The 72,089-nt window shown below is 43.3% G+C and overlaps 3 protein-coding genes across 3 annotated transcripts in view; all 3 read right to left on the bottom strand.

Annotated features, from left to right (window-relative positions):
• Positions 1-14,459, bottom strand: part of LOC142937573 (vasoactive intestinal polypeptide receptor 2-like) — an 18,969-nt gene extending 4,510 nt beyond the window's left edge. The window contains exons 1-7 of the mRNA XM_076080564.1: positions 14,403-14,459; positions 10,213-10,312; positions 8,369-8,476; positions 8,043-8,140; positions 1,868-1,965; positions 1,453-1,591; positions 720-870 (exon numbers count right to left, since the gene is read on the bottom strand). Coding sequence (XP_075936679.1) covers positions 720-870; positions 1,453-1,591; positions 1,868-1,965; positions 8,043-8,140; positions 8,369-8,476; positions 10,213-10,312; positions 14,403-14,459 — 751 coding nt within the window. The remainder of the gene's footprint in view (positions 1-719; positions 871-1,452; positions 1,592-1,867; positions 1,966-8,042; positions 8,141-8,368; positions 8,477-10,212; positions 10,313-14,402) is intronic.
• A 5,656-nt stretch (positions 14,460-20,115) lies between these two features.
• On the bottom strand, positions 20,116-57,244 carry LOC142937424 (disco-interacting protein 2 homolog C-like). Its single transcript, XM_076080336.1, has 38 exons — positions 57,166-57,244; positions 50,152-50,223; positions 49,629-49,733; positions 48,104-48,229; positions 45,995-46,216; positions 45,565-45,693; positions 44,398-44,544; positions 44,036-44,155; positions 43,705-43,902; positions 43,450-43,541; positions 42,731-42,841; positions 42,323-42,446; positions 39,372-39,481; positions 39,174-39,276; positions 38,986-39,050; positions 38,227-38,320; positions 37,981-38,100; positions 37,146-37,260; positions 36,475-36,614; positions 34,311-34,447; positions 33,848-34,056; positions 32,655-32,769; positions 31,620-31,821; positions 31,407-31,525; positions 30,450-30,530; positions 29,044-29,167; positions 28,734-28,855; positions 28,470-28,581; positions 27,671-27,780; positions 27,074-27,204; positions 26,096-26,264; positions 24,076-24,246; positions 23,793-23,854; positions 23,622-23,679; positions 22,290-22,364; positions 21,615-21,789; positions 21,405-21,528; positions 20,116-20,368 (listed from the first exon to the last, which is right to left on the bottom strand). Exons 1-38 carry the CDS (start codon positions 57,242-57,244, stop codon positions 20,116-20,118), a joined length of 4,821 nt encoding a protein of 1,606 aa, XP_075936451.1.
• A 13,666-nt stretch (positions 57,245-70,910) lies between these two features.
• Positions 70,911-72,089, bottom strand: part of LOC142937532 (gamma-aminobutyric acid receptor subunit rho-3) — a 15,813-nt gene continuing 14,634 nt past the window's right edge. The window contains exons 9-10 of the mRNA XM_076080513.1: positions 72,003-72,089; positions 70,911-71,341 (exon numbers count right to left, since the gene is read on the bottom strand). The exon at positions 72,003-72,089 is cut by the window's right edge and continues 45 nt beyond it. Coding sequence (XP_075936628.1) covers positions 71,042-71,341; positions 72,003-72,089 — 387 coding nt within the window. The 3' untranslated portion in view covers positions 70,911-71,041. The remainder of the gene's footprint in view (positions 71,342-72,002) is intronic.

Raw genomic sequence — 72,089 nt, 5'->3', positions numbered from 1 at the left:
TCTGAGTGAACACAGAGGAGCCAGGAGACTGTTTCCCAGCCGACCTTTCATGAAATATACTGGCCTGTCCGTCCGTCAGTCCGTCCATGTGTGTGATTTTGATTTTGCAAGAAACTTAAGTGCAGAAATGATGCAATAGTTTCTGTCTTCAGATAACAAGTTTCAAGCTTTTTTGCCGAGAGTTAGATGAGAAGGTCGACACCACTCTACAGCTACAACTAGCAGCTGGTTAGCTTAGCTTAGCATAACGATAAAGAAGGAAACTGCTACATTTTTACACATTTGTATGGATTAAACAAAAACAATATTATGTGTTATTAGTGAGCTTTAGAGGTGTTGGTATGCAGACTTTGTTAACGTCAGACAGAGCCAGGCTAGCTGTTCACCCCCATTTCCTGTCTTTATGCTAAGCTAAGCTAACCAGCTGCTGACTATGACTTCCTATTTACCGTACGGACACCGGAGTGGTATCCATCTTCTCATTTAAAGTATAAATGAGAAATATAAAGTAAATATTTCCCAAAATGTTGAGCTTCTCCAATAAAGCAACTGTGTGAAGCTTTATTTCTTACGTGATTCTAACGTTAAAATTATTCTGATGCAGCATTTATTTGTTGATAGAAAATAACAAAAGTTCTAGTGAACATCTGTGCAGTCTTCAGTGTGTAATGCTCGTTGTACTTTACATAGAGATAAGACATGTTTCATGATATACGAACCCCAGCCGATGAGCAGGTACACGGAGAGGCGGGTGGAGTAGCTGTGGATGACGAGCAGCAGCGTGTGCAGGTACAGACCCTCCACCAGCAGCCAGAAGAAGTTGGCCATGATGAAGTAGTTGAAGAACACCAGAATGGCTTTACAGCCCACCTACAACAACACACGAAACAACAATTATAGGATGCAGAAATGTGTCATTATATAGATTAAATCCCCAGGAACTAATAATAAACCAGTACGACCTGTGCTGCAACACTCGTACCATGAAAACGTTCATGAAAATAAACATGTTTCAGGAAGAATGCCCTGTTGGAAACAATAACGCAGGTAGAGTGGCAACTGAAACCGTAAAAATATAATTAAAGGTTCAGCTTTATTGTCATTTTACAAAACAGGATTGTGAGAAAAAGTATGAGGAAATATTCAAATATTATAAATTAAAATAAAAACAATGAAATAGGCGATTAAAATATAACAAAGTATATAAAAGTAGCAGTAAAGGAGAAAATAAAACTAAATTATATTTACAAGGAAGTTATACATATATAAATACATATATATATATACATATATATAAATACATATGTGCATGTGGTTTCGTCAAAAATGCGCAAATATTTAGAAATATGCACAAGACATATTCTAGTTTATTAAAAAAATAAATCACCACAGGCCCAAAAGGTGTGTGTGTGTGTGTGTGTGTGTGTGTGTGTGTGTGTGTGTGTGTGTCACCAGCGACGGCTGCGTGCTGCAGTCGGTGTTTTGGTCGTCGGAGAAGAGCAGCGTGTCTTTGGTCAGCACGGCGGCGGCTCGCAGCATGAAGGACAAAAACAAGTTCAGATGGATGTAGTTCCTCGTGCAGTGGAGCTTCCTGTATGTATATAAATACACACACACACACATATATATATGTTTATATATCCATACATATACACACAGAGAGGGATGTTGAGGAGAGTGTTTACAGAGGGAGTCGAGTGTGAACCCAGTGAAGGAGTCAGTCCAGTGAACAGAGTTGATCCAGACTGAGCTGAGTTCAGCAGACTCAGCTGTTATCACCTCTGTGTGTTTATATTATATATACGTATATATGTGTACATATACGTGGAGTAATCCTTAAAACATCCTGGTAGTGTGACTGGTTTACCTGAACAAACAGATGATGATGGTGCTGGTGAGCAGAGTGATGAAGGACAGGCTGTGGCCCAGAGTGGACAGTATCTTCACCACCCTGTAGAAGACCAGCTGCACAAACACACCAACACACACACACAGCTCACTCATCCAGCAAAATGTACAAACATACAATAATAACATAAAATACATTTTAATTAGAAGTATTCAGTTACTTTACTTCAGTAAAAATACAAAAGTATGAGCATCAAAATATACTTATAGTACCAAAAGTCATTATGCAGAATGTCTCATTTCAGAAAATAATAATGATGTTAATTATAACCCATAAAATATGATATAGTTTATAATTAGTAATGCATCACTTTAATGTTGCAGCTGGTGAAGGTGGGCTGATTCTAAATAAAATAACATTTAAAATAAAGTAAAATAAAATGTTGAACTAAATTAAATAAAGTGAACTCAAATTAAAATACATTAAAAGCAGCTCAAAGTGCTTCACAGAGAAAAATAAAAAGGAAAACACATCAAAGAGAAACGATACATAAAGGAATAGAGAGATACACGACGCAAGAAACGTGTAAAGTTGCTACAAAAGTTAATGGAATATACTGCATAATAATACATCATAATTAATCAGCCGATTCATATTTGGTATTAATAAATAACCCTGCAACCTTTTTTAAACAAACGTAACGCAGTAAAAAGTAGAGTATTTGCCTCTAAAGTGTAGTAGAATAGAAGTATAAAATACTCTTTCTGGTTGTAAAGACCATTAAAGCCACTAGAGGGCGCTGCTCTTCATTAATCTACATATTAAATAATCAGGAACGAGTATTCTGTGTGGAGAGACGCTTTTAACAAAACAGCGACGAGTGATGTTTAAAAGATGCACAGACGGTTTTAATCTGCACTCGTTGAGCTGCTGGAGCCTCGTGTGTCTCGAGTGGACATGCCCTTTCACAATAAAAGCAGGGTCAGGAGGAGACTCTGGTCCATTTCACAACTGTGTGTGTGTGTGTGTGTGTGTGTGAGTGAGTGTGTCGGTGCCAGGCGTTCATCGCTCTCCCTCGTCAACTATAAACAACATTCCCCATGTCTGACACACCATCTGGCAATAAACTGGACACACACACACACACACACACACACACACACACACACACACACAATCAGTGTATACATTAAGACATGCATGAGCACGTGCACTTTAACAAACACATGTAAAAACACACCTGGTCTGACACCGACACAAACATCACATGAGCGTTAAATATGAACTTATTCATACTTTCACAGATGTCTCAACGTCTCACTTTGTAAGAACGTACATATTGAGACACTTAAAGATCTCTGGAGACGTTGTCCTCTCCGTCTTTTCTTTCCACATTCATCCTTCACTCCTTTCCTCTTTCCTTTGTTTTAATGAGTCCATGTTTCCTTACTCTTTTCTTTACCTTTGCTAATTATTTTTAAACTTTTCTTCCGTCTTTTGTTCCGAAGCTTTTTCATTTCATCATTTTGTCTAAATTCTTTCCTACTTTTCATTTTTCTCCGTCTTTTGTTTTGTCTTTGTTTTCTTCTGACAAGTTTTAAAAAGGTTTTAATTATTATTATTATTTAACCTCTTCATGCATATAAACATAACAATTGTTTCTTTTACATTTTTGTTCATTTCTTTACTTAAATCTCCTAAAAACAAGGTTTAAAATCTGTGATAATTCTCTAGAATATTCATCACTTAAGTTACAACAATGCAAACTAAAGTGTGTGTGCGTGCGTGTGTGTATGTGTGTGTGTATGTGTGTGTGTTTGTGTATGTGTGTGTGTGTGTGGTTTAATCAGACGTTCACATGGCAACTCAAACATAAACTGTCGTCACCTTTTAATTCAGACGTTGATAAATCCTGCACAGACAAAAAATAACGAAACTGTTTGGACATTTTTGACCCTCTAAGAAAAGTATTTTTCCGTTGTACTACTTTTCAGTACTTACTCTAAATACACAAATATGCGAGGACACACAGGCCCGTCACAGCCTGGCATCCGAGTCTCATTCCTGAGTTTGATTCTCAGGCTGCGAGCCGATGACCTGCTGCAGCCACATTTCCTTCTATGTCCAACGCGTCTCCATCCAGAGCTACTCGCGGCTCGCTCGTCTTCCTCTCCGACACCGGGGAGTTAAAGCCGTGCTGAACTTTAGGCTGAGCGGCTGAGCGGGCCGCGATGGAAAGTCCAAATGTTGCGGACCGACTTCATCTTCATGCTCCTTTGTTTTAAAGCAACACCATCGACGTTGTGATATTTATTGTTATGTTTTCATCTCATTCGTGTCTCATTCATTCCTTGTAAATATGTGTGAAGTCCTTTAATTCTTTGCACCATTTGAGGATGACGCAGCCGCCATTTTGTTGCATAATGACAATAAAGTTCTTGATTCACTGAGTCAGCGCTCAGAAAATAAAAGTCCTGCTCCTCGATGGAAACAGAACCATCATGACTAGAAGTAGAGAGAACTAGAACATGTCTTCAGTGCAGAACAACACAGTTATCATTAAAAAGAGAAAAACGTAAGTTGAATTTATTTGATAATTTATTTTACGAAAATTGGAAAACACTAGAATCTATAAATCCAACATGTTTACAAGTGTCCACAAGTGTTACCCATGTTGGAACAAATGGAGACTCCATGTGTATTTACATGTTGACATCCTCTACTTCAGCCTCTCCTCTCCTCTCCTCTCTCCTCTCTCCTCTCCTCTCCTCTCCTCTCCTCTCCTCTCCTCTCCTCTCCTCTCTCCTCTCCTCTCTCCTCTCCTCTCTCCTCTCTCCTCTCCCCTCTCTCCTCTCCTCTCTCCTCTCTGTGTTCACTTCCTGAAGTTCAGTCAGAGTTTCTCCTCCTTGTTGTCACATGACTGTTGGTCTCAGATGAATCAATCATGGCTTCATAGTTTCACTGAGGAGCTCACAGTTTAAAGTCACAATAAACAGCCTCACGTGTGAGACCGGGAGACATTAAAGTCTGTTGATTTAAAGATCTGTTCTGTGTCGCAGCGAGAGGACAATCAGCTGTGAAGTGCGAGTATCTGTGTGAGCGCCAAGCGGTGACGTCTGGTCTCCGCTGAATGTTTTCCAGACGGAAAACCTCCGTCTCTTCAAACAGGAAACAAATAGAAGCTTCACTGAGAGTCAAAGAGCGGGAATCTCACACCTGAGGGGCTCTGGAGAGGATCACAACCCAGCTGTGTGTGTGTGTGTGTGTGTGTGTGTGTGTGTGTGTGTGCGTGTGTGTGCGTGCTGTTAAAATTCACCTCTTTGTTTTGCTGTTTTCTGTCACACTGCTCAGATGTGTGATTTATTAGTTTCTGTTGAAATACTTAGTTAGGTTTAATAAAAGACGTCGTTTGTGTTAAAATAACAGAAGTAATGTTACTAAAGTTACGTGATGAATTAATTTGACTTCTAGTTTCACTCGAGGAACGAACATCGGTCTGCTGGAGGAAAGATCTCCGTACGCTGGATGATCATATTATAACGTTTTTTTGAGGATGGATTGAATTGATAATGTAAGTCCGGCTTATATAAGCATTTTGTTTCTGTACACTTATTGATTTGTGTGTGACGGCTGAATAACATACTTCTTCTTCTTCTTGAAGAGAAGTGTGTGGCATGAACTGAGTGTGGACACAATAACGGTCCCGGATGTTCTCCTAAACCTGGATGTTACCTGCTTGTTTAAAGCTCCGTATAAACCGAAGGGTCCTGGAATGCAGCCGTGACGAGAAGCAATAACTGAGCAGGTCAGAAGGTTTAAGCTCCAGCCTCCGGTTAAAACAGCGTTACAAGAAATATTCTGCTTCACGATCCTCTGAAGAAGTTTACCTTCAGACCAGATTAGAGGGCAGAGAGCGCCAAGACCAGGAGCTGAACCCACAACTCATCCGAGAGCTTAAGCCGGCGTCTCGCCACAACACGCTGTGTTCAAGTCTTTGAACGCCCCGCTGTCCTCCAGTGGTGTTCAGAGCCTTTATTTAAAGTTACTATGAGGAACCAGTCTCAGTGTAGTCCTGATCCTCTATATGAACTAGTCTCAGTGTAGTCCTGATCCTCTATATGAACCAGTCTCAGTGTAGTCCTGATCCTCTATCAGACCTCCATTAGTAAAGAGACCACCAGAGAGAAGATGGTCTGTTTCTATAGAGTTATTCTTAAAGCTCGTCATCGGAGCCACCGGGTCAGATTCTGGTGAAACCAGATGAACTCATGTCAAAACTGAACTCTGTGCTCTCCTACAGTTATGATAACGGTCCTAAATGTTGAGGGGTCTAATTAAAGTGATTTACAGTACGCTCTGCACAAAATCTGAATTACTTTACATCTTCTAAACTGATTATTTGGTGATCTAAAGTAGGTTGTGGGTGGTGAACTGGGTATTTGGTGGTCTTAAGGGAGTTTTGGGTAGACTAAACTGGGTATTTAATGGTCTAAACTGGGTATTTGGTGGTCTAAACTGGTTATTTGGTGATCTAAACTGGTTATTTGGTGGTCTAAACTGGTTATTTGGTGGTCTAAACTGGTTATTTGGTGGTCTAAACTGGGTATTTGGTGGTCTAAACTGGGTATTTGGTGGTCTAAACTGGGTATTTGGTGGTCTAAACTGAGTATTTGGTGGTCTAAACTAGGTATTTGGTGGTCTAAACTAGGTATTTGGTGGTCTAAACTGGGTATTTGGTGGTCTAAACTGGGTATTTGGTGGTCTAAACTGGGTATTTGGTGGTCTAAACTAGGTATTTGGTGGTCTAAACTGGTTATTTGGTGGTCTAAACTGGTTATTTGGTGGTCTAAACTGGGTATTTGGTGGTCTAAACTGGGTATTTGGTGGTCTAAACTGGGTATTTGGTGGTCTAAACTGGGTATTTGGTGGTCTAAACTAGGTATTTGGTGGTCTAAACTAGGTATTTGGTGGTCTAAACTGGTTATTTGGTGGTCTAAACTGGGTATTTGGTGGTCTAAACTGGGTATTTGGTGGTCTAAACTGAGTATTTGGTGGTCTAAACTAGGTATTTGGTGGTCTTAACTGGTTATTTGGTGGTCTAAACTGGTTATTTGGTGGTCTAAACTGGGTATTTGGTGGTCTAAACTGGGTATTTGGTGGTCTAAACTAGGTATTTGGTGGTCTAAACTAGGTATTTGGTGGTCTTAACTGGTTATTTGGTGGTCTAAACTGGTTATTTGGTGGTCTAAACTGGGTATTTGGTGGTCTAAACTGGGTATTTGGTGGTCTAAACTTGGTATTTGGTGGTCTAAACTAGGTATTTGGTGGTCTAAACTGGTTATTTGGTGGTCTAAACTGGTTATTTGGTAGTCTAAACTGGGTATTTGGTGGTCTAAACTGGGTATTTGGTGGTCTAAACTGGGTATTTGGTGGTCTAAACTGGGTATTTGGTGGTCTAAACTGGGTATTTGGTGGTCTAAACTTGGTATTTGGTGGTCTAAACTAGGTATTTGGTGGTCTAAACTGGTTATTTGGTGGTCTAAACTGGTTATTTGGTGGTCTAAACTGGGTATTTGGTGGTCTTAACTGGTTATTTGATGGTCTTAAGGGGGTTTTAGGTGGTACAACGTATCCTTTAAGCATCATTTGGTGGGATGAGATCTGGTTTTGGGACTTAGATCTTTTTACACTGCAAGCAAAACTATAAAATGCATTCTCTGCAGAAAATGTCTCTCTTTCACTTACATTGCAAATAAGAACTCACTGAAACTAGTCTGTGGTTTGCGTTTCAGACGATGAATAAACTGGCTCTGTGGTTGTTTTGATGCCTGTTGTTGAACAAAGCATTCAAAGTGGGTCAAACCAGAGATACGATCCTGTGATGTGGAGTTGAGCTGCGTGACACTTCACACGTACACTTGTTCTGATTACAAAACACTAATTATGTTATTTGATGGTCTAAACTGGTTATTTGATGGTCTTAATTATGTTTTGGGTGGTCTTAACTAGTTATTTGGTGGTCTTAACTAGTTATTTGGTGGTCTTAACTGGGTATTTGGTGGTCTGAAGTGGGTTTTGGTGGTCTAAACTGGGACTTTTAGTTAATTTAAGGCAGCTCCCTCTAACTTTCTCTGCTTGTATCAACCTGGACCCACACGGCACAAACACAACGTCACACAGAAAGTGAACAGACCTCGTTGGGTTCATCCGTGTTGTTGGACCAGCAGGCGACAGCGATGGGGGGGTAGACGTGAGACCAGCCTCTCTCTGTACAGTTCCTGCTGAGGTTACCTGAGACACCAAGAGTTGTATTTTTACACCATGAAACAATCAATCGTCTTTTATGTCTCTTTTTTAAGTCTTTATAAGTGCATTATAAATGTTTTGATGTCTTAGTTTTCTATTTGTGTGTATTTGTATTCTACTTGTGTCTTTTGTAGTGTTGGTGTCTCTTTCTAGTATATATATATATATATATGTGAATATTAACTTCAGATATTATGACGACGGCCGACTCACCGTTTTTCCCAAACAGACGCAGGAAGGAGGAGGGGCAGGGGAGGGTCATCACCTCACCGACCGCCGCCTTCTTCCAACATGAGACATTGTCCCACTCGCCGTGACACCCTCGACACACACACACACACACACACACACACACACACACACACACACACACACACACACACACACACACACACACACACACACACACACACACACACACACACACACAGGGTTAAATTACACTCACGACTTCCTGTTCGTCTGAGCTAATTCTTTCAACTCACTGATCTCGTGTCAGGAAACATAAAAGCATTTCTGGATCCTCTGAAGTTCAGCCATTTGGCTCCGCTGCAATTCGTGAAATCATTAATGTATCACTTTACTCACTTATCATTCACAGTAAGAATGAATTTAATAATATACTAAGAGGTATAACAACTAAATGTCATTGTTAAATAACCAAAGTGCAGCTCTAAATGTTGTTTATGCCACTTAATCTTTTAATAACTTCATTTAAGCAACTTATCCCCAATTTCTTGCAAATTAAGTCAAATTTTTATATTTGAAGAGCGATTAAATAAATTTAAACTTCTTGGGTTTAAGGGTTTTGCATTTGCACTTACAAGAAATTATGACACAATATTTTTAATTCTGCTTCATCGTTTTGGTTAAAACTGCTGAAAGGAATTTAAGAAGTACTTTTGTAAACTTGTAAACAGAGATTCTTATTTTTTTCTCGTCAAAGAAAAGACTTAAATAATCTGCACTCGTGTCGGGTGTTGATTTGTTAATATTTGTACGTGTTATAAGCAACTATGAATTCATCTGAAGTTATGAGCATCAGTGGTGGAAGAAGTACTCAAGAAGTACTCAAGTATTAGTGGTAATACCACAGTGTACAAATACTCGGTTACAAGTAACAGTCCTGCAAATCTACATATTAGTAATTCAGGCATCAAAAAATACTTGGAGAATAAAAAGTAAAAGTACTCTTCATGCTGAATAATATTTATTATATCAGTGGATTATAGTTATTGATGCATTCATGTGTTCATCACTTTAATGCTGCAGCTGGTAAATACTTTATATACTGCTGCATAGCTTAATCTACAATAATGTGACAGAAGTTATTAGTTGATTCATGCATTTCTTAAATAATCTGTAAAGTAACGACGGCTGTGAGGTAAATGTGAACAAAGTTTATCTACGTCTGAGATGAAGTAGAGTCAGAGTCTAACGAACCAACAACACAAACAGCTGCTTTATTAAACTAAAAGATGTGATCTCTAACGCTGGTGCATCACGGAGCGGATGAGAGTATCTGATGATGGTTTAACCTTTAAGACACACACACACACACACGCACACGCACACGCACGTGTGAGAAAGAACCCAGAGTCCACAAGCTGCAGACCACACAGAAAAAACGCTCTTTTATTATCACTGTGGTGAAACACTGAAACACACATGACCTTTTAGGAAAAACAGAGAAGCATAGCTGTGCATGTACTGTATCAGTGTGTGTGTGCACTTCCTCTTGAGGTTAATAATTGATTGATAGCGAGTGTGTTGCAACACAGAATGAAACAGCTTCCAGACACACCCTCCTCTTCACATAGCTGACCTCAGTCAACACACACACACACCCACACATTACAACACAGACATTTGTGCGTAAGTGTGTGTTTTAAAGTAATTTTTTTGAGTTTTTGTTCCTGCAGATGCCAAAACTGTTAGCCACCTTAAAACTGTGTGTTCTGCATTTATATCACTTTAAAGCTGATGGGGATTTCCAAACAATTCCTTCTGTGTGTGTGTGTGCGCGTGCGTGCGTGCGTGTGTGTGTGTGCGTGCACCTGTGCTAGCGGCCGTCTGTTGCTGCAGCAGCGTGTGACACTCTCTCCTGGCTCTCTGCATCTCCCACTGGAACTGGCAGCTAGGAAACTTTCCATTAACCTGTCGGGACGAGAGGAAATAAATATTATGAATATTATCTCCAACGTGAACAAACTGCGTCAGTCAACAGTTCAGACTCTGGCTCTCCGCGTCTCGGGCTGAGCGCTGGTGTTTGATGAACGTGCTTCAGCTTTCTGGACTTGAGTTCATGTGTTTGCAATCTGAAACGTTCTCCGGGAGGTTTTTGGATAAACTTTTTCCTCAAATCAGAAATTCCTACTTCTGTGCATGAAATGTGCTCAAAATGAATAACGTGCACCGTGATGCTATTAGGTAACATGGCGTATTAGGGCCTTGTTGGTGAAGCCTTGCAAAGTGAAGCAATGTGGTTCCCTGACAAAAAAAATATTTTCTTTCTCGGAAATCTGTGACTTTAATCTCAGAGAATCTCGACATTTTTTCTTGTACATTTGTGAGTTTTATTCGTAGATTTACAACTTTAATCTCAGAGAAGTTGTTTTTTTTCTCGGGAATTGAAGACTTTAAGGCGGAAATTCTAAATTCTTTCTCTGAATGTGATCGTTATTTATTACCTACAGTGGCACTAAGACGCTGACAGTTAATGATAGAAATATTGGAATATGTGGAATTGGACTACAAGAAGCAGAGTTGGACTACAAGAAGCAGAGTTTGAGTAGAATAGTTTGACTTTGTGTGTGTGTGTGTGTGTGTGTGTGTGTGTCCTGGTACAGCTGAAGAAGACTCCTCAAACGAAGGTGTAAACAAAGGGCAGCATGAACACAAAGAGAAACACTCAAACTAAATAGGAGTGTGTCAACTTGACTTCATTGATATACTGTGTGTGTGTGTGTGTGTGTGTGTGTGTGTGTGTGTGTGTGTGTGTGTGTGTGTGGTCCGTTTACATTGAGATTCACTGCCGCTTTTTTTTTTTTTTCAGACCTGTCAGTGTGTTTATACATCGCTCACACACACACACACACACACACCCCTCAAGCTTTTGTTATTTCTCGTCTGTCCATTGAGTTGTCGCTTGCAGACGATCACCTGATCACATCGACCAATCAAACATCACCTCAACACCGTCACACCCGTGGAGGCTTTTTAAAGAATGTTTAATGTCCGATTATTATTATTGAGAACAGCCCAAAGAAAGCACAAACACTTCGGGTAAATAAACAAACAGGTAAACAACATAAATGAGCCATGAATTAGTAATCAGTCCGTCTCTCAATACTGTCTGACTTCCTGTCTGTGGCACTGAGCTCAAAACACATTGGTTCCTATGAGACGTAAATCTTTACAAACACAAACGTGTGGTTTTATTTTCCATCAAACAAACAAACATCTCAGATCTGAAAGTATTGCATGAATTTTCTTTCTTCTCAAAACAGAAACTATAAACACAGAGGATGAACCGTTTGAATTTATTTAATCCAACAAACAACGTCATCTCATGTCTCCTAATGAGCTTTAATACACACAGATCCATTACGGACGAAACCTTTGTTCCAGTTCGTAATCCTGAACCTCGTCTGACCTCAAACCGCAGATTACAGCGACAAAAAGCAAAAGTACTATCGACTAGTACTAGTAGTACTACTAGTACTATATATGGGACAACATCGAGACAACAGTGCCCCAAGTGCAGCTACATAAAAGTTGATATTAATAGATTTGATTATTATTAATCTGTTTTATTATTCTGGACTTTTTCTATTTGTTAAAAACGATGAAACGTTAGTTCCAGTAATGCTTTAGGGACATAAACAGGAAGTACAATGTCGTGAGTTTCCTGGCAGCTTGAGCTCCGTTACGTTAACGTTATATTTGTTCACATTTTGGATAATTAGCACCATTAAAAATATGCCGAATCGTCGAATCCTGTTTGCAGTGACGGATGGACAGACAACGATCACTGTGTTACTTTGACACTGAAGGAAACTTTAAAACGAGATCATTCTCAGGCAGGTTCTGCAGCTATAAAGAGCGTCTTTTCTATGATTACCAAGTAGATTTCTGGATGTTTATTAATGACGGACACCAGAGATGTTGATATCCTCGGACTGTGAGCCTCATGTCAGTGAGCTCATGTTTGACCCTTTGACCCATGTTTGTTATGACTCTGAGAAGGAGAAACAGACGCAGCAGTCTGATATTAACTCACCGGTTAGAAGCAACATATAAATGCATCTCATGTACTTGTATATGATCACTATTCCGTATGGGGGAGCATATCCCAGCATGCATTGGGAGAGAGAGCACACTGGTCAGGTCAACAGGTGTTAATTATGCAAATTATGCATCAATGTTGGAGATTCCATGGAGAGAAAACGGGACTAAACTTTACTCTGTGACTTCATCTCAGATTCTCACCGAAATATTAAAGAATTGTAACTTCTCGAGCACATTAATGTCACAGGTTTCTCCTTCACATCTGTTCACCTGCGTGTCATTAAATAAAAAAGCTCAGTGCAACATGAACAGGAACTTTTAAACGTCACACACAAAGAACATGAAGGATTCTTATGAGCTGAACTTTTAACTTGAGCTGCAGCTACAAACTGCAACTTCAGCGAATCTCAGCGTCAACAAGAGAAGGAACTAAAGCTCCAAACTAACCAGCGATCAGTCTGCTCGCTGGTTTCCTCTTTAAACGCAACACAAGAGTTCACTGCTGTCTCTCTGCACGATCTTCATGCTGAACTTCAGCAGTTTGTCTGCAGAGTCGTCTGCTGCAGCTTTAAAGTACTTTCAAAAAACGAGGATTAAATCAGCGAATCACAGTTCAGCTTTAATCCAAACAAAAGGTGATGAACTCGCTGCTCTTTAATGTGTTTTAATATCAAAATGAGCTCAACGGTTTACGTATTGACTGTCCTGCAGTGAGATCATGAAAGGAAGCAGAATCTACTGAAACACAGCCGACACGTTTCTCTTGTGACGTCCAGCAGACAGGAGGTGAAGCAGATATATTCTCAAAGGAGAAAAATAGATTTAAATGTGATTTTGTGTAAAGTTTCTGAGGCTGCAGGACGACACAGAGGGAACTTATACAACCTGAAGTCCTGAGTCCTCTTTGTGCCGCTGTCACATGTTCCCTGAAGGCAACACAAGGTTTGACTTCTAACGGAGAGCTCAACGTTTTCAACAAAAACAAACACGCACGGCTGAATTTTGGGGGGAAATGTGCAAAAATATTAAAGAATTTTATTCCAACTTTAAAAGAAATAAAAAGGGAAAAGATGTTAAAACTAAAATGTGACCTTAAATCAAAACAAGGTTTCTGTTCTTCGTATGCAGAACTAGAATTTAAAATACCAGTTAGAAAACTACAAAACACAACTGACACTGTTCTGTTTGTAAACGTGCATCAAGATTTGAGTTCAAAAGACACAACATTTTATTTGTTGTTATTGTTTTTCTTCAGGAATAAAATCCTAAATGAGTCACTGATCTCTAAAACCTCTAATCTCTGCATGTTGAGCTCCTCTCACAGCTGATACCTTCTGTGTGTGTGTGTGTATATATATATATATATATATATATATATATATATATATATATATATATATATATATATATATATATATATATGAACACACTGGAGGTCCAGACACAGAGTCTAAACACAGACCTGAACATTAAAACAACAACCAGCAAACAGGAAGTGAATCTAGAATGAAATGGTTTGAGTGGAATGAGAGCTGCTGCTGTTTGAGTTAATTTACAGTCACGTTTCATTTAATGACGCTGAAAGCAGCAAAGTGGAAGATTAGAAAATATAGTTATGAGAGAATGTGGTGACTGAAAGCTGTGGGTCTGAAAATACAGAAATATAACAGTCTCAGTTGGAATAGTAGAGGACATACATAAATAAAGGTCACTGTATAATCTCACTTTGTGTCTATTTTTGGAATGTTGTGGCCTAATTATGATATTAAGCCGATTAAAACTAAATATTTAGAGACGCAGATGTCATGAACTCACCCTGAACACCAATATAAACAATATCAGCTACGTTCTTATGAATATAACTCATATTTAAATAAGAATAACAGTGTTTTTATGAGATAATCACTTGAATAATAGTGATAATATTAATATTAAGAAGAAGAAGAAAGGGACTGACCGTGTGGATGAAGGTGAAGCCGAGCAGGAGCAGAGCGAGCCGGTGCGTAAAGGCCATCCTGGACTCATGTCCTCCGGTTCACCTGGACAGCAGCTCACCTGTTGGACATCCTCAGCAGGAAGCACGTGCGCCGCAGCGAGACGCCACCGAACGGAACTCTGTGAAGGTTTGTAGTTTTAACGCGAAGAAATCACGTGTTTCTTTTTTGGCCCGTTGGTGTCAGCAGCTTTACGCACGGATCAGATCTTTACGTCTCCCAAAAAGAGTTCAGTGTTTGTAAAAAGAAAAAGCAGAACAAACATCCCAACATGAAAACTCCAACAGACCAACCGGACTAGAGGGAAGAACCGGGACTCTCCGGTGAGCGGAGCTACAGTGACGCGGAGCTCCGGTTCTCTCTCCGTTCACTCTCTAACGAGCGCGCGTCTCCGCCACACGTCGTCCCCTGGGACACCCCGGACTCATTGCGCGCTCCCGCGGACCTGCGGGAGCTTCCTGAGTGTGTTTTAACAGCAGCGACACCGCACGGCTGAAGTCACGACTCCGGACAATTAAACTGATGTTTGGGTCCCAAACTCTGGCCCTCGGGCCCCCAGAGGGTCCTGGAGTTTGGCTCCAGCGGTCCCACCACCAAACGAAACCCCAACTTTATTTAATAAACATGTAAGAATCAACAAAATCACTTCACTCATTCAGAACAGACAGATTAAAACATGTAAATGTGGGTTATGTTTTAATAATACATTGATGGTATTTAGTTTAAACACAAAATGTTACAGTTAACTTTCATGAAGTGAAAACACAACATGAAAGAGTTCCCAGACCGACCTGTCAATCACAGTAAGCCCCGCCCTAAATCATCCCCTGCTTTTTGACTCTAAATGGACCATAATGTACTAAATGAACATCATGCTGTATTGAAGAAGACTTGAAACTAGAGATTGAGACCATAAACTCATGTTTACAATGTTTACTGAGGTAATAAATCAAGAGAGAAGTAGAGTCATTTTCTCATAGACTTCTATACAACCAGAGGAGTCGCCCCCTGGTGGACACTAGAGAGAATGCAGCTTTAACACATGAAGCTTTCATTTCACTTTTCTTGTCTCCTGGTTTGTGAAAGATGTCAGATCTTTGACCTCACGTTTCCTTTCCTCCTGACTTTGAGGTAATTTAGTGAAACAAATGTATTTAGAAAAGTATATAAAGTACTTTAAATCGTCTGCATGATCAGTACTTTTACTTTGATGCTTTGAGTACATTTTCACTGGTAATACTTCTGTACTTTTACTAAACTTATAATATCAAATATACAGGTCTTTTACTTCTAATGGAGTGTTTTTACATTGCTGTATCTGTACTTTAGATTAAAGATATTTATATTTAATACTTTGGAATGTAGCACGACGAAGGTCAAAGTGAATATCTGTATAATTTGAGTATCTACTTGAAGCTGTAGAGGACATTTCTGTTGAGGTTTTTGGAGGTGATGATGTCAGGAGGTCACTGAATCCTCCTCTGAAACCAGCACGAAGATACATTTACTCCAGATGTTGTTAATTATTTTATGAAAATGTAAACTTATGTCTGACATTACTTATAAACAGAAGCTGTAGCTTTCAACAACAGCTGTTCACTTTGGAGAAAATCTCTTTATTTTCTTTGTGCATCTTTTCTCAAACTCAATGAACATGAAAAGAATAAAAATAATAAAAGGCATATTTCCTGGGTAAAGTACCTCTAGAACACCTCCCTGCACCTCCCCGCACAGTCTGTGCTTAATGCAGGCAGAACAAGTGGGAATAATGAGTAAAAATACCTCCACAACATCCACCACATCATACCCCAGAAAAGACGCACCTTTCCTGGGTAAAGTACCTCCACAACACCCACCCTCCCACTCTCCACTCATCCACACCCCCCCACCATGCACCAAAACCCCGCAGAGACACCTCCGGCACCTACCCCTACAACCACGTCCACCAGGCTGTCCCGTGCCCCCACACTTAAGCACCCCTCCCTGGGTAAACACCCTCCGCAAGCTCGCCCAGAGTTTCGTGCCCCTGGTATTCCAAATCTGGTTTCGTGCCCCTGGTATTCCGTTTCGTGCCTCTGGTATTCCAACAGAGGACCAGGGTGTACTTGCTGCAAACCTATCCGCCTGTCAGAGCCTCCAAAACGGACTGAATTCACCACAAACAGTGCCTGGATGAATTCAACTTTAACTTTTTTTTTCGTGCCCCTGGTATTCCTAATGAGTACCAGAGGTGTAGGGGGAGTTTCTGGCCCGAAAAAGAGCCTCCACATCGGCCTCAATCACCACAACACACCCTGGAGGAATGACGGCCGAAGAGCAAAACCTCCGATCTGAAAAATGCCTGGATCATTTTGCAGATAGGATCTTTTGCACTTGGTGCAAGTTGGAAGAGGTTCTACAAAATGATGCTCGAAATTAAGTTTCAACAAAGGGCCGGATTATTTGAAGACAGACTGAATATGAACAGCCTTCCTTGTTCTCATCATCCAAAGTGAAATCCGGCAATCAGAAAATTCTGCAGATAGGAGGTTTTGCGCTTTGGCCCTGTTTTTTGGACCTACAATCCCGATTTTCTCCACAGGAGGGCGCTCGAGCTCCAGGGGGAAGTTAGCAGTTGCTTTCTGCACACCTATCCGCCTGTCACAGCCTCCAAAATGGACTGAATTCACACAAATACAAGCTGGATGAATTTATTTGTAATTTTTGTTTCTAAGTGTTTTCTCGTGCCCCTGGTATTCTTATTGGGTACCAGAGGTCCAGGGGGAGTCCGGCTACGTGCCTGGCCCGGAAAAGAGCCTCCAAATAGGCCTCAATCACCCCCTGGAGGAATGACTTTGGTGTTTTTTTTCTAAGTGTCTTTTGGACCTGCAAACCCGATTTTCTCCACAGGAGGGCGCTCGAGCTCCAGAGGGAAGTTAGCGGTTGCTTTCTGCAAACCTATCCGCCTGTAGGAGCCTCCAAAAGTGGCCTGAACTCACCACAAACACCGTCTGGATGAATTTACTTTTCGTTTTTTTCCTAAGTGTTTTCATACTTTAACTTTTTTTTTCGTGCCTCTGGTGATCTAACTGACTACCAGAGGTGTTGAGTGAGCCAGGCCCCATCTCTGGCCCGCGCCAGAGCTTCCAAAAGTGGCCTGAACTCACCACAAACACAGCCTGGATGAATTTATTTGTCGTTTTTATACTTTAACTTTTTTTTGTGTGTTTTTAGTGTTTTGTACCTTTAAGTGAAACTTTCAGTGTTTATTCAGTTTGTTTCTGTCTGTTTATCCGTTTGTTGCACTTCTCTAAATATTGTTTGCATGTGTAAACTTTTAATGTTTACAGATATTAAAAATAGCAACGACGCTGCAAAATAAGCCAATAAAAACAGTGCGACTCTGAAACCTGAAACACGAGGGAGCGATGAGAAGACAGGAAGTCTGTTTGAGGAAAAGTGGAAAAAAAAGGAAATGTTTTTCATGAAATGATTATTTTTACGCTGTTTTCTCTCTAGACAATATTAACTCATTAATCCATTAAACTCCCGATATTTAAACTTTTTATTTAACTTATATATATTTTGTTTTGTCCATGTGTTTTAAAGTGCAGCATACTGTAAATAAAGTCCATTTTGGAACAATTCTGGAGCTTTTGAGTGAATCACATGGACTTCATCACCAAACTGTAGACATGAATTCATTTTTACTTTTTAATAAAACATCTAACTTTAACTTATCCTACATTATCTCCACTGTCAGCTCAAAGCCAAATAATATAATTTAATGTATAAAATGTTTAATATAATTACCATACTGTCGGACAGAAGAGGAAATATGATCTAAGATTACAATAAAAACTTGAAACAATGAAATGTATGTGAAGATATAATTAAAATGAATTCATAAAACATGGAAAAAAACCATAATTACCTATTTGTAGTCCTGAAACTTCATATTTTGTTAAAATAAACATCGCTTTTAGTTTATTTGATTCAAATGTGATAAAAAAGTCTATTTGTGTAGAAAAGTCTGAAGCGTCGTCACATAACAATAACAACAATGACAATAATAAATGAATAATAATAGAAACTATGAGTTTTAGCCAATCAAAGCACTTTATTGCACTGTATAGTGTGACGGTGAGCCAATAGCAGGCTCTTATAAAAGTGTCATTTAATCTTTTTATCATGTGTACAAAACAAGTCACACACACTTGTACCGTACAAAATCAACACTATTTACATACAATACACACACACACACACACACAAGCACACACACACACACACAGGGACTGAATCATGACGCTGCTACCATCAAACCCAAACTGCTCTCAGCCAATCAAACGCTCAGCAGCTTTGTGATCTGCATAAAGTTTGTCTCTGTCGATAAAGTTTAAACAAAAGAAGAATAAAAACAGCTGGTTTGGGATGAACTGTTCCCGTAACGTCCCTTTAGATTATAATAATATTCTCTTTTGTTATTCACACATTGCACTTTGCTTCACAATAGTTTATCAGGTTTACTGCAAATCATTTAACATGATAATACATTATAATTATTGTAATTATTATTATTATTATTATAATTATTATAATTATAATTATAATTATTGTGCTGCACTTTCACTGTTAAAGGTTCAATATTTAACTCTTCAGCATTAAAACGTCTAAAAGTGACCGGACCGGTGTCATGTTGACTTGTGTTTATTTATTTCACATGATTTAGAGAAAATTACATATTAAAAAATGTATTAATATTAAAGTATTAATCAAAGACATTTCACTTTGTCTCCCGAGCTTCAATATGTTTGTTTTTCTGAGACTTTAGTTGCTGAAAACTAAAATTAATTGTAGGTTTTTTTTCAGATTCAACGGCTGAAACTTTGTGTTTAAATTCTAAATTAAAACGTTTCTTATTTCTTCCTCTGCGGATAAAAAATCTGCTGCGTGAGTCACATTAAAACCACGAAAAACGTCCCTGTCCCACTTTAACACATGATGAACACACACACACACACACACACACACACACACACACACACACACACACACACACACACACACACACACACACACACACACACACACACACACACACACACACACACACAGAGGGTGCAGGTGGAGAGAGCTGCATATAGGGGCTACTATACCTCATTGTTTTCGGTACCTCTCCATATAGATTATTATGTCTATGTACAATATTTATATTTTTTACAGTTATCTGGCTGCCCCTGTTCTAATTTGAATTTAAATAGCTTCTTTTTTTTGTAGTTTTTTGATTGGACCAGTAAAACATGATGACAGATACAGTCTCTAGTATTGATCTCTTTTCTACTTTGACCTCCTAAAAACCACCAGAGCTGTCGAGCACAGTGTTCCCCTATAAGGCTTTCTACAGTGACGAGCTCCGGGTAACTGGGCTGTAAAAATGAGCATCCCACCACTGAGCAATCAATCAACCAATCAATCAACCAATCAATCAATCAACTGGCACAACACGACTTTAAAGAAAACGGACGACTTTAACACCACACCATATGCAGGTTCAAAAATACAGTACATCTTGATTCTGGGAAATAAAGGAACAACAACAGCGAAATGCACGGCATGCTCGCACACGCACACACACACACACACTCTCACACACTCTCACACACACACACACACACACACACACACACACACAGGCTACATGTTGTAGGCCACGTAGATGGGGTCCAGCTGGTCCTGCAGGAAGCCGTCCCGGAGGTGCATGCGCTGTTTCTCGCCGCGGGAGTTGATGGGGATGACGCCGATGTCCGTCACCACGACCACGCCCACGATCAGGTAGTGCTCCTCCAGCACCGCCTTGGTCACCATCGGAACCAGGTCCAGGGCCTCCTGCTCGGAGCCCTCCAGCTCCACCACCACCACCAGCAGGTTGGTCCAGGGGAAGACCGCACTGAGGAGGACGCAGTTCATCATCTGTCATTCTACTGTTTAAAAAGCTAAGTTCACTGGTTTTATTTCTAACCACTAGAGGGCAGCAGAACTCCTCAACAAGCTTAAAAACACACTCCACAAAATACGTTACTATCTGTGTCTTTAGGGGCTAAATGTCCCAAATGTGTCCCTCCAGACCAGTCGCCAGGAAAACATGTTGGTATTGTACTTTTCTGCAAACAATGAAGTTGTTGAATGTGACGTAGTGTATAAAGTGACCGTCCCGTGGTATTATAGAGAGTATAAACGGTGAGGGTCCACTCAGGGTGAGTCAAACAAACTAAGGACTCTCACCCAGGAGACCGCTGTCCGTGTGAAACCAACAATAAACATTGACTTTATGCTTTTTACGAAATAATTACGTAAGAAACTCCGCTAATTGCTGTTGTTATTTATTCGAGCTAGTTACGTTATTTTGTCAGTAGAACGGAAATTCCCATTTAAATCAACGAAGAGCGGCGGCCATTTTTATGTGTACCGTCGCCACAGCGGACTAACTTTCGTAAAAACTAAAACACAGCGTAGGAAAGCACGTCGCTATCACCAGATGAGTGTTTGTTCGGCTCGTTTTCTGTAACGAGCCGATTGCTTAATTTTCTGGCAATTAGCAAGATAGCTAACTAACCAGCTGTCCGCTAGTTAGCTAGCTAGCATGCTAGTTCCGCCACGCTTTCATGCTACACTGGTTACAAAAAAAACTAGTTAACTAGCATAACTAGCTAACTAGTAAACCATGTGTATATAACCATATTTGTACTAGTCGGTCGGTTAAATGTCCGTTCTACTCCGGTTGTTTCTCTGTTGTTACGTTATTATCTTAACATAAACCACGGTGTTTTGTTTCTAACCTTAACAAGTAGTCTATCTCTTCTCACCGTTAGCCGCGTGGCATCGTGTCTTTAAGTGCGATAAAGAGCTGATACGACACACGTTTCTGAATTGTTCCTTCAGATGTTTTTGTGACGACTGGTCGGTGTGTTAGAGGTCCAACCTACCACTCCATGATGCTCTTGTGGGCTCTGATGACGGAGGTCTCGATGTCGATGGGGTGGTACCTCATCCCCCTCAGCTCCATGGCCTCCTCCAGAGCTCCCACCACGAACAGAGCGTCGTGTCTCTCTGACAACACAAAGAGACAAAAGAGGGTCGGCCACGTTGACGGCGAGTCGACGGGATCGGAAGCGGTCGCGGAGAGGGAGACTAACCTCCGGTGGCGTCGGTGAGCTCGGTGCGGCGGAGGAAGCCCAGGTAGCCCGTCCTGGCCCAGGCCGTCTGAGTGTCTCCAAAACTGAGTCTGGAGTTGAAGTGATCGGACTGAAGAACCTCCTCTCCGTAACCGCTGTAGTAACCGCTGCCGTTATGAGTGCTGTGCACCCAGATCTGTCAACAGAGCACCGTTATGTTATATGATATATCAAACACTCAGCATGGTCATGATGCTGCACAAAGCTGAGTCTAAGTCCGTTCTCTGATGAAGAAGTGAGGCAGGTAGTTACAGAATGAATATGGATGAATAACTAGAATGTAGAACGGCAGCGCAGATAAATGAAGCTTTTAACTTCAGGAGAAAGAAAACATCAGGAAGAGATGAAAGGACGGAACAGAGAGAACAAAACAGAGACGGAAGGACAGAAAAGTGAAACAATTAAGACAAAACAAGACAATGAAAATGAAAAAACAGAAAAGGGAAAGCGTAAAGAAAAGAATACAACACAAGAAACAACACAAGAAAGGAGAGAAAGGTAAAGAAAAAGAAAAACTAAACGAGAAAGAAAGAGACAAAGACGAACAAACAACAGAGAGAGGAGAGAAACAGAGGAAACAGGCGACAGAAGAGCGTAAAGAACTAAATGAAGAGATGAAGTTGTGTCTGAGCGGACCTCTCCGAGGTGGGAGTCTCCCAGCGGTCCTTTGGTCTCTGGGTTAGCGATGATCACACGAACTCCAGGAAGGATCTGAAAACAACAAAACTACAATCAGCCTCCATCTTTCTACCGCTGAGTCACGTCAGCGACACATGAACACACAGCGGAGTCATGTTCAGTAACAAACAACAATAAAATACTTTGAATCAGAAGAGTATTGTTTATTTTATTCTAGATGTTTTCTATATTTAACTGTTTAGTTTAAATATTTAGCTGTTCAAGTATACATACAGTATACATATACATGTACATATACATATGTATATATGTACATGTATATGAGTAGGCAGGTTGAGGACCAGCATGCACTGGGGCAGGTTATTTTTTTAGCAGAGAGGCATCGATATGATTTCTTTGTTCTTTTGTTTGCTGGTTTTTCTTTTGATAAATAAAACACGAGGAACAAAGAAAGTTTTCATTAACGATGAGCTCTTCTATTATTACCACATACCCACAATGCATCAGTCAGGTTTGACTTTATATATATATATATATATATATATATATATCTGAATAGCCAGGAGGAGCAGCGTTACTCAGATCTCCTGAAGTGAAACATGAGACGGGCGTTGGACGGACTCCTCCACACAGTGAGTCAGACTGACGTCTTCTCTTTGTGTCGGTGTGGAGGAAGAAACATCCGGCACTTTAAACCGACCCGTCAGTCACCGACTCTTTGACTACATCTGACCTGACTTCCTCCTCCACCATCTGATTCACCACGTGACGAGCGGTTACCATCATTATTTGAAGGAGTGAAGCATGCTGGGCGTCTGTTTTCTGGTCCACGTTCAGGACAAACATGAGCCGGATGAGATTCCTTCAGACGGAGACGAAGGTTTCGGGGCTCTGACTCACTGAGCGTGGGAGGACGGGAGCAGGAGCAGTCCGGTCTGTCGGCACATTCGATGCCATTTCAGTGCAACTGAACCGTTTCTCCACGGTGAGAAGAGATGAATCTCTGAAATCGCTGTTGTGTTATGATGGTGAATCTGATCCTGCCACGAGGTGAAGAAACCTAATCAACGGACGTTTATTAGGTTTCTGTTTGAGGCGTTTTGATGAAACTTTGTGTGTTTGTCGGTGAAAGCTCTTTGAACTCTGGCTGTCAAACAAAAACCCGGTTTGTTCTGGAGAATAAGGAGGAATAAGGACGATGATGATCTTCAGTCTCTCTTGGACCGTTGAAGGCTTTATGTGCACAGATTGTAAAAAGTGAAAATAAATGAATTCAATCCTGAAGAAACATGCTCCATGTGGATGTTACTGCACCTCTGAATCACTCACCTTGCCAGACTCCATTAACGGCAGACTGTGAGGAGAACCTCTCTCCACCAACCGAACCCTGAAACAAACACACGCACACGCACAAGCACACGCACAAGCACACGCACACGCGTCAGGATGTTGTTGGGGGAAGAGGAGGAGGATGAAGAGGAGGACAGCAGGCCGTGGTACCTGTCGTGACGCAGCGCTCTCATGTCCACGTACACAGTCGTAGGGTCCGGTCCCGAAGTGCCCTGCAGCCAATCACAGCGCAGACACAGCGAGCATGTGATCAGAGACGTGTAACGGTCACTCACTGGTTGTAGATGCAGTTTCTTTTATGTTTAAGTACTAATAAGATCTTTATCTTTGCTCCATAGTGAGCATTGTGGAGCAGATGAACCCCTGACATGCTGATGAAGCAGCTGCAGAAGATGAAGCGTGTTGACGTGTTACACGCGTGTGACGTTGTTACCTGCAGGCAGATGGCCAGGTTGACTCTGCAGCCGAAGGCCGTGCTGACGGATCTCGGGTGAAGGCCGAGGTCTTTGAAGAGCTTCGAGAAGGAGTGAGTGAGCGACATCCTGGGCCTCTCCTCCGCCACCACGACGCAGGCCCGGACCCGGGACAGATCCAGACCTCGAGCCTGGACCAGAGACGGGAGACCGCGTCACATTACAGAGGAGCGAGAAGACTAGGGGGAATGGTGCAGATGATGAGATGTTGTGAATCCTTTAGGAGGTAAACCTTTGAGGGTTAAACTTATGTCAGAGAACGGTGTGTGTCAGTGAAGAACATTTGTGCTTTCCTCTTCTGCGTTCGGCCTTCAGTCTCCATGGAGACTAAAAGACGGATAATGACTCAAATTAACTCCGCTGTGACCAATCAGAGGCGTCGGTGACTGCACCTCAGGCTTCAGCAGACAGAGACACAGTCGCAGTTTATTACGGCCGACGTCTGAAGTCACTGAGTTTATAACTGTGTGTTCAGCTGCAGGCTGACCGGTGACCAGAGGTTTTAAACGTATTAGATCTATCCAACGGTCTTTGAACGCATCACGTGTGACGGACGTCGTCAGAAAAAGCAAACAAAACGAAGACTTAACTTATGATATTTAATCTGAAACATTTTATTCTTCATGTTCTCATTATAAACGTCTCCTCTAATAAAGAGTTCACTTTAACATGATTGTGTAAAAACATCAAAGTGTGAAACTATGACGTCATGATTGATTCATCTGAGACCAACAGTCATGTGACTACAAGGAGGAGACACTGACTGAACTACAGGAAGTGAACGGAGAGGAGAGGAGAGAAGAGAGGAGAGAGAGGAGAGAGAGGAGAGGAGAGAGGAGAGAGGAGAGGAGAGAGAAGGGAGGAGAGAGGAGAGGAGAGAGAAGGGAGGAGAGAGGAGAGAAGGGAGGAGAGAGGAGAGGAGAGGAGAGAGAGGAGAGAGAAGGGAGGAGAGAGGAGAGGAGAGAGAGGAGAGGAGAGAGAAGGGAGGAGAGGAGAGAGAGGAGAGGAGAGGAGAGAGGAGAGAGAGGAGAGAGAAGGGAGGAGAGAGAAGGGAGGAGAGAGGAGAGGAGAGGAGAGAGAGGAGAGAGAAGGGAGGAGAGAGGAGAGGAGAGGAGAGAGAAGGGAGGAGAGGAGAGAGAGGAGAGGAGAGAGGAGAGGAGAGAGAGGAGAGGAGAGAGAAGGGAGGAGAGGAGAGAGAGGAGAGGAGAGGAGAGAGGAGAGAGGAGAGAGAAGGGAGGAGAGAGGAGAGGAGAGAGAGGAGAGGAGAGAGAAGGGAGGAGAGGAGAGAGGAGAGAGAGGAGAGGAGAGAGGAGAGAGAGGAGAGGAGAGAGGAGGAGAGGAGAGAGAGGAGAGGAGAGGAGAGAGGAGAGAGAGGAGAGGAGAGAGGAGAGAGAAGGGAGGAGAGAGGAGAGGAGAGAGAGGAGAGGAGAGAGAAGGGAGGAGAGGAGAGAGGAGAGGAGAGAGAAGGGAGGAGAGGAGAGAGGAGAGGAGAGGAGAGAGGAGAGAAGAGGAGAGAGGAGAGAGAGGAGAGGAGAGAGGAGAGGAGAGAGGAGGAGAGGATGGAAACATGTCAATAGTTTAATATTCATAACATGTGGAGCCTTCATTTTTATTTCCAACATTGGTAACACTTGTAGACATGTTGGAAACATGTTGAATATTTAGATTCTATTGTTTGCCAATTTTTGTAAAAGAAATGATCAAATAATTTCAACTTGTTCTTCATCTTTTTTAATGATTGATGTCATCATAACTGTGACATGTTCTAGTTCTCTCTACTAGTCATCACGGTTGTGTTTCCATAGAGGAGCAGGACTTTTATTTTGTTGTTAAAATCAAGACCACAGAGAGAAAAACGTGACGGGAGCAACAAGAAAGGTGTGTTTCATGTACGATCCACAGCTCTGGACCCTGGCGGTTGAAAGCGGTTAAACTCTTCTGAATAAACGTCACAAGCATCCCGTGAACCGAGTCTCTGACCTTGAGCGCCTCGGTCTGCAGGCCGAGTCCTTTGGTGCACAGCTCCATGACGCTGTAGGAGCAGAAGGTGTCTCGCACCTTCAGCTGGCTGACGGCCAGCAGCCACAGCGCCGGGTTGGACTCCAGCTCCACCGGGGGGATCAGGATGGACTGGTGGCCGGAATACACGCTGCAGAACACACCGCACGCCTTCCTTTAATGCATTTACATCTACTGTCCATGAAGGAGCCACACGGCTCAGACAGAGAGTCATTCATCACAGTCCGATGTGAGATATTGTTGCTTTAAAGTCTCTGAGGGAGATTCATAAGACAGAAATCTGCTCTCGCCAAGTTCAGAGTTTATGAGCTGAGGATTTAAAACTAAGCAGACGTGAGATGAGGAACCAGAGCAGATAGAACGTCTGCTCTGGTTATTAAACGGCAGCTTTGTGACATGAATCATACCCTGAGCATAACGTGTAACAGACTGTAATAATGATGATAGTAATAAAACAGGTGCAATGACAGATGAAGTCATGAAGAACAAACACTGTGTGGACACCTTGGCGACTACCAACGTGTGACAGAAACAGGTGTTGAGTCTAATGAGAGGTGAGTTGCATTATGGGAAATGTAGGATCCAGTGTTTTTGGAGCTTCAAGTTAAAGTCAGGACACCTCTCTGCAGTAACTCTAGTTGTTTTTGGCCACTTGTTTGCAGAAGTTGTGAAGTCAATACTGACACATCAGTTCCTTTACGGTTGATGTGTGAAACTTTATTTACACATCCATCGGTAACAGAGCGACAACAGGTTTCCTTAGGAGCTCTCTTTGAGCTCTGTTTTTGGTCTCCACCACCTCCTGATGGACATATCTGTCTCTTTAGCTGCTAAACGCTCCACAATGTTCACCAGCTGGTCTCGAACTGAGTCAGTCAGCTGCTGAGCGGACTTTAAAGATGTCTTCAGTGTGTACGGTGAGTAGACGGAGACACCAACCTGCAGAGACACCAGAGGACGAAGCCGAGACCGCAGTACGGATCCAGACAGATGGCCACTTCTCTGGACGGGTACAACTCACACTGCAGCTTCACCGACCGACAGAAGGCTCCAACGGCATTATGGGATATCTGGAGAGAGAGAGAGACAGAGGGGGAGGGGGAGGGAGAGAGAGAGAGGGGGAGGGGGAGGGAGAGAGAGAGAGAGAGAGAGAGAGAGAGGAACAGAGAGAGAGAGGAACAGAGAGAGAGAGAGAGAGAGAGAGAGAGAGAGGGACAGAGAGAGAGAGAGAGAGGCAGGACAGAGAGAGAGAGAGAGAGGCAGAGAGAGAGAGAGAGGGACAGAGAGAGAGAGAGAGGCAGAGAGAGAGAGAGAGGGACAGAGAGAGAGAGAGAGAGAGAGGGACAGAGAGAGAGAGAGAGGCAGAGAGAGAGAGAGAGGGACAGAGAGAGAGAGAGAGACTTTAACTTTAAATAAATGTATTTGCTCAGATGTATTTCAAACACTGATAATAAAGCAGCTGTGTGTGTTGTGTACTGAGTGATGAGTGATGGATGAGGACTGATGAGGACTGAGGAGGATTATCGCTGAGCTGACCTGGACTCCGGCCAGCATGCCGGTCGTGGACACGCTGAAGTCCAGATAGGCCAGACCGTCAGGGTTGGTGGGCTTATAGAGAGCTGGAGGCTTCTTCTTTGGCAGGTCATCTGCAGCACACACACACACACACACACACACACACACACACACACACACACACACACACACACACACACACACACACACACACACACGTTTGTTTTATGAAACACTGAACTCAGGTTGAACCCACGATGCTACAGCAGCTGGTGAGCAGCCGTTGATGGAGGTTTAAAGTGTCTTGTTGCAGCAGATGTTTTGTTGCTTTGACTGAGTTCAAACCAGGATTGTTTTATCTTCATGAAAGACAAACATTTAATACTTCAAGTGCACACAAACGTTCACTTGTTTATTCTCTTTCTGACTGAATGTTTACTGCAATTTCCACCTCAACAGCATGAAGATTATAGAACCTAAAAACACAACGCAGTCACATTCTGCTGGAGGAACATCTGGATCGCACAACATTGTTATGTGATCGTATCCACTGTACATCATCTCCTGTGTCACCGCTCTCTCTCGTGACAGAACATAGTTTTGTTGTGACTTCCTGTCTCCAAACTACGACTACTTCAAGTGCTCTGTGTGTTTGTGTGTTTGTGTGTTTTTGACCAATGTGTAGCGCTGTTTGGACATGTTGCCAGTGAAACACAAAGAGAGGATGAAGGTTGCTGGTCAGAAGATGTTGATGTCGGAGCTGCACTCTCATGGTTGAGGTTAAGGTTGTGTTCCTAAGGTCAGAGGTCAGCGGGCGTACCCGTGTCGAGGACAGGCGGCCAGTTCCTGATGTCCACGGTGGCCGTGGCCTCTTTGGAGCGCAGCAGCTTACAGATGATCGCCGTGGTCATCACACAGGCCGAGTGGCTGACCTGCAGACGATAGCTTGATTATTAAACTGTAATATTTAATGTCGTTATTTTAATATAGCTACACAGCAGCTAGCAGAGCCCGTTGTATGATTAGCAGCAGCAACGTGAACTCAAACACACAAAGTATGATCTGGTGTTTAGTGATCTCTGACCTCCACGATCATCTTGACGGTGGGCAGCGTGGTGGAGATGTTCTGAGGGTGAGGCGGTCGCACCGTGATGGGAACACAGCCGGCGTACAGGGAGCCGTAGAAGGCTGCAATCAGGTCAATACCTGCACACACACACACACACACACACACACACACACACACACACACACACACACACACACACACACACACACACACACACACACACACACACACACACACACACACACACACACACACACAGAGGGGCGTGAGGGATGAACTCAGCTCTGTTGTTCTGTGGGTTAAAACAGCCTGAGTCCTGTCTGACCTGGTGGGTAGACCAGAGCCACGTGGTCTCCCTCCTGCAGACCGGCTCTCTCCATCAGCAGAGCCGCCACTCGCTCCGCCCTCTTGTGGAGCTGCAGACAGGTGAGGGAGCTGGACACCGCCCCCTGCAGGAGGAGGAGGAGGAGAGAGTGACGAGAGGAAAGAGACTAAAGCAGATTAACGTCAAAGTGAACCACATGGACCTCGTTAGTCATCTCTCTATCTAAGACCAGGTTTGGTGTCACTCCCTCAGGGTTAAAGGTGCGTTCACACCAGATGAGAAGAAAAGGTTTTTGCTCGGTGCGATCACTTGTCGTCTTGCGGACAGACCTGACGCAGCATGAGCTCAGACTTTTTACAGATCGGCATTATAACGTAGGTATCCCGGAACCCTTGTTTATCAGTTTATTGCTATAAAATCAAAGTGAAATCCGTTTATTTTGTGTTCGTACCGCCGTAGTAATCCAGCCTACCTGGGACCACGACGAGTGAGTGAGATTAAAGGTGATATTTGTAAAATTGGTTTGCAGACGACGTCTCGTTCTCACTACACGACTTCAGCCGGATTCTCTACTCGCCCAAAAGCAGCTGAAACATTTGCATCACGGACCAAAGTTGTTGATAAAGGAAACAACAACTATAACTAATAAAGACGTGTGGAAACAACTTCAACACGCACGACTAAACACTCAACACATCAAAAAGGCCTCTTAAAAAACTAGTAAACAACTATCAATAAAAGGTGTTTTTGCTTGTAAAAAGTAAAAGAACTCATGTTGAACAATATTTCACGAGTATTGGGAAGTGTTTGTCGTAATGAGCATTATTAGCATCTTTAAGATATTTAAGATGCATTGTGTAAAAACTGGTACGTGAGTGTGACTAGTAGACGTAGAGACTTCCTGTCTGCGGTCATGTGATGTGACTACCGTATTTTCCGCACTATAAAGCGCACCGGATTATAAGGCGCACCTTCAATGAATGGCCTATTTTAGAACTGTTTTTATATATAGGGCGCACCGGATTATAAGGCGCATAGAATAGAATAGCGTCGTAAGCGTGTCTCTTGAAAGGTGCCATTTTGGGGTCTTTATACACACAAGTGGTGTTGGACTAGGAGTAAGCACAGTACCGGTGTTTACCGCGGTGCGGCTTTGTAGTTTACCAGTCGTACTGAAACATTTTGACAGAGCACTGTGTACAACCAGTATGGATCAACGAATTAACCAATTGATCCATATATAAGGCGCTCCGGATTACAAGGCGCACTGTCGTTTTTTGAGAAAATTAAAGGCTTTTAAGTGCGCCTTATAGTGCGGAAAATACGGTACTTAATAAAAGAAGGGACTTCTTCTTCTGCTGTAATGTGGTAACGTGTAGCTGTGGGTGGAGGTGCGTTGCTGTTACCCTGGAGCTGAGCAGAGTGTAGAGGACGTGGTCCGGTGTGGTCTGAGCCCTCCACTGCAAAACCTCCGACAGGAACAGGAACTGAAACACAGTCAGAGACGCAGCATCCAACCAATAGTACCTGAGTTACATGAAATATATCAGTATGCAAACACTGGACATGACACCGGCATTCATAGCCCACAACAGTATATATATATATATATATATATATATATATATATGCTGTATATATACGGGTTCACAGAGGCCCTAAAACATGAATCTCCACCGTCAGCACATCATGTAAAAGTGCACAGGAGACACAAGTGGAGAAGGTTTCTCTGCAGCCGATACAGGACTCCCGTCTGTGAGTAAATCTTTAGTTTAATGCTTCATATCCAGCTGAGACTGCAGGACGTATATCAATAAACCACAAAGCAGCTGAGAAACAAGCTGCCGACTGGAGAAGAAATTCATGAACATTTTCACTGATGCAGCGACTGAAACAAGCGGTCTGTCGGCTGCTGAACGATTGTAAATCAGCTGAAACTTTGATTGATTCTTTAAAACTTCTCAATGAGGAACTCATCAAAACATTCCTTCACTTTAGCTCTAACACTCATCTCCAGACACAGAGGAGGAAGTTACTCCTACATGATCAACGATATAATATCATTTATATTTAAAAACACGGTAAGATCAGAGCTGTGTGAGTCGACTGTCTGTATTAGAGATTCATCAGATTATTTAAATGATTAGTCAGTGAATCTAACATCTCGTTATATTTGAAGAACAGTTAAAAACCCAAAATATTCAGTTTTTAATTATAAAGAACACAGAAAAGAAGCAAATCCTCATATTTAAGTAGCTGGAACCCGAATGATTTCTCCGTAAAACGATTTAAACGTTTGATTAGAAGATTGTCTGATGTTGTTTTTAATGACGTAGTCGAACTAATAAAGAACTCAACAAAGCACAGAGTCTTTTGTTCACCTGGTCGTTGTCGTCCGTTTGTCCTAAATCTCTGCCGCTGGCCTGAGCGATCCTCTTCCCTGACACCAGATTCCCCACCATCACAGAGGCAGGTCCGATCTCTGCAGCACGCACACACACACACACACATTGACATCTGTGCACAGTAACGAGCCACCTCCACAGACCCGTGAACACTTGTGTTTTGTTTCCCACCTGGTTGTTTCTGCCGGGGTTTGGGCAGGTTGGTGACGCAGGTGTGGGGGCACATGAGGACGTTGCAGGGGTGCAGCCCCCCCTCCAGGTACAGCTGCTTGATCTCAGACAGGTGGATGCCGCCCAGAGGGGTCTTGGGCAGAGTGTTGGCCGGGACCAGAGCCAAGCAGAACACGCCCACCCCGTGGATGCTGTCGATGGCCTGAGAGAGACGGAGGACGGTCAGACACAAACGGAGGTTTACAGAGAAGGAAAGACGTGAAGCGGCTCCACTGCTGGTTCATAAAACGACCCAGATCTTCCTCATTCAAACGCACCAGCGTTTCCTTTAACCCCGCCTCCTTGCCCTTGATTCAGCCCAGACAGCAACCTCCGGTTCTGAAACGTGAAGTCAAAGCTTCATGTGTTAAAGCTGCATTCTCTCTAGTGTCCACCAGGGGGCGACTCCTCTGGTTGTATAGAAGTCTATGAGAAAATGACTCTACTTCTCTCTTGATTTATTACCTCAGTAAACATTGTAAACATGAGTTTATGGTCTCAATCTCTAGTTTCAAGTCTTCTTCAATACAGCATGATGTTCATTTAGTACATTATGGTCCATTTAGAGTCAAACAGACCATAAAGCAGGGGATGCTTTAGGGCGGGGCTACACAGTGATTGACAGGTCTCTACGTCACTCCTCCTCAGTCTAAATATGGTCACTTCCTGTTCACTGGCTGCTAAAAAAACATGGCGACGGCCAAAATACTAAAATATTTATTTTTATGTTGTTTAATTGTTTGGGAGATTTATTACATTTATGATGCTGCACATGTTAGGAGAACGAGAGCAGCGGACCAGGTCAGACAGCTGAGAGGTGAGACAGACAGCTGAGAGGTGAGACAGACAGCTGAGAGGTGAGACAGACAGCTGAGAGGTGAGACAAGTGAGAGGTGAGACAGACAGCTGAGAGGTGAGACAAGTGAGAGGTGAGACAGACAGCTGAGAGGTCAGACAGCTGAGAGGTGAGACAGACAGCTGAGAGGTGAGACTCACCTGCAGCACGCGGCTCATCCACTGGAAGCTGTCCTCCTCGGTGGAGTCGGGCCGCTGCTCGGCCACCACCACGATCCTCTCGTCCCTCAGCACCGTGACGGAGAAGACCGCTATCCTGCAGGGACGGAGGACCAACAGCATCACTCGCACTGTGTTTAGTGGTAAGCTAAACAATGGTAAGTTTCTAATCCTAATTATTTATTTTAAAACATTTTATGTTATTATTTTTTTTATGTTTACAGCATGTGCATTTATTTAACTTTATTTTGTAATTATTGTTTTCTTTAATTTTACATTAATTTTATTATTAGCAATATGTTGTTTGTCACTATTTTACTTGTAAATGTATTTAATTGAATGTTTTATTTGAGTTTTTTTTAATTAACCCGTTCCTACAAGTAGATTTGTGTGTATCTGTATATATATTTATATGTATATATATGTATATACAGTATCTGTGTGTGTGTGTGTGTGTGTGTATATATATTTATATGTATATATATGTGTGTGTGTGTGTGTGTATTTGTTCCTTTCTTTTAAACCTATCTTCTCGTGCACTAATGTAAATGTTGACGTATCTCACATATTGTAGATTGGGGCTCTTTTAATAAGACAATAAAACTCAACAATCTGAACAGACTGAAGGTTCTTTTGTTAACTTGCTTCCTGCTGAAGCCTGAAGCCTTAAATAGATCTGAGGAACGTCATCAGAGGCTGTCGGCTGGATGATGAATGTCCTCCTCGCTGGCCGTGGACACAATTAAACTTCACTCTATTACTGCTTCTGGATTCTTCCACTGTTGCCCCACTTCATTAGATTTGTTATGTGTGTGGGTTCGACTCATTCATCAGGCTGACAGGGAGCGTGCCAGACGTCTGGCTGCTTTTCAAAGGGACAGTAGAGATGTTCAGAGGTGTGTTTGTATGAGAAATCACTGGTTTTGTGAATGCAGTCTTGTGTCTTTGAAGAGAGCATAGATAACAGCTTCAAGTTCTTGCTTTGCAGCCGACTCCGTCCACATCAGTACGTTGCTTTGCTCCCGTACTGGTACTCCATCTACTGTAGGACTACAGTGTAGTAATACACTGTAGTACTACAGGGACTATGGAGAAGTACCTCATACAAACACACTGTCCACTGGACTCTGAATGTGACTTGTAAACCGTCTCCTGGTGGTTCTGGTCCTCCTCACCTTCCCCTGTAGACGAACTTCATCGGCTCCACCGCCAGCGCCGTGGCCACGATGTCGTCGGCGTTGTGCCGCCGCCCGCTCACCATGATGAGCCCGTCCATCTTGCCCGTGATGAAGACGAGGCCGCCGGGGCCGATGAAGCCCAGCAGGCCGGTCCGCACGAAGGCGTACTCGCTGACCAAACCCCCGCTGGAGCTCACCGGGTAAACCTGCACACACACACACACACACACACAATAATGTCACGCTGCTGCTGCTCTTAATAAAGTGGATGTTGTGGCCGAGGTTCATTTGATTTAAAGTTTAAAGTCCTGTCTTTCAACTCTGCATCTTTTTATCAAGATCTCCATCATGATCACACACACACACACACACACACACACACACACACACACACACACACACACACACACACACACACACACACACACACACACACACACACACACACACACACCCTCACCTCAAAGGTGTTCTTGGTCATGCCCGTGAGGCCGTAGTAGGAGGTGCCGGTGGCGATGGAGCAAACACAGAACTCTCCGATCTCATCCGTCTGACAGAGCTGAGGGACGCCTTCTGGTTTCACCACACACACCAGGCCTGGGGGGGGGGACAGACAGACAGAGAGACAGACAGACAGACAGAAACACAGGGTTAACACCTTTTCATGGTCCTTCTGTCCTCATGAATTAACTCATATTTTCTACGAAGGGACACAAAGGACGATCCCACCAGACTCCACTCACTCTCCTGCTGTTTATGTGAATAAACGAGTTAAAGCAGGTCGATGTAGCCCAGTTTAAGTTTACAGAACGTCTGTGAAGACCCAAAACCAGGTTACATGAGGATCTGTGTTGAGAAGAGAACATCTTAACAATACCAGTTGTTGGCCGCACGATGAGAGACAGAAACACGATGATAAAAAGCGTGATATCGATATTATATGAGTGAATAAACAGATATCACAGTGGACAGTATACGTGGTGGGAAGTAACTAAGTACATTTACTGAAGTACAATTTTGAGGTACTTTAGCATTTCCACTTGAAGCTCCTTTATTCTTCTACTCCAGTACATCTCAGAGGTAAATATTGTATTTGTACTGCACCACATTCGTCTGACAGATTAAAATATTACACAGAAAACATGAACCACCAAATAGAAACGTCTATAAAATATATGCTAGTTAAAATGATCGACAACATGACAAGTAATCGTATTAATACTCAGATAATATAGTATATAATGAGGTAGCATTATAATGACACGGGACGCTCTGCTAATGAGTACTTTTACTTTAAGTAGTTTTGGTTGCTATTACTTTTATAAGTTATTTACTAAGTATCACACTGTACTTTTACAGTTATATTGTATTTAAGAAAATCAAAAGAATCTTTGTATGTATATATATATATATATATACACATGTATATATGAAGTTAACAGTGAATTGAAGGTAACTAGATTTCCGTTCTCACAGCGGGTGTAGTTCCCGTGTTGGCCACTGGGTGGTGTGAGTGGACGGCGTAGAGTGTTTAGTGTTCTCATGGATTAGAAGAACATGCCTGTATTTGTGTGACTGTTCCATTTACATTCATTCATTCATTCTCACTGCATCAGTGGAAGACAATGAGCAGAATTCCTTATGGACATAAAAATAATTTTAATTTCCTGCGTATTTGTCTGTGTTTTTATATATGTATATATATATATATATATACACGTGATTTTGGGCTGCAGCTTACAAAATATTCAGTATTTAAGGAAGTTATACTTGTCATTTAAATTAGCATTCTTTGTACAAATACATCGGTTTAAGTGCAGAGAACATTCTACCAATGTTATTATCTACGTCTAAGTTATCTCAAGTGGTTAAAACATGCAGTAATAATTTAATAATTTAAGTTTGAGAGCTGAGTACATACAGTACACACATTCTTTTTTTACTGGTTCAAGCTTCTACAATATGAGAATCTTCTGTCTTTTTATGCCACTGAGCTGAAAACCTTCTGGCCGAGTTGTTTTAGGTGAAAGCACAATGTGCAGACTCATCGATATTAAAGCAACGGCTGGCTGCGGCTCTAATGAAGCGTAAAACAACAGGTTTAATTGGATCCCCGGTGAGACTCCAGCCATGTAACGATGTCGCTGGTGTGTGGATTCTTCACGAGGACCTGAACGTGATGAATTATATCTTCTAATCGTTTCTTTTGTTCAGCATAAAGACGTCTGTGTGTCTTTGTCTGGACGACGTGAAGCTGAACTTCACTCGCTCCGTCACGAGGAGACAAACGCTGAACATTTAAAACGCATTTTAACATTTCATGGACTTAATGGAGTTTGAGCCATTCGGTGCATAAAAACACTGAAGACCGAAAGTTTAACTCTGCAGAGGGACAAAGTACGAGCGCTCGTGTACTTACAGTGTACAAGTACACATATAAACTGTGTTTTAATGGGCTAACATACAAACACACACACGGGCATCTTTAATGATAACTCGAGGCTGACAGAAGACGTATGAGGGCTGTAGGTAAAACAAAGTTAAAGCATTAAAGTATCTTTGTTTCTCTCTCACACACACACACACACAGACACACACACACACACACACACACACAGACGTACCTCCAGGTGCGACGGTGCCGACGTCCTGCACGGTGAGCACTGAGAGCCGTTCCTCCGTGTCCACCCTGACGACCCCGTAGGTCAGACCCTGCATGGACAGGACGCCTCGGCCCGGAGGCTGGCTGCTGTCCTCCACCGGCCTGAACACACACACACACACACACACACACACACACACACACACACGCACGTCATTAAACTGCAGTACAGAGGTTTAAAACACTGTGTTTCACTGTGAGCATACCGCATGTTAGCAGTGATTCTACTGACTTTAGAGCCTGAGGAGGTGGGTGCTGTAGGGTGTTGATCACAGACTGAATATAAGAAGGTATTGATATTGTTCCTTTAAATACGGTTTGGTCTTTACTGCAACGGATGACTTGATAACTGGGACGTCCAGTTCTGTTGCTGCTTCAGTGTCCAACATTAAACTTTGAGAAAACTCTGAAATCTACACTTTGACTTTGTTGTCTGCAGGAGTCTGTATCGATCTGTGATTGATTGATGAGTTACTGCAGGTGCAGACAGGTTCACTCGTGTACATGTGTGATAATGTGTTTACAGTCTCTGTGGGTGTGTTTGCACAGGCAAATGTGTGTGTGTGTGAGAGAGACTGTTTGCATATTTGTGCTTCTGTGTGTGTGTGTGTGTGTGTGTGTGTGTGTGTTTACCTCCGGATGGCCACTGTCAGGGCCTCGGGCGAGCTGGCACAGGGACAGATGACGTCGGCTCTCAGCCCTTTAGTCTGAAAGACGTTGAGGAAGGCGTCGCAGGACGAGATGGACCCTGACAGACAGCGACAGAAACAAACTGTTCAACTACTTCTACTGGAGACATGAAACAAGAATCAAACATTGTGTTTCATCAGATGTACTGGCTCCCCTGAACTACAATAAAAACATTGAAAAAGATCTCACTGGCAGCGTGTAGAGGACTCATGTCCTTTACTTTAAGGTACCACATGTACAGACTTACATGTATTTATGGTATAAACCCTGAGTGGAAACGTTAGCTGGCTAGTCAAACTACTTTGTCAGCTAACGTTTCAAAGCAACCAACACCAAAGCGTAGCGGAGGTATTTTAATGAATGTTTCGAGGTGTGTTATGTGTCATCATTGTGATCAAAGCCTCTCATGAAAAGCTGATTTTATATTCTCACTGAGGTTTTCCTGGTTCAATAAATGGATTCTTCTACTTAAAAACCTTCAGTCTTGTGTCTGATGTCGTAATGCACTTGAAGGCAGGTGGGGGGGGGGGCGTTTGAAACGGTCCCAGCTCCCAGCTGCCTCACCGTATAATACACCGTAATTCACTCCAGTCGGGCTGAAAACCATTTATTGTACCAAATGCGCGGCGACAGACACATCCGGCTCTATTCCTGTCAAGTGACCCAGTTCCTCCTGACTCCCCCGGAGAGTTTATCTATTTCCTCTGACATTCTCTTATCTCCACGACGCCGCTCTAAACTGAAAGAGCTCCGCTGCGGAGGTCGAGCGTGACCTTACAGGGGTTTGATCCGTCGGCCACCAGCAGCATGCGCAGCGAGCTCAGGTTGATGTCCTTCTGGTCCTTGTGGGCCACCAGAGCCCAGTGCATGTCCCTGGACTTCACACAGGCCACCTTGGCTGCAGAGGGGGGAGACGCACACAGACGGGGGGGGGGGGGGGGGGGGGGGGGGGGGGGGGCATTAGCATGTCCTCTTTGTGGCGGACAGGTGAGCGGAGGTGAGCGGAGGTGAGTGTGTGTCTCACCTTTGTACTGGCAGACCTTCTGGATCCACGACAGAGGGTTGACCTTCATCAGCGAGTAGGGCACGCTGATCACGTGCATCATGTTCATCACACTCTGCACGACACAGACATCATGACACGTTAGCATTTAAAGGGTTTAAAAATCACTAAATGAGCGATTTTATCGTCTATATTTATCAGTTTTCTGACCATCTTTGTGTCTAAACTAATATTCTTTCCTCAGCTCAACATATGAGGTTAATAAACTTGATATTTTTCTGGATATTTTTGTATCCCTACATAAAAAGAACACGCAAAATATCATAAATAATCAAATCATGATGCTTTACGTTAGATTAAACAGTGTTACTTTAATTCTAATAACAGTTCTGGTGGTTGCTTTACTTAATTCTCCACAGTAACACACACATCTGTTGCAGTATATCTCCCTTTCATGCACTTTAAAAGTCCGTTAAATCTGTCATCAAGGCTTTCTAATGGAGGCTGTATTTATGGGAGATATTACTTCTTTTAATATAGTATAAAAGAGTTTTGTTAAGTATTAACTTTTAGTTTGAGCAATTATGAAAAGCAAGTTCCCGCATCTCCTTTCTCACATGAAGTCTAATAACTTCTAGATGAATTAAACGACTCGCTCCATTCTGTTAGTGTGAAATATATTCCAACGCCTCAGTGAAGATAATCAATCTTCCTGATGTTCAGAGCAGATGTTACTGCACATGTGTGATAACGTAGCGACGCCTTGACTCCTCCTCTCACCGTCAGGATGCCGTTCCACAGACCCACGTCCTTCTTAAAGTCCAGGACGTTCACGATGGTCTCCGCTGCAGACAGGAAAGGGTTAACTCACTAAATGATGACCTGGAGGCTCTGAACTGTGTGTGTGTGTGTGTGTGTGTGTGTGTGTGTGTGTGTGTGTGTGTGTGTGTGTGTGTGTGTGTGCATACCCTCGGTGTAGCTGCAGGACTGGGTGAGAGCCTGGCAGTGTGTGAGCAGAGCGATCCTCGTCACCGTCACTCCCAGCACGCTGCCATCCTTACAGGTTTTATACTGAGACACAAACCACAGGAGACAATATCAAATATATGTGTGTGTGTGAGTGTGTGTGAGTGTGTGTGTGTGTGTGAGTGTGTGTGTGAGCTCACCTCTATGTAGGCTGTGTCGTTGTTTGCATCTTTGATGTGAGGGAACCAGTCTCTGGGAGGTTTAGAGAGATGCTTCGACTCCGTCACAAACCACAACAACTTAGGCCAACCTGCAGAGAGACGTTTATTTATGAACACATTACTGCAAACACCTTCAGCGTAACGCAGGCTTCATCCTCCTACTTTACCTGAGTACTTCTCCTCTACATCTCAGAGGTACATGTTGTACTTTTTACTGTACTACATCTCAGAGGTACATGTTGTACTTTTTACTGTACTACATCTCAGAGGTACATGTTGTACTTTTTACTGTACTACATCTCAGAGGTACATGTTGTACTTTTTACTGTACTACATCTCAGAGGTACATGTTGTACTTTTTACTGTACAACATCTCAGAGGTACATGTACTTTTTACTGTACTACATCTCAGAGGTACATGTACTTTTTACTGTACTACATCTCAGAGGTACATGTTGTACTTTTTACTGTACTACATCTCAGAGGTACATGTTGTACTTTTTACTGTACTACATCTCAGAGGTACATGTTGTACTTTTTACTGTACTACATCTCAGAGGTACATGTTGTACTTTTTACTGTACTACATCTCAGAGGTACATGTTGTACTTTTTACTGTACTACATCTCAGAGGTACATGTTGTACTTTTTACTGTACAACATCTCAGAGGTAAATGTACTTTTTACTGTACTACATCTCAGAGGTACATGTACTTTTTACTGTACAACATCTCAGAGGTACATGTTGTACTTTTTACTGTACTACATCCCAGAGGTACATGTTGTACTTTTTACTGTACTACATCTCAGAGGTACATATTGTACTTTTTACTGTACTACATCTCAGAGGTACATGTACTTTTTACTGTACTACATCTCAGAGGTACATGTTGTACTTTTTACTGTACTACATCCCAGAGGTACATGTTGTACTTTTTACTGTACTACATCTCAGAGGTACATATTGTACTTTTTACTGTACAACATCTCAGAGGTACATGTTGTACTTTTTACTGTACTACATCTCAGAGGTACATGTTGTACTTTTTACTGTACTACATCTCAGAGGTACATGTTGTACTTTTTACTGTACTACATCTCAGAGGTACATGTTGTACTTTTTACTGTACTACATCTCAGAGGTACATGTTGTACTTTTTACTGTACTACATCTCAGAGGTACATGTTGTACTTTTTACTGTACAACATCTCAGAGGTACATGTACTTTTTACTGTACTACATCTCAGAGGTACATGTACTTTTTACTGTACTACATCCCAGAGGTACATGTTGTACTTTTTACTGTACTACATCCCAGAGGTACATGTTGTACTTTTTACTGTACTACATCTCAGAGGTACATATTGTACTTTTTACTGTACAACATCTCAGAGGTATATGTTGTACTTTTTACTGTACTACATCTCAGAGGTACATGTTGTACTTTTTACTGTACTACATCTCAGAGGTACATGTTGTACTTTTTACTGTACTACATCTCAGAGGTACATATTGTACTTTTTACTGTACTACATCTCAGAGGTACATGTTGTACTTTTTACTGTACTACATCTCAGAGGTACATGTTGTACTTTTTACTGTACTACATCTCAGAGGTACATGTTGTACTTTTTACTGTACTACATCTCAGAGGTACATGTTGTACTTTTTACTGTACTACATCTCAGAGGTACATGTTGTACTTTTTACTGTACTACATCCCAGAGGTACATGTTGTACTTTTTACTGTAAAACATCTCAGAGGTACATGTTGTACTTTTTACTGTACTACATCCCAGAGGTACATATTGTACTTTTTACTGTACTACATCTCAGAGGTACATGTTGTACTTTTTACTGTACTACATCCCAGAGGTACATATTGTACTTTTTACTGTACTACATCTCAGAGGTACATGTTGTACTTTTTACTGTACTACATCTCAGAGGTACATATTGTACTTTTTACTGTACTACATCCCAGAGGTACATATTGTACTTTTTACTGTACTACATCTCAGAGGTACATATTGTACTTTTTACTGTACAACATCTCAGAGGTACATGTTGTACTTTTTACTGTACTACATCTCAGAGGTACATGTTGTACTTTTTACTGTACTACATCTCAGAGGTACATGTTGTACTTTTTACTGTACTACATCTCAGAGGTACATGTTGTACTTTTTACTGTACTACATCCCAGAGGTACATGTTGTACTTTTTACTGTACAACATCTCAGAGGTACATGTTGTACTTTTTACTGTACTACATCTCAGAGGTACATGTTGTACTTTTTACTGTACTACATCTCAGAGGTACATGTTGTACTTTTTACTGTACTACATCTCAGAGGTACATGTTGTACTTTTTACTGTACAACATCTCAGAGGTACATGTTGTACTTTTTACTGTACTACATCCCAGAGGTACATATTGTACTTTTTACTGTACTACATCTCAGAGGTACATGTTGTACTTTTTACTGTACTACATCTCAGAGGTACATATTGTACTTTTTACTGTACTACATCTCAGAGGTACATATTGTACTTTTTACTGTACTACATTCATTCATTTATTTATTGCTGTATTTGTTTTAGCATTTATTTATTGTATTTATTAAGTACATTTAGCAGATTACATACTTTCACTTCATTTAAGGTTTTGAATGCAGTACTTTTACTTGTAGTGGAGTATTTCCACAGTGTGTATTTGTACTTCCTCTCCACCACCGGGGAGTAAAAAAACATATTTTAATTCCCAAAGAAAACACACAAAAACAGACTTTTGTTTCCTTGTTTAAATTCCTTGTTAATAATCATTTAAAGGTTCACATCCTCTTTTCTCATCATGTGCAGTGAGACAGGCGACCCCCCCCCCCCCCCCACACACACACAGAGAACCCTACAATCGATGACCTCTGACCTTTGAACTGAGGGATCTCTCCTGTGGCGCTCTTGGGGAGTCCCTTATGACAGGCGTCACTGGTCAGAGCCACGGTGACGCCACAGCTGCCCAATAGGAACCCAATCTGCTGACTGCCGGCATCCTATTGGACGATACAGGGAGGGGTTTGAACACTGATTGGTTGTTTACAAAGTAACATTATCAGAGATCAGAGACTAGAAACACATGTTCTACTGAATATTGGAGGAGAACCATCGTCAGTAAAACTGTATTTACACTGTGATGGTTAACGTTAAACTGTGTCATTGATCTGATCCCAAACTAAAGAGAGCAGCAGCTATAGATCAGCTGCAGAGCGTTTGATTCGTGAGCAGCACAGCCAGGTGTCGAGGTTAAAAACACACTTAGGTGGGATTCATGAGGTACCTTGCGACTCAGTGGGACCTCTATGGGAACAGGGACCACCTCGGCCAGCAGGCAGCCGTAGAAGGCCACCATGAAGGCCACGGGGTCGTTGTTAGGAAACACCAACGCCACCTAGGAGAGAGAGGAGACCAACCGGGGTCAGAGTGTTTGCTAAACACAGCTGGATCGTCACATTAAAATTAAAGGAGGATGTCGTGTTTCATTTTAGCTCTGTTTGAAGGAAGAGTTTGACATTTTCGGAAATTTCCTTATTTGGATTTAGAGTTGGAGGAGAAGATTGAGCCCACTCTCATATCTGTCTGTTCAATACGAATCTCTGGCCAGCAGATGGTTAGCGTAGCTTAGCATCAAGACTGGAGTCACATAGGTTTTTCAACAGATTAAACAAACGAGATACGAAGTGTTACTTTGTGCTGGTAGGTGAACCTTTTTTTAAACGCTGGCTAGCTGTTTCCAGTCTTAATGCTAAGCTAAGCTAACCGACTGTAGCTTCAGATGAGAGTGGTGTAAATCCTCTGACTCCCTGCAAAAATATTAATCAAATTACATTTATTGACATATTCCAAAAGGAAAGCTCAGATTTATGAAGCCGTTGTAAATAATACGGACAAATACAAAATACATATTGAAAGAAAAACTTGCTGCAAAGGAAACTAAACACCACGGGTTTGATAAAAGAGATGAAGTGAGAGAGACACAGTGGGGGAGGAGTGACTCACCCGATCTCCCGGTCGCACCATCGGCTCCTGTTTGCTGCCCAGTTTGTGGAGGATGTTGTACGCAAGTTTGATGCTGCGAGACCACAGCTTTCCTGAAGGGAGCAGGACACAGGAGACAAGGGAGGGAGGAAGGAGAGAGAGAGTGGTGGAGGGAGGGGGGGAGGAAGAGAGGGAGAGAGGGGAGGGAGCACCTTTAACACAACTTAAAGCACAGCTCAATAAGCTGAGTGCTGATTGGACGTCTGTCTGTCTCACCGTATGTGAGGACGTAGAGGGGCTTCCCCGCCGTGTCCAGGCTGGTGAGACAGGGAGCTTTAGGGGAGATGGTGCCCCAGCGCTGCAGCGCCGCCTCCAGGGACGGGGGCCAGTTAGTGACCACGCCCAGCGCCTCGCCGCGGACCGCCATCATCTCAGCCCCCTCAGGACGAGGCTGGTTAGGATCCGGCTGCTGGACTGGAGACGAGGACACGGACAACGTCATCATGGAGGCATTTAAAGACGGAGGAGCCAGGTTTAACACTGAGGTACTTTCCCTTTAATATTTAGTATAAAGAATCAGACAGACAGAATCAAAGACGTGTCTCACCCTCCAGAAGTTCATCAAAGTCATCCACAAAGAACTCCCTCAGTGGAGGTCTGCGCGGCTGCTTCAGCGTGGTCACAAGCTGCTGGATTTTAGCCGACACGCGACTGCTGACTGGAACACCTGTAAAAACACCCACACACACACATTTGGTTTGTTGCACCTTATTAATTATCTTGTTTATATTTTTGTTTTATTTGTGCTGCAGCCGCTGCACAACAACGACCCTCAGGATGAATAAAGCTGATTCTGCTCAGTTATCTACAACAAACCCTTTCTATCTCATAATTATGACTTTTTATGTCATAATTTGGTCTAAATTTCGAGCTCCATTTCTTTGTTTTAGGCTGTCGGTGTCGTCTTACCGTCGCCCGTCTCCATGCGCTCGGCGTTGCCGTACTTCTGCGTGTTCCTGGCGATGGTCCCCATGTTGGCCATGTGGTGGCGCTCAACGCGGGAGTGGGTGGAGTCTGACGAGTAGCCCGTCACATCCGGGGGGGCCGAGTGATTCTCTGGAGGGGAAGCAGGCAGACGGACAAATATTCATCACGTTGTGACGTCTATCTGGTTATTTGTGGTCAAATCCAGAAAGAGAATTCATGCAACATACACTTTAATAACAGATTTGTTTTAAGGTGCTCTTAATTTGTTTGTTTATCATATTTAATTGCACAATTTTATATTTATTTCTTCTTAAATGATGTCTTATTCTATTGCACTGTTTATTGTCATGCACCAATCATCAAGACAAATTCTTTGTCTGTTTACTTTAAACGTATCTTTTTTCATTTTGTTTCTGAATATAATACCTGTTTCAAAATAAAATATAATACCTGTTTCAAAAATAAAATATAATAACTTTCAAAATAAAATATAATAAAATATAATACCTGTTTCAAAATAAAATATAATAAAATATAAAACCCGTTTCAAAATAAAATAAAATATAATACCTGTTTCAAAATAAAATATAATACCCGTTTCAAAATAAAACTTCCTGTACAGCCTGAGGCAGCTTTTATTTTTATAGAACGATGTTAAATTCTTCTATTCTTGAGCTTTAAATGTTCTGTTTTTATGTTTTAATTTATTATTTCATACATTTTCTGTTGTATTTTGTTTTGTATGTTTATGCTTCATTTAAAGCTCTTTATTTATTTAAAAACAACTTTAATTAAAGCTAATTTTATGATTTAAAGTGTGAAATTTCTACACAAAACCTGCTTTTTCAAACATATTCAGTGATTCCTTCGACACAAATATACAAAAATAAATAATAAAAAATAATGGCATCATAATGATGATAATAATAATCTTTATTTGTAGAGCACATTTCATACAGACTATGCAGCTCAAAGCGCTAGACATTTAAAATTAGAAAAAATCTATTGTGAAACACAACAATAAAGGCGAAAGAGATATATGTTGAGATATGTCAATAACTTTTCAAAATAAGAGCTCTGTTCCCCCTAAAGTATTTGACTGTTTGTACTTTTGATATTAAAATGTGAGTGTTAACGAGTTCGACATACCGTCCGACTCCAACGGCGGAGGCCACAGCATGTCGGACCCAAACTCACAGGAGCGTCGCAGAGATCCTCCGTTCTCCGCGACGCTCAGCGCTCCCTTCCTCTTCAGAGACAGGTGGCCGATACCTGGACACACACACACACACACACACACACACACACACACACACACACACACACACACACACACACACACACACACACACACACACACACACACACACACACACACACACACACACACACACACACACACACGCGTGTTTTACAGAGGGCTGCACGCTGATGCAAATGTAACGTCAAAGTTGCGTCCATTAAAAAACGGTGTTTTTATTGTGTAGGGAAACATGTGTCTCACCGTGGTGCGACTGCGACAGGTGGCTCTGCTGGTGGTGCAGCTGGCCCAGGTGCGTGTGCCCCAGGTGCGTGTGCGCCAGGTGCGAGAGGTGCGTGTGCGCCAGCGAGTCGGCCAGCCGCCCGGCGTTGCCGCTGCCGCCGCTCTGCGTGGACGAGGACGAGGAGGAGGTGGAGCCCAGGTGGGCGGGGCCCAGGTGTGACGGGCGGCTCATCCAGTGCTCCATGCCCGACATGTCGTCTCCGGGCCCCGCCTCCTCCTCCGAGCCCGACGACGAGTCGGAGCACAACGGTGACAGGCCTGGTGAGAGGAAACCGTCATCAACAACAACAACAACAACAACAACACAACAACAACTGAACTCCTGAAGTCTACGTCTACACAACAGTTTGACAGTTTCAGAAAAACACTCATTCTTGTTCTCCCAGAGAGTTATAATAATAATAACAACAATAAAGTATTTCACTGAGTATTTCATGTTCACTGAGCAGAGCCTGAAGGCATCATAATGTAACTGAAGTGAACCTCCGTTGGTTAGCCGTTAGCGGTGCTGCTAACGTTACTAGCTCTCCTCCTGTTGGTTTAAACACTGATTGGTTGTTTACAATGTAACATTATCAGAGATCAGAGACTAGAAACACATGTTCTACTGAATATTGGAGAACGATCGATTAAACATGAACAGGAGACCAACTTCTCACCGTTTAAGTTTTATGATCTCTGAGGGGCAGAGATAACGACCAACTCTCACAATGTCAATAACTAAAACACCATTTAGTTTAAATTGGCTTCAAGCTGCTTTAAATAAAAACAACCACAGAGACATAACTTACTTCTTTGAACAGGAGTTAAACTCAAAGATTTAAGTAACCGAACGTCGTAGAAAGATTCACATACAGTCTTCTTTGATTAGACGTCAGCTTCACTTTGTCTCAAAAAGGTTAAAAATCAAATCACGGCTGAAGAAGATTATTACATTTCCTTCATTAAGATCCAATCAACATGTCGGCTGTGATTACGTTCAACCGTACGAGCTCATGTTGGAGGTAAAGGTCGACACATGGAACATAATCAGTAGTTCTTCCTGACGTTTCAGCTGTCAGAGGGTTTGCAGGCCTCAGAAAATGTGCATGTCGGCAGTTTTTTTGGGGTGAAATGAGTGAAGATCATAACCCTGTCTGTCAGATTCTCTCGGGTCACATTTAAAGGACCAGCGAGGTTTTAACTACAAGCATCTATTTAACCCTCTGAACCTCGAAGCACTTTCAAATCCAACATGTTGCCAAGTGTCTACAAGTGTTAGGAGGCTCTACGTGTTATATATATTAAACTATTTACATGTTTACATCCTCTACTTCAGCCTCTCCTCTCTCCTCTCCTCTCCTCTCTCTCCCTCCTCTCTCTCCTCTCCTCTCCCTCCTCTCTCCTCTCCTCTCTCTCCTCTCCTCTCCCTCCTCTCTCCTCTCCCTCCTCTCCTCTCCTCTCTCTCCTCTCCTCTCTCCTCTCTCCTCTCTCCTCTCTCTCCTCTCCTCTCCCTCCTCTCTCCTCTCCTCTCTCCTCTCCTCTCCTCTCTCTCCTCTCCTCTCCTCTCTCTCCTCTCCTCTCTCCTCTCTCCTCTCTCTCCTCTCCTCTCCCTCCTCTCTCCTCTCCTCTCTCCTCTCCCTCCTCTCTCTCCTCTCTCCTCTCTGCTCTGTGTTCAGCAGCAGTTCGGTCAAAGTTTCTCTGATTTGTTGTCACATGACTATTGGTCTCAGATGAATCAATCATGACTTCACAGTTGCGTTAAAGAGCTCAGAATTTAATGTTTTTCACAGAATCTGATTAAAGGAAACGGTTTATTTGTGGCAAAATTGTAAATTGAAAATATTTCAAAATGATCAACATTTGATGAAATATCACAATTTTAAGCTTCGTTTCGGCTGCTTTTTTTCCCTGAGCGTTTGTCACGCATGATGTGTTCAAGGACCGTCAGAAAGATGCAAATCTGAAGATAATGACAGTTTTTACAGCTTCTGGCTGTGATAAACGGTGTAGTTTTGACAGCTGTTTAAAGAAAACATGCTTAATGCAAAGTCACAGAGAGATGATCACTGTGAAGGTGCTCGTCTGATTGACTCTACTGCAGGAATGTTCTCAGCAGCAGCTCCTGTGAAGATGTTTTAGCAGTGAGTGTTACTGCCTCGTCACCTGGAGGCGTGTACGCGTCCATGGACGTCTGCACCACCAGCGAGCGTCTTTTGGAAGGCATCGGCACCGCCACCTTCCGCTCCACGTGTCGCGCCAACACGGCCTGCACCGCCTCGGTGTGGACGTCTGCAGAGACACATTCATTCATTCATGCAGTCATTCATACAGTCATTCATTCATTCATGCAGTCATTCATTCATTCATTCATTCATGCAGTCATTCATTCATTCATTCATGCAGTTATTCATGCAGTCATTCATTCATTCATTCATTCATGCAGTCATTCATTCATTCATTCATGCAGTCATTCAGTCATTCATTCATTCATGCAGTCATTCATTCATTCATTCATTCATGCAGTCATTCATTCATTCATTCATGCAGTTATTCATGCAGTAATTCATTCATTCATTCATTCATGCAGTCATTCATTCATTCATTCATGCAGTTATTCATGCAGTCATTCATTCATTCATTCATTCATTCATGCAGTAATTCATTCATTCATTCATTCATGCAGTCATTCAGTAATTCACACAGAAAAGGAAGACAAGGAAACGTGTCTGGCTGAGTTCACTGTTTCACTGAGCGTGTGTGTGTTTTTCTATTGAAATCAAGAGATTAGATTCTTAAAACACTTTTGAATCAAACCTCAATGAGAGGAGCCACATGTCCCTTTATACACTGTTGCTGTATAATCAACTCTTTGTTTACTTAAAGTTACTGTGAGGAACTTTAACTTAGTGTTGGTTCTGTCGCCCCCTGTGGACTAAAGTGGTAGTGTCTCTGAGCACCAGAGTCTCTTGAGTAAACCTCTCATTCTACTGCAGCAGGGTCTGACAGTCTGCTCCTCTCAGTCCTGGTTCTGGTTCTCCCGTGCCTCCATTCCCTCCAGTGGGTCCAGCAATACGTCCTGGGTCTCCAGAAGCGTGGTGTCGGTGTTGACTCCCAGAGAGGAGAAGCTCTGATCCTGGAGGAGGAGGAGGAGGAGGAGACGCTGCTGCTGCCGGGAGCTGAGCTCTCCTCCTCCCTCCGGAACTCCGGATCTGGGTCTGTCCACGGTGGACCGGTCTCTGCTGGAGTCTGAGCTGAAGAAGTTTCTGGTGAACCTGCATGAGTTCATCTGGTTTCACCAGAATCTGACCCGGTGGCTCCGATGACGAGCATTAGGAATAACTCTATAGAAACAGACCATCTTCTCTCTGATGGTCTCTTTACTGATGGAGGTCTGATAGAGGATCAGGACTATACTGAGACTGGTTCATATAGAGGATCAGGACTACACTGAGACTGGTTCACATAGAGGATCAGGACTACACTGAGACTGGTTCACATAGAGGATCAGGACTACACTGAGACTGGTTCACATAGAGGATCAGGACTACACTGAGACTGGTTCAGGACCAGTGAAAAGTTCCTCACTGTCACTTAAAGTAGACCTGGACTAGATAGCTGGTATCAGTGGAGCATTTAGACGGTGACATCATTGACAGCAGTGATGATGTCATGCAGGTGTTCTCTCTACCTGATCGGTAACGTTCGTCTCTGGTGCCAGACGTTCGCCGCCGGTGGAAACGGGCCGCAGTGGGGGGGCCGAGCGGGGCCCGATGAGACATGGGCCCCTCCATACCTACAGAGGCAAGCAGGCAAGCAGACAGACACACACACACACACACACACACACACACATTTATATAGACACACACAGATATGCACATACACGTTTCGCAAAACGCAGTAAATACGTTGCAAAAATAAAAAAGAGGAAAAAACAAACATGAGGATGATTTGAAATCGGCAGAAAAATTATATTTTTCTGACATCATAAAAGGTGAAATCATAATAACGTGGTCTTAGTGTGAGACGGACGGGACCTCTTCATCCCCGTGCTGGTGATGATGATGATGGTGGTGCGGAGGAACCAGCTGAGCTCCAGGGAGTCTGAACCCACGTTCACTAATGGCCAGATCGATGCCCTACTATGAGAATACTCTGTGTGTGTGTGTGTGTGTGTTCGGGGGGGTCAGAGGTCGCTAAGTCTGAATTACCTCTAGCATGTGGAACAAATGCCCTGATCAGTTTGGACCTCTTCTTCTCATAACCCTTCTGAGTGATGTCCCCTGTAAACAGATAGAGATAGATAGAGAGTGAGAGAGACGTGACGGCTGCTTTTTAAATTATTGTTACTATTAATCTACTCATTAAATAAAGTATAAAAACATCTTTATTTTTTAATTTTACACCATGAAAATGTTTTTATCGTCATGGTCCTGCAGCCTCGTCTCTCCCAGTCTTTTAACGTCTCTGTCTAGACCGTTGATTAAAGATAAAAACACTAACCAAACAAACAAAAATAAACAACGTGATGAGTAATGGTGGAAACGAAGATAGAGAAAGAAATAAAGAATAAATGTAATAATGTCAACGAAGAACATCTTGTCTTCGTCTCACTTCATGAAACGTGACACTCTGGTGGACACCATGTCGAAGCTTTTATACAAGCTGTGAAGTGTGTTAAAGCTGCATTCTCTCTAGTGTCCACCAGGGGGCGACTCCTCTGGTTGTATAGAAGTCTATGAGAAAATGACTCTACTTCTCTCTTGATTTATTACCTCAGTAAACATTGTAAACATGAGTTTATGGTCTCAATCTCTAGTTTCAAGTCTTCTTCAATACAGCATGATGTTCATTTAGTACATTATGGTCCATTTAGAGTCAAACAGACCATAAAGCAGGGGATGCTTTAGGGCGGGGCTACACGGTGATTGACAGGTCTCTACCAGAGACGTATACGGCGTCTCTACGTCACTCCTCCTCAGTCCAGATATGGTCACTTCCTGTTCACTGGTTTCTAAAAAAACAACATGGCGACGGCCAAAACGCCGAACTCGAGGCTTCAAAACTGTAAACCACAAACCAACGAGTGACGACTCGACGACTTCGTCCACTTCTTACACACAGCCGACTCAATAACAACAATAAAAACATAAACTGTTCTCATTGACTCCATTGGGAAGCTCAGACTGGGACACTGGGACAACCAGCAGCAGGATCTTTAGAAGATGAAGATGGTGAAGCCACGGAGAAGCTCATTACACCCCCCCTCTCCACCACCACCTGTCAATCAAAGCCCCCCAGGGTCCTCGCAGCGGCGCTAATGTGAGCTAACACCTCCTCGTGTGTCGCTGCTAAACTGCCTCGCACCAGTTCACTAATTATTGACTGTGATTGGATTACAGAGAGGTTTAACTGGACCCCCCCCTGTTAACGTGCTTTGAACCAGACACGCTGACAGATGTGCATTTCATCACACCGTCCCCTCCATGCACCTCAGACGGGACGTGGATCTTAAAAAGCACACATACATATACAGAGTTTCATGTTTTTATCACACAAACAGGAGCAAATGGAGCATTTGTTGGGACTATTTTACGCAGTGGATTAAACACGTGTTCCATATGAAAGCTCTCTGGTCCTGAAGATCGGAACAAGAGAAGAACATCGACCACAACCAGAGAAAGATGCTCTCGAGTGTCTTTCATCTTTAACTGGAGCAGTGACATCATCACACCTGAGCGGTGACTCCAGATCAACTCGGCTGTTTCACACACATTGTTTTAGTGTTGCACAGCAGCAGCTGTGCACACAAATACATTAATGTTGAGAGCAAATATAGACTTCTACAGTAACGTACTGCTGACCATCTAAACATTCCTCCACTACAAATCAAGTACACACTTCTCCACTGAGCACGCTCTCTCAGCATGGACCCTTCTGAAGCACTCAAAACACACAAAATAGTGTTGCATATGTATTTATGAATGTATTTATGAATGTATTTATGAATGAGTTAAGTTAAGTTGTGTCTGAGTGTTTCTACTGAGAGAGGAGGGAAGGAACAAAGTGTCACATATGAGACGGATGGATGGATAGGAAGGGAGGGTGAAAGGTAGGGAGGAAGGGAGGGTAGGTTGATAGATAAGTAGGAAGGTACGAAGGTAGGAAGGTACGAAGGTAGGAAGGAGAAAGAGAATGAAATAGAAAAGTGCATTTCACAATCTGACTGTGGAGAACGGCCAGAACATCTGGGTCCAATCTGCTCATCTGTGCTGCTCTGTGAGTGTGTGACTGTGTGTGTGTGAGAGTGTGTGTTGTGTGTATAAGAGTGTGTGTGTGTGTGAGTTGTGTGTATAAGAGTGTGTATAAGAGTGTGTGTGTGTGTGTAAGAGTGTGTGTGTGTTGTGTGTATAAGAGTGTGTATAAGAGTGTGTGTGTGTGTGTGTGTGAGAGTGTGTGTGTATAAGAGTGTGTTAATTCTGAGTGAGGCCTTTTCTCAGATCAACCGCAGCATAACAACATTCCTTCTTCTTCTTCTGCTCTCTCTCTGTGTCACACACACACACACACACACACACACACACACACACACCCCCGTGGGGAGACGCCATCTTCCACTCGCACACAGCAGAGCAGGGAGGGTGTTGCCTAGTAACGGTTCTCCTGGAGCAAAAAAAAAAGGCCCGAGACGGCCATCTTGGATTTGAAGCATCAGATGTTTAGAAGTGGAGTAATGATACCTGACTCTGTGTGTGTGTGTGTGTGTGTCATACCAGTCTGTATTGGCAGCCTAATTCCTCCTCTCGCCTCCACTCCTCCTCTCTCCTCCTCTCTCCTCCCCTCCTCTCTCTCCTCTCTCTCCTCCCCTCCTCTCTCTCCTCTCTCTCCTCTCCTCCTCCCCTCTTCTCTCTCCTCTCTCTCCTCTCCTCCTCTCTCTCCTCTCTCTCTCCTCTCTCTCCTCTCTCTCCTCCCCTCCTCTCTCTCCTCTATCTCCTCTATCTCCTCTCCTCCTCTCTCTCCTCTCTATACATGTCTTCGTAGATCAGATCGGAACAAACAGGTTATTTAAGAAACGTTAAGGCCACGCCCCTTTTTGTGATTAAAAACTACACATCATGTAGATGTGGATGAAATTTGACGTGTTCGGATTAAAGTGGTGACAACCTTCCTCCCTCCCTCCCCTCCTCCCTCATACCTATACCTTCCTACCTACTTACGTTGCCTCCCTCCCTCCCTCCCTCCCTCATCCATCTGTTCCTGCTGAATTCTTCTCTGCTGTCTTCTTGACATCTTGTTTTTATTTGATCTTTCTCACTTTCTTATCACATCATCAGAAACAGATAGTCCACCCACGGAGCCGCCATGGTAACCAACTCCACACACACACACTGAAGTGTGCGTCATGTGTCGGGACCTTGAGCTGTCACCACACTCACATGCAGAGACCCGTGTGGACTGTGGAGCGTCCAGTGGATCACAAGAGCCATGGGCCACACGCACACACACACACACACACACACACACACAGTAGGTCATATACATGAGGACGTCACACACAGCTGATTATCTGATATTTACTTTATCAATGAATCTGTTCATTAACAAACTTTCCTTATTGATTAATCTGAACATTAGTTTCTCGTTGACGTCTTCAAACGTCCCATTTTGTCCAAAAACCCCCAAATATTCTGTTCACAACAATATCAAAGTGACACAAGATGAGAATCTGAATAATTAGAGGCTTTAAACTAATATCCGTTGTTGTTTGGTTGATCGTTGCAGCTCTGCTCCACCGATCGTTGAAACGTATCAATAACACTTCAGATGAATAATTAATAGTTACGATCATTCTTCAGCTGATCACAGATCACTTGTTGCTTTTTGTTGGTCATAACATTTTATATATTCTGGTTTTGGCGAACATCATGTTTTCTACCGGTAACAATGTGAGATCACTGCAACATAGAAAATCATGACAGCAGAGAGTTGATGTTTATTAAATGAATATGCAAAGTAGCTCTTTACTGGCTTTGGATTTTAAAAGTTAAAATACATTTAGGGTTTTAAAACATTCACCAGTTAGATCTCTTCTCCGATTGGCTGTCTGACCCAAATACACTGCATTCATCAGATGTTATTGTTTGCATTAATAATGAATGATAATAATAATAAATGATCTGTATGTTTCTATAAAGGGTGTCCACTAAAGAAAGCTGCGTATCTGTGATTCTATAGAAATATGTCTTTGTTTAAGTGTCATTTGAAGTCTATTTTGATGATAATCAGGATAATATCATGAAGGATTTTGGCCAGGATTAAACGATATTTTCATATTGTTCCATACTCACTGTTTAGTCATTAAAAATAGATGAAAATCACTGTTTTCTACAGAATGAAGTGACCAGAATATATTTAATTCATAACTGAATAAAACAGAAAAAGGCCTCATAGTATGGTTTCCGTACCCAGAAGAACTACAACTCCAGTCTCATGTCTCGGGCTGATTATCGGACAGAAACAGGAAGTCAGCCTGACGTCCAGTCGACAGAAGCAGAAGAAACCGTTTACAAACACCAGTTCAACCATCGGCTACCCAACACTCACCGACTGGTCCCACTTCCTGCTGCTGGACTCAACGTTATCGACTAGAACGTGAGAAAAGAGTCGCAAGATCCAGTCCAACCCAGACAGTATAACCATAAATAAACCAAAGCTTCATGTGTTAAAGCTGCATTCTCTCTAGTAAGTAAAGCAGGGGATGCTTTAGGGCGGGGCTACACAGTGATTGACAGGTCTCTACCAGAGACGTATACGGCGTCTCTACGTCACTCCTCAGTCCAGATATGGTCACTTCCTGTTCACTGGTTGCTAAAAAACAACAACATGGCGATGGCTAAAATACAGATCGCCAGGCTTCAAAACATCCACAAACCAACGAGTGACATCACAACGTCCACTTCTTATATTCAGTCTGTGGTCCAATCAGACGTCTTTATTTCAGGTAATATTACTGATAAAACAACAGCGACTAAATCTACATTCAGCAGCGTAACTAAACTACACAACATACAATAATCTCTGGTAGAATATTCATGACCGTCCCTCATAAAGAAGTTGTTTTGCAGAGTGAGTTGGTTGCAGTGACCTGAAAGACTCTGAGCCCAGATGTTTGATGCACAAACACAGAAACACGGAGGGAAAATGTATAAAATGTGTTTGAAATCACCTCCATCACCTTCTGTGAGTCTTCACATTCAACACACACACAAACAGAACACACAGAGCTTTGATATGATGTGAAATATTCAGCAGAGGAAGAGTTTCACACCGGAGCAGCTCTCTGCTGATTCAATATTCATGTGAGGACATTTCCTTGTTTCTGCTGCTCACACACACACACACACACAGAAACCTCCCGAGGACACTAAACACACCGCGGGGGGCAGGACAAGACGTTGACGGTTACTTTGAGGTCTGCTGGACATCTCAGCACCAGACGGCTCCAGAACCACAAGATAATCACTGAGATCATTGTCAGCCTCTTTGAAAAGATGGTTCATCTACAACGACATGCTCTTATTTTGTAGTGACCACACACACACACACACACACACACACACACACACACACACACACACACACACACACACACACACACACACACCTGGCCATGTGTGTGTGTGATGTTGGTGCGTGACGTTTCCACTTCCTCCCGCCGGGTTTTCCATCTTTAACATCTGCCAGCAGCAGGATCTGCTCTGATAAACACTCTCTGCTGGATTAGGAAGCTCCCATAGATCCACCTCACTGTGTGTGTGTGTGTGTGTGTGTGTGTGTGTGTGTGTGTGTGTGAGTGTGTGAGAGAGAGAGGAAGAAGGACAGAGGGGACAGTTTGATGTGGACTGCCTCTAAAAGACGTGGTCCTGATTGTCTCTAAGTCTGACCCCTTTTTCTTGCTAAATTATTCAACATTTTGACCCAGAATTTACACCTTGAAGCAGCATCGAGTCCCCGTCCTCCTACAGACCTATAGTCCCCGTCCTCCTGGAGACCTATAGTCCCCGTCCTCCTAGAGACCTATAGTCCCCGTCCTCCTAGAGACCTATAGTCCCCGTCCTCCTAGAGACCTATAGTCCCCGTCCTCCTAGAGACCTATAGTCCCCATCCTCCTACAGACCTATAGTCCCCATCCTCCTAGAGTCCTAGTCCTCCTAGAGACCTAGTCCCCCTCCAGACACTGTATTTTTTAGCTGCACATCGCTGCAGGTGAGGCACGTTTTACACTGCAGGGTTTTTTTGCAGATCCTGACACGAGTCACATCTACGACCGAGTATCTGGTTTTTAGCTGCGATGGATCACAAGTACACACAAACCCACAACAGAGGGGACGTGGACCCGGCAGCCCGGGAGGCTCAGGTCCAGCGTGTCCCTGAAGCCCGTATGAATAAAACATGCCATGCTCGTTATATAAAGACAGAAATGTTCCTGTTGTCTCCCACTGAAGCTACAGGGCTGTGATTGAGAGTCAACGGCCCACAGACAGGTTGTATCTGTGTAAGGAGGCTGGGGGGGGATACTCCCAAGCATCATCCTCTTCCTCATCCTCCTCATCCTCAGGCCCAAAAGCACAGAGGCAGGAGGAGGGAGATCACGGGGGCATCAGAAGCCGAGCTGCCCCTCTGTGCTGCTGCTGCTCTGTCACGCAGCGTTGCATCGCAATGCTAATATTAAACCACACATGCGCGTGCGCAAACATAGACACACACACACACACACACACGCGCGCGCACACAGGTAGGCTGGTCGTGTCAACGTCTCAAGGTCAAAAAAACAGGTTGGTTGTCGGACCCGAAACGGGCCGAATGTGTGTGTGTGTGTGTGTGTGTGTGTGTGTGTGTGTGTGTATGTGTGTGTGTATGTGTGTGTGTGTGTGTGTGTGTGTGTGTGTGAAGAGACAAAAGAGCCGCGGCCGAATCCCGCAGTGTGTTTCCCCGCTCTGCCCTCACCCTCTCCCGGCTACAGGGAGCTGGACAGGCCGGTCAAACATCTGGATGGGAGGAGCGGGAGGAGGGGGGGGCTGCAGGAATGAACGGTTAGATTCCGTTAGTAGACGGTGATGATGATGATGATGGTGGTGGCGGTGGTGAGAAAACGAAGAGGAAGAGGAGGAGGAGGAAGGAGGAGGGGGCTTGTTCTTCGCCCCCCCATTTTAAACATGTCTTACCCTCTGACAGCTCCAGCTCCAGCTCCGCGAGCCGGGCTCGGATCTCCAACGGGATCGGCGACGCCTCGCGGTCCGCCATTCGGCTCTCGTGCTCGTAGAAAACACACCTTCAACTGCTGCTGCTGCTGCCTCCTCTTCCTCCTCCTCCTCCTCTTCCTCCGCTGCTCCTCGGCGGCCCCTCCTCGGCGGAGAGACTAGAGGCGTCGAGGAGGAAGAACAAAGAGGATAAATCTGGGTCCGTTTTTTGCGCACGGCTCCTCGGATCGGTAAAGACTCCCGGTAGCTCAGCCGTTGGTGCTGGTAGTGGTAGTGGTGGTGGTGGTGGTGGTGATGATGGTGAGGCTCGCGCAGCCCCACACAGTCAGACCCGTTTGCAGCTTCTTTGCCGCTGGTGTCACGTGACTCTACGGAGGAAGGAGGAGGCGCTACCGGTCATCACCGACAGGGGGCGCCGCGAGCAACCACACCTACAGCACACAGTGACGGTGTAGTTTTACACCTGGACCACAAATCTGAGTTTAATTACGATCTTTAAATTATATTTTCATCTTTTTAAAATATTTTTTGTTTTAGTAAATGTCCTGGAGGGAAATAATAAAGAAAAACAAAAAATAGAAAATGATATTTAAGTTAATTAAATAAATATTTAAAATCTTTAACATTACATTTGTTTTAATCTTATTAAATTATTATTTGTATTTAGTAAACATCTGGGAGCCAAATTAAAGTTAAAAAAATGTATATTGAAATAAATGAAATAGAGATATAAAATCAAAAGAGTCAACGTTGTTAAATTATTATAAAATTATTTTTTTGTTTGAGATCTGGGAGAGAAATAATAATGAAGAAATTGTATTGAAAACAATATTTAAATTAATTCAATAAATATAAAATATTTAAAAGCTGCAACATGACTTTGTTTTAATCTTAAAGTATTTTATTTTTGGTTCCGTAAAGATCTGGGGGGTAAAATTGAAATGAAAAAATTATATTAAAATCAATTAAATTAAAATATAAAATCAACAACATAAATTTTGTTTTTATTTTATTAAATTCATTTATTTTGTTTAGTAGAGATCTGGGAGGGAAATTATAATAAAAAAATGATATTCAAATTAATTAAATAAAAATACAGAATTATAAAAGTTTAAATATCAATTTTGTTTTTCATTCATTTAGTTAATTTTTTTCATTCACTTGGTTCATTTTTATTCAAACAATTATTTTTACATCATGGATATTTTTTTTGTGTAAAGGTTACTTTGGCGTTTTTATTTCAGGAGCTTTAACCCTCGACACATGGTCTTCCTCAGCAGACTTTCATCCATGACTATGTTTATTATGTGCACAACTTAATTAATCCTCTTATTGAGCTCAAACACAGCGTAATGGTGCAAACAATAAAGCCTGCTCACAAAAAAAGAACATACATCTTTTTACAATCATATGTTTACTTACTTTACACAACATGCTGCTGGATGGAGCCAGAAGAAACAGTGTCAACATCAGTGACGTTCTTCTGTCCTTTAAATGTGCTCGTCTAATCTAAACCTCCACAGAATAATGTGACGAGCATCAGAAGGTCAGACGGCCTTTAATTAAGTCCAGTAGGATGTAACCGGCCTAATGTGGCAGCGACACACAAGTGAGCATCAATTTGTCCGTCTAACAGAGGATGTGATCAGTGATACTCGTCACATTAATTAGGCCGCAGCACTCCACCAATCAAATCATCCTGGCTGTAAACAAGTGGAGCGACATCATGGAGCATTTGTTATGACACTCGTCTGCCATCTGCTGGTCAGGAGACGGAACCACAGTTTAGACCCTCGGTGCTGTGACATTTACATTAAAACATTACAAAAGACCTTTTATAGGAACAAAGAATCTGTGAAGAGAAGCTTTGATTAGTCAGACTTTTGATTCAACACAAACTAGTTTTGTAACTTCAAAGGCACTTTAATATTTGTTCAGTAATATGTACATCTGTACAGACAAAGTAACACGTGCCACAACCACGCCTGCTCTTTCTCCATCACAACTGTTTCACATTTAAAATTGTATTCTTTAAACAAAAGGACTCAAAGGACAATCAGACTCAAGTTTATGGACACCGAGTGTTCCCTCTGTAGGACGTCCCGTGTCGTGAACACGGGACGTTGAGACACTGAGGTTCACACTAAAGCAATAAAAATAGGACATCAATTCTAAAATGAAATAAGAAAGTCATGCAGAGATAAAGAATATTCAAGTGATCCTCCCAGTACTCACAGCGTCTGAACATGGGACAAACTGGAAGACGAGTACTAATGTTTAGAGGAGAGCATCGTGTGAGTCCATGCAGACTCAAGAATAACACAGATGTATGGAACTAAAATAATAAAAGTGATGAACATCCTGTACAGAGAAAGAAAACATCAAACACACACAAACAGCAGGAAGAGAAGAGCCGACAGCAAAACAAGACTAAATGTAAACCTGGCTCTCAGGAAACTGATCTTAACTACAAACTAATGAAACCAACAGAAAGCTGCAGATCAACGTTCACAGATGTCTCTAAAAACTGTCAGCGACATACGACAGCACATTCATTCATTCATACATGTTCAGCTTATGTCTTTTTATAATTCTCCACGGATACGATCATCATGGTGACAGAGCCGGTGCCGACGCCTGGCCCGGGAATGTGGGGGCAGCGGGCTCCGCCTCTGAAGGGGCGGGGTCAGTGGGCGGCAGCGGCTCATTGGATGACACTCTCTGGCAGATCTCAGCGTAGCTGGGCCTCTTGGACTCCTGGCCAATCAGAGCACAAGGTCAGAGGCTGTCACACCTGTTCACTCTCACACAGATCTGAGATCAAGCAACAGCTTTTTAAAATGATTTATTTTTATAGGAACTGAGTGAACTGAAAAGTGTCGTATAAATGTGATTATTACTATTAAACTATTTGTTCTTCTCTCTGGCTGATTATTACATTTTTGCATAAGAAGTATATCGTTACTACTTACAAATAATAAAAACTTTAGTGAAAGTAAAAGTTAAATGACATCAGAGATATTTTGTATTAAAGCTAAGATTGGCAATATTTTGAAATACTTATATTATATGTGTTTAAATTCTGTCGGCTGTCGGGATGTAAAGAGAATCAGAATCAGCTTTGTTGGCCATGTATGTGTACGGTTAAATTAAATGATTAGACGGGCTACCTGCACATATTCTGTCCGTACACTCATTGTTCGTCTTCCTCCAGCTGTGAGTTCTAACAGCAGCCATGTTTGTAGTTTACGTTCATGATGATCATTTTGGGGGCGTGTCTCTGGAGGGAGGAGCTGTCAGTGTTGACCACTGGGAGACTTTCTCTAGACTGGGCTGGTGTTTAGGTTTTTTAAATCTAGTGTACTCTTGATAATTCCTCAACATTACCAACACTAGCTTTTGAGAGAGACGTCGATGTTTTGAGAGGACTGAGAGACGAAGGTTAAACAAACCCTGCCCTGAACTCTTTCCTTTGAGTCACTCTGTCCACACGACACTGAAGTAAAACAGAAACAGGAGAAACATTTGAGCACCATGAACAGGTCTTACTGCGACTGCTTCCTGTGTCTCCTGAGCTGGTTTGGCCTCACTGGTCGTCTCTGCACGCTCCTTCACAGTCCTGCACACAGATCACAGATCAGCTGGATCAAAGTCAGCATAGGACATGAACTATCCTGCGGGGGAGACGACTGGAGAGTCTGATGCAGTAGATAAATCCTCACTTACTGCTCTGAGATCTGCTCTTGTGACGCTGGTGAACACACGCTGCTGCGTCTCACTGGAGTCTGTGATGAACAACAGCAAAGAGACAGTCTGAGGTTTCAATAGGAGGACAGAGCATCAGATGACCAGTGTGTGTGTGTGTGTGTGCGCGTGTGTGTCAGACAGAGACACACTGGCTCACCTTGACGTTGCCGTTAGCTGCAGGTAGCGCTGCCATGGCGGTGTTTGGTGGAGTCAGAGGAGGGAAGCTGGTGAGGCCGAGCTCGGGGGGAGGAGACGGCTCTCGCAACTGACTCTGTGAATTCTACACAAACACACAGACACACACAGACACAGTCAACACACAACAAAGTGAGCTTTCCAAACACTGGTGATGCTCGCTGGCTACTTACACGAGTGTCTCCATCAGAAGCGTCCCATGACCTCGGGTTGTCTCTCCTCCTCTGGCTGAAGGTTCCTCTCCTTCAGAGAGAGGCGGAGTTTAAAGCATCACTCATCACACTGAATCCTACACGAGTCTGTCGGCTCAGAGGGATCAGCTCGTAAGAATTATCAGCTTTATGTAAGAGTGCTGCTTCTTCACTGTCATTACCAGTGAATCCACGTCAGACCTGTTTGATCCGGTTCAAACTGACTCTGGTTCTGTTTGGATCAGTTGAGCCAACAACAGATGATTATTTCGCAGATGTGAAAGCAAACTATGTCCCACCACAGCGTTAGTTATCCTGATAGTGGAAGGTTGATGTGACTGAATGTGTCACATCATGAGCCTCGTCAGGAGGTACAACTACGTGAACTGTATTAGTTAGTCCAGTATCAGGACTGGACCGCCACGCTCCATAGAGGATTGAACTTTCCTAGACCATGGAAACAACAGAGGAACTGTAAACACAGGTGGGGCTCCGCTGCCTCGATGTTTTGTTACCTTCCTCGATCAGAAGTGGAAGCCCTTCCCCCTCGGCTCTGACGGCGCGCGTTGCCCCGCGACTGCCCCCGACCCGGCTTCATGGGAGAGGACGAGCGCTCTGCTGGCGTCTGCTCTGACGAGTCGTTCTGATTGGACTGCCAACGGCCTCTGGAGTTCGACCCCCTCGAGCCTCTCCTGGAGGAGATGGATCATGATGGCCGTCAGTGGATATTCCCACCGGGATCACAAAAACACGCGTCACTACGAGTATCGTGATGAAAACAGTGGTATCTACCTCGGCCTGTGAGGGTTGTACGGTCTGAAGTTGGAGAATCCGTTCATGAAGTCGTTCATCATTGTTTGCTGTTGACAGAAACAACAAAGCGCTGCATCACTCTGCTCATGACGGGATTATTCTCTCTCCGATGTCTTAATACACCTCTCACCTGGGCACAGTCCTGGTATCCCGTCGCAGCCGAAGCCCACGCCTCGTTGGTGGGGTCAAACAGCTGCTGGGGGGGGCAGGGCTGCTGGTAGGTTCCTGGGGGGAAGTAGGAGCCGTAATGTCCGCTGCACTGGTCCAGCTGGGGGGGTCTGTAGCCGTTTTGTGGAGCAAAGGAAGGGACCGCCATGGTTTTGGCCTTTATCCTCACCATGATGGGCTTTCCCTGGAACTCCCGCACGTCTTCTCTGAGGTACCTGTAGGCCTAAAGACGTGAGCAGAGACGGGACGGAGTGAATATACTTTCAAATCACACAAACAGTTTGTAACTGAATGAAATATACAAACATCAAAAGCATGACTTCAGTGATTAAATAATGAGATCACAACATGTTTGCCATTCATAGAAGGTTGATATTTAAATTCTTAAACCAACAATTGAACACTGCGCAGCTTCTTTGTGTTTAAAGTTGTTATTTCTGCACAGTGTCAGATAAAGATAAAGAAGAAGAGTGTTTCACCTGCTGTGCGTCGGTTTCTGACTTGAAAGTGATGAACCAGTTATCGTTGCTCACAAACTCACAGCTCAGGAACTGTGGCAGGTTCTCCGCGTCAAAGAGAGACTCCACTTCCTGCAGCACAACGGAGACATCAAACACACCGGTCAAAGTGAAAAGCACGAGTTTACTAGGAAAGGAGGAGAGGAGAGAGGAGAGGAGGGCAGAAGGGAGCAGAGCTAGGAAAGGAGAGGAGGGGTTGTTGTGGGTTCCTTGCCTCCTGAGGTGTGGTGTTGGGGATCTCTCTCAGGATGACCACACAGCGGCTCTGATTGGCTCGGACCTTCTGTCCACATGGAGTCACCTGAACCGTCGGCAGAGCTGTCGACCAATGAGAGGAGAGACTCAGCACAAACTCCTCACAGTAGAGCATCGTAGATTACTGACATCTAAACATCAACACTGACATTTCAAGATGTCTGAGATGAGGTCCAGGTCCGTGCTGAGACTCTTGATCCGGTCCAGGCTGGCCAGCGTCGCGATGGGAACGTACTGGTCGTCGTCCATCTGGGAGTTGAGGTACAGGTCGTTGCTGAGGTGCCCCCTGTGGAGAGATGAGGAGGTGACATGTTCCACGTGTTGGAACCAACAACAAACTAAACAGCTGTTAAATGGTAGGTCAAATAAATAAACTACTAACATAGGTCCTGGTAGCCGCCTTTAAGTTCAGTGATGAATGTATTCTTAGTATCGATGTATAATGTTAATATGTTTAAAGGACATAAACAGAGACCAGGTGAGTGGTTACCTGGTCAGGCAGGACTCCAAAACGCTCCTCAGCTGCTCGATGCTCTCATCTGGAATCACAGGAAGTCATTAAGTCATTATTACTTCATGGTTCATTAGGTGAAACATATAAACTGGATATAGACCACTACATTGGATTGATACCTGTGACAGGTGAGTCAGTGGGTTCTCCGTTGACAAGAGGAGCCTCAGCAGACAGCATCTGGTTCTCTAGTGTTCTGGGATCGACCTCGACCTCCGTCAGGCCCACGTTCTCCAGCTGGAACGCCGGCTCGTATCCTAAAGATAAAATAAAAAATGGACCCCACAGCATCTTAGGAACAATTAGCATTCATCCAGCAAAGCTGTTTCTTCATTTTAACACTGAAGACGAGAGATGGTTGAAACGATTCCTCTCGTGTTCGTGATTACTTCATGAACACAGCGACACAGACGGAGTAAAACACTGTCGGTTGGATTAGATTTGTCTTGGAACCTGGTGCAGTTTTGGAGAAAAAGTTATTTAATAGTGTTTTATCTAGACATAAAATTTCATTCTACCATAAAAGAAAAGTATGCCGTCAGTGACAGCTGTGAGAAAGAGAACAGAAGCAGACGGTGTGTTTAACTCCAGCTCACCTTCCCGATTGGTCACGACGGTGGGGAACTGGAGGTAGGCGGCGCCAGCGACGTCCAGGTTGAAGCCGTGATTGGTCCATGCCTCAGCATCAGGGTTGAGGCTGGGGGCCACAACGGGTCCCTGAGAGAAGAAGACCCAATGTTCAGAATATTAATCCAACATGAAGCGTTAAATCAGATGTGTTTTATGAGAATAAGAAAAACATGAGTGATGGAAATGTGAAAGAAAGTGAATAATAAAGTTAAGATTAGGCAGCAGGCTTAAAGCAGCTCTCATTGGATCAGTCAATGACACAAAACTAAATATAATATATTAATATATAATAAAACTATTTCATCTCACTCAATGCAAAGTGAACAGTAAAGAGGAAGAAAGCATCTTTTCACAGATTTACTCTCGGATATCAACGACAGCTTCACATCTTCATCCACCTGTTGAGTTTCATCTTCAGTTCACTTAACATTGTAACATTAAGGCTGATCTCACATTATTACTGCTCAATGAACAACGAGCCCTCATTGTGTAACGCCTCTGTAAAGACGTTGAGTTCTTTTGGGAATAAGACACTAAACCCTAACAACACTTACAGACGGAGAGCAGTCTGTGTGCCAGTCCCACACACAGCGTCCCTGAGGCATCACTGTGCTGAAGGGGTACGCTCCCAGCAGAGCCATCGACGGCTGCATCTCTGAGACCTGATCCGGGATCTGCTCCACGTCGGAGCCCTCGTCAGACGCGCCCTGGGCCCAGACCCCGCAGGTCTCATCCAGACCCAGCTGGATCCAGGTCTGGGGGTACATGCGGCAGACGGAGGAGTCCGCGTCATCTCCCAGCAGCTCGGACACCATCTCCCTCATCCCTCCCTCTCTCTCTCCCTCCTCGGCGGTCGCCGTCGGCTCGTGACCCAGGAAGTGGATCTCGTGCGACGGAGTCGAGGCGTAAACGTCGATCTGAGACGGGTCCACGGAGATCACGGCACGGTCCGAGTCCTGGTCCTCCGCACAGCTGAAGTCACTAAGAATCACGAAGGAGTCGTCACAGGTGTCGGTGTCCTCCTCGACACCTTGGGCCAAAGTCTCAGGAGCCGAATAATCGGGAGTTTCTGGAGGAATACTGCTGCTCAGTGCAGACGTCTCCTCCTGTAACACGTGAGTCTTTATCCCATTAACTCCATCTGATGAGTCTGTAGTTCGAGGTAAACAGGCAGCGGTTTCACGCTGCAGGTCCACTTCAGGCTGCACACACTCAGAGGAAACACTGGAGGTGAATGATTCTGGAGAGCTCTGACAGTCACGCTGCTCTGAACACAGGGAACTGTTTGGGTCTGTTTCAGGTGAAACATCTGGAACGTCATCTCTCTCAACATGTCTGCTGTTCTGACAGATTTCTGCTTTTGTTTCGTCTCTGCTCATGAGGACATCCTGAAGAGGCTCGTCTGAGACCACAGAAGCTTCAGTTTTCACATCAGAGCTGTTGAGCTGTTCGCCACTGAGCTCAGGGTCAGCAAATGGAGCCTCCACATCTTGACTGCGAGGCTTCATGCCGCTCAGTTTAAACGCTGGATTGTTTGAACTGATATCTAATTGGTCGGATGTGATGGAGTCACACTGGTGAGATGTGGTTTTTAGGTCTGAGAGAGGGGGCAGATATGTGTGGCAGGAAAAGGCAGTGAGTTCAACGGGCAGTGAAGACACGACTGAGACGGTGGACACCGAAGACACCGAGGTGAGAGTCGTCTCTGCTGTTCCGCTGTGTCCAACGTCGGCCTCCTCCTCACTGTGGACTCTGCCGGCGCTCACAGGGATGGCCACGCCCTGCATGGAGGGTTTGTCCACCTCGCTCTGTCCAGACAGAAGAGGAACAAACTCGTCCCTGTGCGGCGAGTCGAGGTGGAGCTCAGGCTTTGAAGGACTCGGGCTGGAAGTCTCCAGTTCAGGAGTTTCAGCTGCCGGTGTAGAACTTCGGATGTGCTGCTCTGTTAGCAGATGATCGTCCAGAGGATTGAAGTCAGAATCCAACTCTTCCTCCTGTAAACCAACCAGTGTTTCCTCTGCTGCCCTGCGGTCCACTAAGTACACACTCTCTCCCACTAAATACACACCTCTCCCCGTCTCACCCCGCACAAGTTCATCGTCCTCCTCCACACATGACCTTTGATCTGTGTGTGACGTCATCAACATGTAATCCTTGGACTCATCCTCGTCCTCTGCAGCCGTCTGTTCATTCAAACCTTCAGGCTGAGTGCCGTCTGGAGCAGACGCCGGAGGTTCCTCGCTGGTGATTTGACTGCTGGACGGGGTCAGCGGGTCACTGGGAGAGTCTACAGGCTGGGGTGAGGGGGTCTCCTCTGATGAGAGGGAACTGTCTGAGTGCGTCTGTGATGGGACGGTGGACGACTGTGCTGCAGCTGGATCCTCGACGTGTGACTGGCCGGCCCTTATAGATTCTGTGACGTACATCTGGTCCTGGACTGTGGATGCCTCCATGTGTGATTGGCTGGAGACTGGAGACTCCACTATACAGGGCAGAGCAGCTGTTCCTACTTCAGCTGTGTGCAGCAAGTGTGTCGCTCCAGCTGTTTGGGACTGGTGGTCGTTTTCAAGGTCGTCGGCGTCGATGGAACATATGCTGTAGAAGCTCCGGGTCCTGGTCTCGAAACCTTGACAGAGCGCCGTTGTGCCGACACTGATATCCTCACCTTCCTCACCTTCATCCTCCTCCTCCTCCTCGTGCTCAGTGTTGGGGGAACCCCGCTGCGGCTGTTCATCGGACGCCTCGCGCTCCGAGACGTCGCTCTGGCCGTTAGCAGAGCGAGAGGGTAACCTGGCGGGAGCTGACAAACATTTTGACGGTTTGTGCTTCTGCCCGTCTGGGAGCTGATTGAACCACAGAGCCCTGAGGGTGGCATTCTCCAAAATCTTCTGTTTGGCTGGACTCCGTGTGGAAACCTCCATATAGGGTGCCGGTCCACAGCTGGGCCTAGCAGCATGTGTCTCTGTGTCCGTGTTTGAATGCATGTTTGTGTTGGTTGTGTTAATAATAGCCTCGTTCTCCTGGTGAGAGCCGGCCGGTTTAAGACCCCTCTCGCTCCGCGTGGTGCTGTCCCTGCTGACCTCGGCCGAATCCGTCCCCAGTTCTGGATGTCCCTCCTCGTCTTCCCTTGTCTTCCTCTGAGCCGGTCCGTCTGCCACACATGTGTCCTCTTCGTTCAAGCACACATGCTGAGCCACAGCCCCAGCGTGCTGCCTGACCCGGTCTGTCACCTCACTCAGCCCGTCGTGCAGCGGGGGCTGTAACAGACCGCTCCTCTCACTCGGCAGGCCGGGGTTGAGCTCCTTACTAAAGCAGCACCCCATCTTCTCCGGCCTAAAGTGGGAATAAAGCACAAGACTGCTATGTCCACGCACACTAAGAGGCTACACAACACGAGACAGAATCATGAGCAGCTCCTCACGACCGCTCAGCCACTGGCAGAAAGAGAAAAGACCCTCTGCTCCCCCGCTTCGCCTCTTTCCCCTTCCCTCCCACTTTTCCCCTCCCCTACCCAGAATAGCAAATGTGAAGGCGCTCACATGTCCCTGCCACTCAACAGAGGGCCGCACACTACTTTGTGTGTGTGTGTGTGTGTGAGAGAATGTATGGGAGCCCTAGTTAGGCTACAGTTTGAGAGGGGTCACCACCAATCACAGAGCAGTAATGCAGCAGTGTCCGCTCCTCCCTCTCCCTCCCTGAAACTCCCCCTTGTCCCTTCCTTTCATTCTCGTATCCTTCCCTCCCACTGACACCTTTCCCTTTGATTTACATCAGTTCTGCTTCAGCGTCCCTCCCTCCTCCCTCCCTGCCTCCTCGCCTCCTCCCTCCCTGCCTCACAAGGCCATTCGGGCCCCAACAATTAATCAGGTTTTCCTGTAGTTGTCCCGGTCAATTGTATAGTTTAAAATAATTCATTTATTATTCAAACAATTACTTTTTAATGCTGTCATTTCTTTCTACACACATCTATTGTTTGTCTGTCTGTCCTGAAACAGGGATCCCTTTCTCCCCCTGTAAAGGTTAAAAAGGTTTTCTCTATTTTAAATCGAGGGTCTGAGGATAGAGGGTGTCGATTGTAATTTTGGATTCTGTAATAATATATGTATATATTGGTCAATATAATCAACATTTGGGTTCTCAGATAGTGATGTTGATTGTAAACAAGCTTGTGTGTCTAGAGAGCGAGCAGTGAGAAGACCAGAGCAGCTGATTCGTGTTCCAGTACCTGGATGAGGTAGTAGTAAGCAGGACCCAGCGCTCCCAGGGGTAACGGCTCCTGTAGATCAGCTGGACACAGAGGATTGTGGTGTGACGTCATGTGGTCAACACAGAAACTGTTGCTGTAAAGTGAAGAGTCATAACATTATGTGTGTTTGTGGCCACTAAGGACTACTTCTGATGAAAGAAATCACAAATTACCAGAGCAAAGTATGGCTTCAAATGTTCTACGAACAATGTAGAATCAAATACAGAAGCTACAACATTCAAAGCAAACAGATCATGTTGGTCTAACCTGAAGTGACATTTTTTAAACTTGTAACAGGGAGATTTAGGGTAATGAGCAATATATCAAAACACTAATCAGTTAGTTTTCTGTTGATCGATGAACACGCTCACTGAATAGCCTCAATAATACGTCTCTTCTTTGTTATCATTTGCTTCCTTTTAAAAGGCTGACATGAACCTTTATGAGATCATTAATTCACATCACTTTTAGCTGACAGGTTAAGAGAAAGGACCGTCAAACAGAAAATGTGTGAATAATTAACGATTATCTAACTTCTCATTACTTTACCATCTTAACTGTTAGAACTGTTCAAAACGTGTATCTTCACAACAAGGAAACTTAATGAGCAGCTCAACCCAGTATATCCATGAACACTTTTCATACGTTTCGATTAATTTAACCTTTTAATCAGGATTCTGAGATGTTTTACTTCACCAATTCAGATTAATATCAAATTGGATTAATGCCAATTAGTTATTAATTTAGTGACAATCCTTCAATAGTTCATGTGGAAAAAAATCATTAATTTCTCATATTTTTTTGTTCTGTTAAACTGATAACATACTGATATTAACGGCTAAATGTAACGTTAGATCTGGCTAACTGACGTGCTAACAGTTAAGCTAACGGTAGGTTGACTTACTATTATTCTAAAATCCTCCCATTTAAATTTAAAATAGTTTCACAGTAAAAACGTTGGTGTAGTTAGCTAAATATATTAAGAGTTTTCAACATATTCTCTTCCGGAATTTAAACGGTAATTTCAGGCGCAAAGAGGCAGCTAACGGGTGTCTCCAACGTTGCTAACCGCTAGCTAGCTACCGTTAAGCTTCAGCTGGCCAACGGCCATAAATAGAACGTCACAACGAGGCTAACGGTTAGCTAAATGCTAATGTTATACTAACATAACTAAACTTGCAGTAAACTCGCCTGTTACCTGTCCTCTTCCTCCTCTTCCTCCTCCTCCTGCTGCGTTGAAAGTCACGCTTGATTTCTGGCTTTCTTGCGGTGTGTTTGCGGGACTTCTCTTCGCGCATGCGCATTAAAAAACGCCCGTTATTGTTGATTTCCTGACCACACGAGCACTCTCATGATCAATTAATCAGACAAACTGCACTTTACACTTGCTACGGAAACAGTGCGTTTCAATTGAAATCAGAATGTTGTAAAAATATACTTTTAATAACAGTTACACCTGCTGGGATGTGGACAGAGTTTTAGAAATACGGAAGCCGTGAGACCTCAAACGCATCTTCCACTACCCACAGGACATTTCGACAGGAAAACTAAAAGAATCACTTTGTTTTATCATAATAATAAAATGATCATAAAAATAAATGATAAAAAATAGTTCATAGTTCAACTATTTAAGGATTGTCACTAAATTAATAGCGAATTGGCATTAATCCAATTTGATATTAATCTGAATTGGTGAAGTAAAACATCTCAGAATCCTGATTAAAAGGTTAAATTAATCGAAACGTTTAAAACGTGTTGGTCATATGTTTAAAAACAAAGTTGCTCCGATGTCCTGAGAGGAAAAACAATTCTTTGTCAAAAACTGCCATAAAAATATAAAATATTTGTATTATTTCCACCAATGTCAGGCCTGATAACTACCAAATATTAATAATACCTTTAAATGCTAGTTTGTTTACATATTCCCCTTGTTGTTTAAAAAATAAAATAATCCACAGTCTGGGATCGTCAATGATTAGAGCAACATAGATTCTGTTAAAAATATCCCATATTAGATATTGAATTGTATTTTTCTTATTTTATTTATTCAGGTATTGTTCAGTATACTTCCGGAAATTTTATTTCCTAAAATAAAAGTCTCTGCTACAGGAATACCATTGAAAAATGCTGATAACTTAATTTTGTTAGACTAAAAGTAGTCAAACATAAACCTAACTCGCCAGGTGTTAGTTTTCAGGTGTTCTGTTGTATTTCATTTATTATGTATTATTATAGTCTGGTCAACATGAAGGTCTAAATAAAATAGTTTTGGGCCTAAAAGTAGCCAAATATTAACATGCGTGATAAATACGGTATTCAGCTCACAAAATGCCCAGCATGTGTTCATTTTTAATAATACAAACTCACAAAGTCACATGAACAGTTTATTAAAATAAATACATAAATGAACATTCATTACTTTCCAAGTCTCAGAATTCAACCGTGTCCCGTTAAAACATATGAAGGGTTCAGACTCCGAGTGCTTTTATCTCTCGCGTAAAGCAGACGATCAGTGACGAAGAGATTGATGCAGTGAGGTGCCCGCGCAGGAATCCCCCAGCATGCATCAGGAGTACAGGCTCCAGTAGATGGTGTTGAAGAGCAGGTAGGACAGAGGGAAGGCCAGGCGGGAGTACGAGTCGATCATGTAGCTGTTGCTGACGAACAGGTCCACATTCTCGCGCACGGATCGCTGCCGGCGGAGGCGGGTCCCCTCCGGGGGCCGGACGTCCGGGGCCCCGGTCCGGTCCCCGGGGTCGGAGGTCAGGGTGGGCGTCGCGCGGGAGAACGGAGTCAGCTCCACGTCGTTATCGTGGAAACAGCCGTCGAAGGCCATCGCCTGGCTGGCGTTGAAGGTGGACGGGATCTGAAACATGAAGACGGCAAAAAAATACTGAGTATCGTTTAAGTTTTAGATTAACATTTAATGTAACTCTACACAGCACCCTCCAGAGGAAATGTGGGGTTTTGATTGTGTTTAACGCTGAGTAATCGATATCTTTTATGGTTCAAATGTCTGATCAACAGTCCAAACATCAGTTATTCAGTTTACTGTCATTTAAGATGAAAAAAAGAAGCAAATCTTTACATCTGACAAGATGAAAACATGAAATATATAAAAAAACACAGTGCATCACATTTTAAAAGTTCTCTTATCTTCTCTTATAAGTTCAAGAATAAAAGTAATAAATATAAAGTACTCAAGTAGTAATACTTACACCAGTGTGAAATAGAACAACAAAGTTTCAACAGAAAAATGTTGTAAAATAAAATAGAAAAGTAACATTGCGATTGATTTTTAAAGGTAATATTAAATGTTTTTATATTCATTATAAATGTAGTGAAGTAGAAAAATAAAGTGTCATGAAGTAGAGATACCTCCACATTGTACTGCAGTGCACTATATGTAGTAAATGTACTTATTAACAATACTCTCTTAAACCTCTTGCAGGGTGTAATGTCCCCGTGTGTCCACTAGAGGGAGACATTGAGTGAAATACGTCCCTCAGTGATAACCTGCTGCTGACCTTCCCCCTCTTCATCTTCCTCATCTCCTCCAGAGTGGTGCAGTAGTTCACCGCCGCGTACTCGATCACAGACAGGAAGACAAACAG

Source organism: Anarhichas minor, unplaced genomic scaffold, assembly GCF_050575085.1.
Source record: "Anarhichas minor isolate MPS153535 unplaced genomic scaffold, ASM5057508v1 ptg000074l, whole genome shotgun sequence".
NCBI classification, from domain to species: domain Eukaryota; kingdom Metazoa; phylum Chordata; class Actinopteri; order Perciformes; family Anarhichadidae; genus Anarhichas; species Anarhichas minor.
This window is presented reverse-complemented; position numbering and strand designations above follow the sequence as displayed.

Excerpts from the sequence above, each read along its gene's own strand:
- LOC142937424 (XM_076080336.1), bottom strand. The coding sequence starts at position 57,244 with ATGGCGGACCGCGAGGCGTCGCCGATCCCGTTGGAGATCCGAGCCCGG. Across the intron at positions 34,448-36,474 it reads CGGCACCGTCGCACCTGGAG|GCCTGGTGTGTGTGGTGAAA; the intron begins GTACGTCTGTGT and ends CCCCCCCCCCAG. Across the intron at positions 24,247-26,095 it reads TGCAGACCGAGGCGCTCAAG|GCTCGAGGTCTGGATCTGTC; the intron begins GTCAGAGACTCG and ends TCTCTGGTCCAG.